The following is a 72,089-nucleotide window of genomic DNA, read 5'->3' on the forward strand; positions in this document are numbered from 1 at the left end:
AAAATCAGAGTTAAGACATGGCCAAATCTAGGGGCAACCGATGCCAGGTTGAATGTTGGCCAATCTGTACAGGTTTGATCCCAAGTCAGTCCAGGTTAGCATCATACTAGGTATGATAGAGCCCTTGACCCTGCAGGAATGAATATCCTGGTACATTTTTTAAGAATGAGCCTCTAGTTGTTCCTCTCCGTCCCTAGGCTTTATTACACCTACTCTACAGGCACTCCAACCGCTGCAAGCCCCCAGTATTCAGACCAAGACAGAGAATGGCATTTCTCTTATTTGACCTTCAAGAATTCATGCCCTTCAGGCATGTCTAGACTAATACTGAAGCTCACTCCTTCACCTTCCTATTAGTCTCCATACTCAAGTCCGCAAGTTCCAGGCTCCCTGCCACTGTTCTGTCTCGTCTTTTTGGCTCACCTTTATTTTCACTTTTCAAAGCCAGTGCTATCCTGGGGTGAAGTGTGGCATCTCACCTATTGCATTAAGCTGAGCCCAGGGAATAGTCTCACCAGTGGTCACATGGACTTACTGATCAGAGTGACATCAGGAGCCTCTCCAGCTTGTGCCAGATCCCTGTCAAAGCTGCCAGTCTCTCCCTATTGCAAAGGCTCTGACCATTGACAAACTCCCTAAACTTATTTGGGTTAAAGGAGTCACCCCTTAGTCTTCATTTATTTGTCATACAGAGCTGATTAGCATCCCCAGAGATCGATGAATGAATGACACTTTCTCTGTAGATGTTACTGGCATCACCTACCTATTTCTGTTCCTGTTGTATTTGTTTGAAAGGCTAAACTGCTGTAACCAAGAGGCCTTGAATTATAGTGCCTTAAAAATAAAGTTTATTTCTCTGTTATGTTACAATTCAGAAAGGTAGCAAGGTGTGTTGCTGAGTACAGTCATTCAGAGGCTCTTCTATTTCATTTCTTCACAACCTTATAGAGAATTCTCCTATATTCAGTAAATATTTGAACACTTTCTAAAAAGTTCTAAGTCACATTCCACGGGAGATACATGTCTCAGCCCTCTCAGAACGCATGATCTACTGGAGAGACAAAGCAGGTACGCGGATGGGTAGAGTTCAGAGAATAAGAACAAGCACAATAGAGAGAACTTCAGGAATCAAATGAGGGAGGAATCGCCTGCAATTCAGGGACAACAGGAAAGTTCTCACAGAAGCTGTATATGAGATAGGATTTGAAAGATAAGCAAAATTTCAATAGGTAAAAAAGAGGAAAAAAATGTTACTAGTGGAGAAAACAGTATAAACAGTAGCTTCAAGATAAGAAAATACAGGAAATCTAGGAAATAAATGAGGATACAGTAGAGGGTGTTAGCGGAATTAGGCTCTGAGGGAGGTCAGAGCTCATTGTGGAGGACTGGGCCAGCCTTCACTGGTGGGCCATGGGGCATCATTTGAGTTCCAGTTGAGGAGTGATTGGGAAGAGCTCTGAAGCTGATTGAGATGGACTGAAATGGAGATGCTAGAAATAGAGAAAAAGGAAAAGGTATTAGAGTCAGGGGTGGGCATGGACAGGCATTCCAGCTCACTCAGCTTTTCCACCAATTCCTAAAACCCTTTCTGTCCTGGATTCTGGGAGTGGGCTTGGAGAATTGACTGGTTTCTTTAAGTGTGAGGCTCAGGGTCCAAGGCCCTCTACAGGCCCTACGCACTGCTCTGCAAATTACCTATCGTCTCCCCTGCCTCAGAGAGATACTTCTGGCACTCTCATTACTTCCTGGAGGGGACAGTGAGTGTCACAAAATGGCGTAGCCTGAGAAACATGGTATCAGCATCCCCAAAGGCTTCCCTAACCCACCTCATTTATCCTCTCCCATGGCCATAGGTCAACCTCCCCTGAAGCATTCCACACCAGAGCAGTGCCCCTCAAGTGGGGCCTCCAGACCCTGCATGTCTGTAGCTCCAATGTTACCTAACAAAATGTCAGGATCAATTTCATCATTTTTCCAGTGGTGGTGATTTACTCCGATCCAGCAGATCTAGGACTGGGTTTTCTTCCATGCAAAGTGAGGAAAACAAGCTGTCCAAAATCTCCAATGTCTCTTCTAGTGGGCACAGTCTCTAATCCACATTTTATTTTCCAAACGAGTTTTCATATGCCCATACACCATGGTATTTGCAAAACAGATGTTTTCAGATTCAAGGGAAAGCTTGTGGCCATGAAACTGGCCACACATAGAAGATCCAGATCATAAGTGCCCAGGTCACCCCATTCCAAATCCCCAGGGTGTTCCTCTGAGTGGCAGTTCAGCCAGCTTGGAGTAGCTACAGTGGCACCTTCCCCCCTCCTTGCTGTAGCTACGTCAACCACTGGCTGTATTCTCCAGTCATCTTCACCCTTACATGCGAACTATGGTGAACCAAGCCCCTTCTCTCTGCTCAGTCTTCATTGGAAGTCACTATACATACACCCCTCAGAGGAGCATGAAACTGACAGAGCAGACCTGGAAACTTGAGTTTGTTCCACAGGAGCAGACACAGCCACCCACTCAGGGTATCTGAGTCAAACAGCTCTTTGCACCTATGCAAGTGCAGGGGGGAAAGAAACTTGTGTCTGCATGTGACACTGGGCATGTGCCCCATTCATGTTCACTCTTTTCTCCATTTGGGGGCAGCTCCTGTGTCACCAGTACATTTCTCCTCTGCCTCCCCCTGGGATCCTGTCCCATGGTAAGGGTTTCCTGGGCCCCTAAGCACTGTGCGAATGAAGCATGACATCAGCCTTTCCACCCTCCCTCCAGATAGGCATGGGAAATAGGGAAGCCTTAGAGCAAAGGTCAGGGGAAGAGGAGACAGAGGTGACCTGGTTTCCACCTTGCTGTGTCTACTCCCAGGTCCCTCACACCTGCCCTCCACACCACCTCCACAAATGTCTGCCTCATGGCAAATCTGCCAACAAAGCCCCTGCCAGGCCATCAGGAGGTACTCAACCCACAGAGCAGGTGCCCATCCCTGGAGTGAATAAGGCGGCTGACACAGAAACACTGTGGTTGAGAGTATTGGAGAGGTGCTCCTCATACTAGATAAAGGAGACAAATACTAACAGTGTCTGTGCTCTGTGGATTTGTATTAGTCCTACCTCAACCTGCCCTCGTGTTCCCTCCTTCTTAACAGGCTGCCCCAGACTATCATCAAACCCAACTGGGACCCAGCAACCTGATTACATCCATGCCAGGTTTCTGCCCGCACCAGCAACTGAAGAAAACACAGCCAAATTTATTACCAGCCCACACCTTCCAGCAACAAGCAGCCACTCAACTCTGCAACAGACTGGTTTCCTTGGTATAAGAAAACAATCTTTTGGGGGATTTTTTAAAATGTATTTTATTCTATCTATGTAAGCAATTCTGGGGTTTCTAAGTAAAGGCAGCACGTGTAGTAGAGGGTATTCTAAAGAGCAAGCAGGTATTTATTACTAATCAATTTCTCAGTTTTAATGCATTCCAGATCTTCCAGTAGTGTGTAATATCTGAAATGCTTTTGCAGGGTACTGGATATTCCTACATTAAAATTCTTCCAGCAAATCATTAAGACCTTGAGTTTTAGACATAGGAGCAGACTACAGAGAAGTGGTTACAAACTCTTCAGTGTTGCATTTGGTTTGCGGGAAGAGAAAGGTTATACTCATGGTAACATTTCTTTACCATGAAAAATAAAAGAACCTTTTTGCTATGCTTCATCTTTTATGTATTGCTGCTTGTACCCCAAAATTATCATCTCTGATGACTCCGTGGGAGGGTTCATCAGGGCCACACTCACAGTGGACCTCCCACATGCACAGCCCCATAAACACAGTTAAGTGCTGTGGGAATATAGAGAAGAGAAGAGAGAGAGAATCTGGCTGGGAGTGAGGGAGGGTTTGCAAACCACTGACAGGAATGGAAAGCAGCCTGAAATCAGCACCATCACAGAGATTCTAGCAAGGAGCACCATGAAATGGGCCATTAAACCAATCTTGGTGAATAGACAAGCAAACCACAAACAACGTGGAGGAGGTAGCATTTATGTTGAATCTTGAAAGATTTGTAGAAGTATAATTAGCATACAGTGAGAGAAGGGTGCTTCAGTTTGACAGAATACTATAAACAAGGGCAGAGACATGTGAAAGCCCATGACTTACTCTAAAAACACTGAGTTGTAGCTATTGCAGGGGCCCTCGATCTTCAGTGTTTATTAAGAATCACGTTGGGGAGGGGCTTGCTTAAAATGTGGATTATCTGGCATGACCACCAGATATTCTTATCAGTAAGTCTGGAATAGGCTGAATTTTATAAGCATCTCAGGTGATTCTGAGGCAGTGGTCCAAGACCCCGGTATGAGTAGCTCTGTGTTAGGGCACAGGCTGCATGGAGGGAAGCAGTGACAGACAAGGTAGAAAGGCAGGATGGGGCCAGGTGACAGAGAGCCTCGAATGTCACGCTGAGGAGGCTGGTCTTTATTCCATCAGCATGGGGATTCATATCTGTGTTTTTAAATGATTCCAGTCTGCTTGAAAGGTTTAAAATGTTCCAGCCTCTTTTGAAAATACAGTGTTTAGAGGAATCTACATGCTTGGGGAATTTAATATAGAAATAGTAAGTAGTTCACTTGCTAATTTTATATTTTATTTGAATACAGAGCTTTGGGTTGGGGGAGGAAGCAAGAATGAGTTGGGATAACTGCTAGGGCACCCCTGCTTGGACAAGGATGCAAAGCACTGTGGCTACAGGGTCAGTGTGGCCATGTTCTTTCCCTTTCTGCTCATTTGCTTAAAGGAGGAAAAGAGACAGGTATTGGAAACTGGGAAATTGAGACACATTCTGTGTTTTGGGTTCCCTTTTAGAAACATAGCAACCACAAGAGGTATATTCTATTAGTAAGAGAAGCACAGGCACAGAGTTCTCAAATTTGTGCATTGGAAGACCCTAGACACATTTAAATTACAAATGTCCTTCTAGAGGAATAGTTCTCAAACTTTCTGGTTTCAGGAAACTTTTACTCTTTTATAAATTATTGAGCACCTCAAGAGCTTTTTTTTAATATATGATTTACATCCACATATATTTATTGTATTAAAAATTAAAACAAATAATTTTGAAACTATTCATTTAAAGTAACAGTGAACCTTTGAGAAAAGAAAAGCTATATTATCCAAACGAAAAAAATGTAATGAGAAAAGTGGAACTGTTTTGCATTTTTGCAAATTTTCCTAATGTCCAGCTTTACAGAAAACAGCTGGATTCTCATATCTGCTTCTCCACTCAATCTGTTGTAATATCACATCAAGTAGCCGCTGGAAAATTCTTCTGTATATGCATGAGAGAATGAGAGGGTTAAAGATAAATAACTTACGTTTTTTTATGAAAATAGTTTGGATTTTGCAGAATCCATGAACCAGTCTCCAGGATCCGAATGGGTCTCTAGAACAAACTTTGATTCTAGATTCCGTTGGACTGAAATGGGATTAGGGAACCTGAGACACAGCCGGACTTGAAAGCTACCAGGTAACATCCATTTGAAGCCCTGAAATACAAAATGTTGCACAAATTCAGAATGACTAGAAAGGTGTCCAGGAACTCTAACTGTATTGGGGAGTGGGAGACAGATCCAAAATTAGGTTAAGCAGCAATTGTGGGTAGTTAAAGATGAATGAGGGAAATGTCATTATGTACCTAAAAATCGTTTTCTTTAATTTTTGTTAAAACCCTTTTTCAAAAAAATGAGAAAGCTTGGAAGAATGAGATCTAGTATTCTATAGCAATGTAGGAAGACTACAGTCAACAACAAAGTACTGTGTATCTTTGAATACTGAGTCGCAAGGATGTTGAATCCCAACACAAAAAGGTGACAAATGTTTAAGGTGATGGATATACTAAGCACCCTGATGTGACCATTGCACATAGTATGAATGTACCCAAATATCACATTGTATTCCATAAATATATACAATTATCACAGATCGACTAAGAAAAAATAGAAGGAAAAAAAGTAATTGAACCTGAGGCAGGGAAAGGGAGGGGGCGGTGGGACCAGAGGAAGATTGGTAGACTGGTGCAAAGTTACAAAGTTACACTTAGATAGGAAGAATAAGTTCTGGTGCCCTGGGGGGACAATAGCTAATAATATTGTTTTGTATATTTCAAGATAGCCAGAAAAGAGGATCTTGAATATTAAAACCACCAAGAAATGTTAAATGTTTATGTTATAGATATGCTAACTATTCTGACTAGATCATTATATAGTATATGCAGGTAATGGAACAACAAACTGTACCCCATAAACATGTACAATGAAAAACAATAAATAAATAAATAAATATATGTGTGTATATATATATTTTGCAGCATTCTAAAATCATTTAAAGGATAATGAAAAACTAAACATGTTAATGCATACATATGTGTGTATACAGTTTGCATGCATTATAAATGTGTGTGTTCATATGTATACATATCTGTGTAAACAAAAGTTATTTTAATAGAAAAAAAATGAGAAAACTTGTTTTAAAATATAGCTATCCAGGCCCAACTTCAAAAGATTCTGAATTCCACTGGGGTAGGGGCTAAGCAAAGGTATTTTTAACCAGCTTCACAGATGATTCTGACATACTGCCAGGATTAGAAAGCTCTGCTGTAGAGCATATATTTATGTTTTATGAGTAATAAAAAGGCAATCCAGTTGTGTTAAAGTGACATTGATGTTGGTGTCTGTTCCTAAATGAAAACATCTTCTTAGGATTCCATCTATACCTAAAAGATGCCCAGCTTTTAAAAATCATGGACTCATCATCTAAGAATTACAGGCATGGTGCCTACTGAGAAACATGAGCTTTTTCCTACATACATACTATTTTTTAAATCTAACTCTAGATTAAAGGGATGGAAAATGCCACTGCTATTCATAAAACAAATAATGGATTCCTTGTTTCCATAACAAACTCTTAAAAGAGTTTGTTCCTCATGGAAACTCATTGTTACTGAGTAAAAATCTTGGGGAGGAAAAAAGTACCTTCATATATAGTATACATTGGAGATGCAAATTGTATAGAAACAGACACCAAAGGATTTGCATTTAATCAAATCTAAAGCAAGTCATTTCAGAAGCATCACTACCATGTGCAGAAAGCTTTCCCACCAGGATCGGGCCGAGCTTTCCAGGAGACCAGTATCCCTAACCAAGGAGTGGAGGCCATTCACCAGAAAGTCCACATTGCTAAGAAGGAAATTCACCAGAACCATCCAGAATGGAAAGTGGTAAGTCAAGGTCAATTGTTACAATTTTTTTTAAAAAAACAACTTTAATAATTCTAATTTTTATTTTTGACATGGCAAATTCATAACATAAAGCAAAGGTAAAGAAGAAATATATAGATATATTTAGAACATATAAAAATATAAAAACACAGACCAGACACCAACTATTTAGAACTCTTGATAACATTTTCATAATTTTAGTCACATTTAATTACTAATTGTTTGATGCAAGTTTGCTTCATAGAGTTTAGATAGTATTTATTCCAAAAGAGCAACTCAACTGAATGTTATTTTCATAAAATGAGGACTCAAATATCAAAGCATTCTTTGCCAGTACAGTGAAATTTTAGGTTAAATGTAACAACTTCCAGTAAGCCCTCAATTATCAAGTGCAGAAGAAGAATACACATTTAGAGAGAACTTGAAATATCTTTTACTCGTGTGTCTTGCTGTATGTAGGTTCTAAAGGCTAAGCATGAAGGACATTCTATTTACATATGATGAGAGGTGTTATCTCACGAATTCGAACTATACATAGATCTCTCCTGGTTTGTTCATACTGAAGATACAAATGTTAGTGTCAGTATAGAGTAAAAACCTCTGTTCAGGAACAAAGTTGAGACTCAGAAACTTAGCATTTTAGATGTTAATAAATGATGACAGAAGATACATTTCAAAAATGCCTTGTAAAGGACCTTAAAAGAAAAAATTAATATGTCTTAAAATGCCACAGCTCTTAAAAGTCTGATATCAAAAGACAAGAAGATAGAGCCGTGAGAGCAGCTGTCTTTCCCATGGAACTGGTTATTGATAGTAGTAATGGGTTTTTTTAAATAAATTTTATCGTGTATGTTGGAGGCTTACAACATGTTATGAGACACATATAGATAGTAAAGTGGCTATTATAGTGAAGGAGATTAGCATATCTATCATCTTACATCGTTATTTTTTGTGTGACAAGAGCAGCTAAAATGTGCTTATTTAACAAAAATCCCTAATATAATACAATTCTATTAACATAGACCTCATATTGTACATTACGTCTCTAGATTTGTTCATCTTATATATCAGCTGCTTTGCATCCTTTGACCAACACCTCCCCATTTCTTCCCTTCTTCCCCTCCCATGGCAATCACTGTTTTATTTTCTATCATCATATAAGAGGGTACTTCAAACAGTTCATGGAAAAATAGAAATAAAAGATAATACAAATCATTCCATGAACTGTTTGAAGTACCTTTGTATTTGACCTTTTTTTCCTTTTTAAATTCCACATGTAAGTGAGATCGTGCAATTTTTTTTTCTGTGTCTGGCATATTTCTTTTAGCATAATGTCCTTCAGGTTCATCCAAGTCGTGGCAAATGTCAAGATTTCCTTCTTCTTTAAGGCTGGATAATATTCCATTGTGTGTATACACACACACACTAATGCACACACACACACACACACACACACACACTCCGCATTTTTTTATCCATTCATCCACAGACAGACGTTTAAGCTGTTTCCATATCTTGGCTATTGTGAATAATGCTGCAATGAACATGGGAATGCAGACATCTTAACGAGATGGTGATTTCATCTCCACCTGCTATGAGGCTTAAAAGGTGGGAGGAAAGGGGAGATTGGGAAGGGGTTATGGATATCTACAGTGTGAACAAACCAAACTTCAACAAAATCCTAATATGTTAACTAATTTGACCTTGAAATTCTCTTTGAAAGTTTTAGTTTTTATTTCAAGGTTAAGATTTCATAAGTAGTATGTATTATTTTCTGTTTAATAATTAATATTTTGAACATTTCAAGATTAATTGATGAACTTGGAGGACTATATGTTGCCTTTCCTTGTGTTCTCCTGGAAGTTTCCCACAATGAAATTACTATGATATCATCTCCCCAGGTCGGAGGTGGAACCACAAATGCTGAGCCTCTAGTGGGTGTGGGGCTAGTACTATTTGTTCCTGGGCGGGTATCTGTGTTTTTTTCTGTGAGGGAGTTCTGGTCCTCTGCAAGGCAGGCTGAGCAGGGATAAAGGGGTAAGGAGAGGAATACCCACAGCACAAGGGCTGGCACGTGAGCCAGATGGTGGCCCAGAACCCTATATTGCCACTGAATGGTCCAGAACCTCATTCTTGGCACTTTCCTAACAGGCAGAGAATGAAACAAACATGGATCATGGATGCCATCCATCAATAACCCATCATTGGGATTTTTATTCTGCTCTGTCTTGAGTGACAATGTGCCCACTTTCCAGTGTCATGAGGGACTATAGCTCAGGGAGACATTACCATATGGTCTTAATTGTGCCATTGTCCAGTTAGGTAATTCAAAATATAAGTTCTTCTTTAATCAAGTTATGGGAGGCAGGGCTGGCTGGTTAGCTCAGTTGGTTGTTAACACCAAGGTCCACGGTTCAATCCCTGTACCTGCCAGCTGAAAAAAAAAAAAAAAACTTAACCTAAAGTTATAAGATGGTTTGGGTATTTTCTCTTTTTGTTTCAAATTATCTCTTCATTTCCTTATCTTATGTCACAAGCACTTGCCTAGAAACTCTGAAGAATTTAAAAGCAAGAAAAGGTATTTCAGAGAATGTCATCAAGAACAGTAAAATAAGAAGGTGCTTCAATTACAAGTGTATTTGATATTTATTAGCTAAAAACAGTTTAGGGATTACCTACATTTTAAATATTAAATCAATGTCAGAAATATGAGTTTGATTTGATGGAGAAAAAGTTTAATTTTCAAAACAATATTAAAAGCAACATCTAGCAATTAAGTCTATTGTGGCCCAAATTCTTCATTAAAGTGAACAAGAATAAGGAGACGACATGACTGAGACAATTTGCTGCATATACCTAATCACAACCCTACAGGGCAAAAAGAAGATTTTTTCCAAATTCTAAAGGATGAATTGATTTCTATTGATAAATTTGCTTGTGCTTTCTTTCTAGAAACACATCTTTGTTTTCTCAACAACTGAACTGAATGCAAGTTTGCACCTAGAGTATTTGAATAAAAACTCTTAAGCTCTCCTGGTTTATGCAGGTGTGGATTCTTTAAATAGACACAATGCACCAAAAAAAAAAAAAAATTTGGAGTAGAAGTACTGGTAGCATTTTTAAACTCTAAATATCATTCCTCTCCAAAAACAGGAGGGTGGGGTAGGTTAAGAAACTTTCAGAATGCTCAAAAACATGAAGAATATTCTAGGTGCTATTTTAAAGAATTTATACTAGGTTCCATTACTTCATCGAAATTTATTTTAATTCACTTTTGTGCTGTTGTGGAATGTGGGCATTCACTTTTCCACACCGCTGCTTTGGAGCATCCGCTGCTCCTGGTTTCTACCATCCAAGCTGTCCTGAAGCCCCAGAGGGAGGGTTTCTTCCCCACCTCTTATGAAACTGCTCTGTCCCACATTTTAAAGATCTTCACCTGTGCAAACCCTATGTTCTTTCTCATGTCTATTTTTCTCAACTTCTCTAAAGCATTTTATTTTCTCCACAAGTATTTATTGAGCACCTACTAAGTGCCAGATATTTGACATTACTGATTATTCCTCTTTCTCTACACTCTCTCTTTCCTTTATTTCCCACATGCTACCCCTCTGGCACATTGCTACATTTCTGACCTCTCCTCTCCTAACCCCTCCCACCCATGGTCCTTACACTCCCCTGGGCATCAGAACTGTAGGCATTTCCCGAATGCCTACTCAGGACCTGAATTTCTACTCTTCTCTTGCTACAAAGTCTTCTTTGGAGAACTTTATTTTCACCTCTTTAATTACTATAGTTTTAAAGATGTTTCTTAGATGTACAGTTCTAACCCCGGTCCAAGTTCTCATCCTGTCTACAGGATATTTTTATTTTTATTTGATTATATCACCACAACCTCAGAGTCAACACATTCAAAGCTGAATTCTTTCCCCGTCAAAACCAAATCTCTTCCCTGCCTTCCTGATTTCTCTTCTTCATCATGGTGCGTGTGAATGTGTGTGTTTTCCTTTGAAAGGTCTCTTAAATCTGTCCTTTCCTTTTTGTTTCCACTGTTTTTGGATATCCTCTGTTTTACCACTTTCTACCCTCTCTGCTTTCTCATTGTCAGTCCATCCTAGGATCTACTCTCAGATTAACCATCTAAAAATTATTCCATATCTCCCAAGAAATATGGTAAAAGTCATAATACTCTTCTGTTCAAAAAATGTAGTGGTTTCCATCACCTACAATATAAGGCATAAATTTTTACAGTCAGGCTTTTAAGACCTTTGACACTTTCACTATTCTCAACCAAAAAAAAAAAATGCTCTCAACAACTATTTACTGAAAGCCTACTATGTGGCAGGCACTGGCACTTGGGATGCATCAGTGAGTAAAAACAGGTAAATGCCCCAACTTCATGGAACTTACATTCTAGCAAGAAGCAGACAGACGGTAAACAAACCCACTCTATAAGGAAATCATATATGGCATCATGAAGTGACAAGTGAGACACAGAAAGAAACAGTAGAGCATGGTAAGAAGGATCAGGAATGTTTTAGGGGGAAAATGCAACTTTAAGCATGTTCTTATTGAAAGGATGACATTTGAGCCAAGACTTGAAGGAGACACAGGCATTTAGCCATGTGGATGGGGGAGGAAGAATATTCCAGATAATGAGACTGAGCACCAAGGTCCTGAGGCAGAGGTGCACGTAGTGCATTTCAGGATCTGGCTGGATTACAGTGAGCAGGGCAAGCATTTTAGGAGATAAGAACCAAGGTCTCAGGGAACAGGGTCATATAGGGCCACTGTAAGCACTTTGGCTTTTACTCTGTGTGAAAAGGGGAACCATTGTAGGGTTCAGAGCAGAGCTGTGACACAATTGGACTTTCTTTTTTTAAAGGATCACTCTGGCTGCCGTGTTGAAAATAGATTGGAGGTGAGGGTGAAGGGTGGAAGCACGGAGGCCAGTTAAAAGGCTACTGTGGTAATCTACATGAGAGATGGCACTAGACTGGACCTGGATATTAGCAGTGGAGGTGAAGAAAGTTGGCAAATGCTGGATCTGTTTTGTAGGTAACACCTTCAGGAATTCCTAAATAATGTATTGTGAAACATGAGAGAGAGGGGACTCAAAGATGGCTCTCTGTCTTTGGGACTGAGATATCAGAAGGATGCAATGGCCATCAACTGAGATAGGGAAGCTTAGATAAAGCAAATATAAAAGGGGAGAATAGAGTTCAGATTGGAGGTGTGGGGTTTGAGATGTCTACTGGGCATCCAGGTGTATCTGAATATCCAAGTGTAGTCTGGGATGAGGAGACCCATTTGAAATTCATCTACATACAGATGGCATTTAAATCTAGTAGCTCCAATTACACCAGCTCCTTACCACTTCCACACTTGCATTGCTCTTTCCCACCTCTCTCTGCTCTTGCTCAAGGCCTTTCTCCCCACACCTAAGCTACCCACATCCTTCTAAGCCCAGTCTGAGTCCCATCCCTTCCCACAAAACTTTCGTCAACAACCCAAAGTGTACTCTTCCCCCTCCCCTGCTCTTTCACATGTGAAAGTTCTTGTTTCTCTCACTAAAGCAGGATCTCTTTGAGGACATCTGCTCCATGTTCTAAACTTATTTTGCATCCCCTGTGGCATATAACCCCATATACTTTGCACTAAGTTGGTGCCAACTAGTAAATAAGACTAACTGTTTTATGACAAAACTTCAGAAGTTTTGATCTGGTTATTTGCCATCTCACGAGTTTTATTCCTCTGTTAATCACTATGTGGTTATTTGTTAAACTTATTTAGAATAGGTGTATTTCCCCTAGGCTTTTTGGCATACACATAAAGCGTAAATTGCTAATTCAGATCGAAATCATCAAATAAAAGCCCTTTAGGAAAAAAGTAAAGCCAAGACTGTCTGCAAACACACAAAAGATCCAGCCTGGACCTCTTCAACTTCCACCCCCTCCACCTTTCTAGACCTGTCTAAGTCCACATCCACCTTGAGTCACTCAGACGTTCCGCTTCTTGTTCTGTCAGAACTGCTGAGATTAGAGTCCTCCACCCCCCACATCAAAACTTATAAAAGCTTTGCTCATATGTACATCTATGATCCTCAAACTTCAGAGAACATCCACATCACCAGGAGAGCTAGGCCCCAGCCCTCGGATTTCTGATTCCATGCAATTGAAACAGGACTGAGAATTTGGAGTAGGGCTAAGAACTTGCATTCCTTACAAGTTCCTAGCCAATGCTGATGGTGCTGGCCCAGATCACACTTTGAGGATCACTAGTGTATATTCTCACTTTGACCTGTCCACCTGGCTTTGACCCCTGCCTTGTTCTGACCTTCAGTATTTGAGTTACTCTCCTCCTGGAGGGTGCTCCATGAGCACTAGAGCTCTCTTAGTCACTGGACATACCCCCACACCCCATCCACACCCCACCCTTCTTTATTCCAGTCTCAGAGGTTGAGGGCCAATTTATGCCCTTGATGCCAATTTCTTTCTTCCTCTTCAAGACCTCTTCCCATCATTTTTTCCCTCTTTCCTAAACCTTTAGTCCTTCCCTCTGCCCTGTTTAAATATCCTCAACTTTCTCCAACCCATAAATACATAAATAGATATAAAAACATAAGCAAACCTCTCCTTGACACTGTAGTTCTCTCCAATTGTCATCCAATCTTTTGATTCCCTTTCTCATTCAAACTTCAAGGAGAGATAGTCTCCTTCCCTGTCTCCACCTACTGCTTTGAGGTTGTTAGCTGGCTTCTAGCCACCCCACACCCAGAATCACTCTTGCTAAGGTCAACACCAATACTGAATTGAAAGCAATGGATGCTTTTCTGTCCTTATCTTCCTGGACCATTCTGCTGCATGCACTGGTACTTTTTCTTTCTTCCTTGAAATCTCTTCCCCTGAGTTCTACGATGCCTTATTCCCAGTCTTTTCCCGATTCTTCTCCAACCAGTCTTCCCTTGTCTTCTTCATAAATTCTCTCCTTCTCTGACAGCCTTTCAAATGTGAATGTTCCTCAGGCTTCCAACTTTAATCATTTAGTCCAGAGCTGCCCAACCAGTGTTGGGAATCAGTGTTATAGGCATTCCCAAGAGATTGATCCTCTCAGCCCTGGGGGTAGCCTAGCCTGTTTATCCCAGTGTGCCAGACATATATTGTTGTTTTCTGTGTATGCTATCATGTGACTTTATCTTTCAAACACTCCCCCCAAGAAATTTCATACTCTTTCCTGGTTTATTACCATCCATGTCGCAATGGCTGTGACATTTCTATACCCAGAGCAATCCCATGGTGGAAACTTGAGAATCACCCCCAAATCTTCCCTCTCCTTTACCTCCCAGATTTAAGTCATTTCCACGTCTGTCTGATCCCTGCCCTCCCATCTCCCATCACTCAGAATCTGCTGCCTCTTGCCTGAATGATTTCAGCATCGTCCAGACTGATCTCCCTGTGGCTTTGTGAATCTCAAATCCACCCTCCACACAGCTGCCAGAAAAGTCGATCTCAAATGCAAATCTAACCACACCACTCCCTTGCTTAAAAGCCTCCAATGGCTCATTGCAGACAGGATGAAGTCCAGCTCCTTCACATCCCAGAAACATCATGACCGATGACTGATCCCTTCTCATCTCCCCAGCCTCAATTCCTGCCACCTGGTGCTCATGGCACACCTCTTTCTGTTCCTGCCTCCAGGCCTTGGCCCATGCCATCCTCTACACCTGGAATGTTCTAGTCCATTCTGCCATCACCACACACCCCCAACTCTTCCTTTAAGCCTCAGCTTCAGGCATCACCTTGCCTTCCCTGACTCCCTCCTCATCCCCACAAAGAAGTGACAATGCATCTTGTGTTTCTGTGAATGTCCTACACATACTTCCAGTTGATCAATTAGCACATTTACATTATAATGATTTTTAAAGTATTTTTCTCCCCACTAGTTCTTTTGTATCCCTAGTTCTGACACATAGAAAATACTCAATAAATAATTGAATAAACATAGTCTTAGGCTTTTCCAAAAGATGAAGCATCACACAATTCTAGAAGCAACACTTAGATTCCTTTAGACCAAACATAAGATCATTAAGTTTTAAATTCGAGATGATTTGAAAGAAGTATGTCAAGCCTCTTTAATTAAAAGATGTATAAACCAAACCCTGTCAAAATTAGACCCAAAGGACCATTCAAATAACTATGTGTTGCTGAAATCAGGTTGCATGTGGGTTTATTTGAATTAAATAATACCTTGTCTCAGAATCTAGATATTTTTGCTTTTCTCCTTATTTTGTACAGGTGTTTTGTATGAAACTTGGTAGTTTTTAGAGCACTTTCATATGCATATCTTTTTTTTTCTTATAAAACTCTGAAGTCACCTAAGAAAAGATTATTACACCCATTTTACACATGAAGAATGGAGCTGAGATACTGTAGTTTTCCCAAGTCAGGGACTAATGTGATTGTGCAGGTACTGACCCTGGGACCAGCAATCGCTTTATCCAATGCACCACCCTGCCTCTGGTTGTAGCTTTAATGTCTTCCTTTATTCCTTCCTCTTGTTCTTTTTGTAATGCAGTTTGACTCATAAATGAATGTATCCTAGGCTATCTACAAATTCAACCAGATTAGAGAGTATTTTTTATGTGTCTCATACATATACTCCTATTTGAGTATGTTCATGTGTTCTGCCGTACACACTGATGCTGGATTCTGTACCAGCAGAATTTGCTGGTAAGCCAGCAACACCTCAGTTAAAATGTATTAAAACTATCCAACCTACTACAGAACAACAATTTCAGAGCTAGAAAATCTCTTAAAATTCCTCAACTGCTAATATCTCAAAATTAGTTCAACCACTAATTCAGTGCATAAATGCTTTCTTGAATAGTCCAAACAAAATGTTCTCCTGTCATGGCTTGACCACCTTCGGTGACAAGGAGCTCACTATCCCTAGAAGCAATGTGGCCAATTTTAGAACATTGGGGAAATGTTTTCCTCTATAATCTGTTACCTCTGTAATTTTCTCATGGTAAAAATAACAAATTTTTCTTATTATGAGTTTTACAAACTGACCTGAGTCTGGATCTCAGCTCTATGGTTTATTAGCAGCTCTCCTTCACATCTCCAGTGGCAAATAACTTAGCCCCAGACCTCAGTTTCCTCATCTACAAAATGAATCGAGTGAATAATGCAGGTAAATTGCCAAGCACTATAATATCTTCAGTAAGCACTCAAAGAATATTTGTTAAATAAATGAATATCTCTTCCCTTATCCTTGACCTAGTTTCAGAGCAGCAACTCATCATGTTGAATCATGATCATATTTTCAAAACCAAAACACACTTATTTCATGCAGTAAAAAGATAAAAAATGACTTACTTCTTAGGAACATAATCTTCTTAACAGTCCAGTTGACCTGCCCACTCACATTAGGTACAAATATGATGGGTAGGAATAATGTTGCTCTGTACTCTGAATTATGCAAATCTAACTCTTACCTCTTATAGTAAGAAACATTATTTCAAGTTGCATTCAATCCCTTATCTTGTGAGTAAAGCATAAATTGTAAATCTTGCTGGAGTAAATCTTGAGAAATTAGAGTACAAGAAGGAGGGTACTTCGAAGACCTGCTGTGTAGGAGATGGAATAGTGATTTATTTTTTTATTTCAAGCACAGCTTGGATGAATCTCTATCAAGCACTAGGAGACAGGACGCTACTGAAGCCACTCTATTAAAACCACTTCATATTCAAGAATTCTGTCATTCTAATGAGAAAATAGCACAATTATCAGCCCTTGAATATGTCCCTGGAGAGGTTAACCTAATTACTCCTTCCACATCTGATTGTGACTATTCCATTTGCTTAAGTCCCAGGAGACTACAGCAAACGAGTGTATCAAGGTGTGAGAGTGAAGCACACAGTCAAAGATCTGCTGGCAGAAAAGCGATCCAGGCAGACAAGTAACTCAAGATTTAATGTAAGTCCCAATTTAATACAGCCTGACGTCTCTGGGGGTTCAAGTCCTCTGTTAATGTTAGTTATTTCCCCTCTCCCTTTATCCACCCACCAGTCTCCCACCTCCTGGGTCTGATATTTTCAAGAGCAAAGCTTTCCTCTAGCTGGCACACACGTTATATAATTGCTTGATTTTTCATGTTTCCCCATGATGGGCAACGTTTCCCTGCAAAGCACACCTGCTTGATATCGCCTGTCTCTCACTTAGTGAGAGATATATATTCCTTTTGCTGCCTTCATTCTCATCTATTTTACACTGGTTTTCATGTCCTTTTTGGAAGAGTATTTATACCTCTCTCTATTCATCGACTTAGATATATGACCTTAGAAACAGAATCTGTGTTCCCTCATTACTGTATGTCATATAAATCACAGTCAATAAATGCTGTCTCTCCTCCTCACTGAGAAGCCTGGTGCAGTGGGAGGAACATGGGCAAAGAGGAAGCCACGACCCTGCCAGGAACCAGCTGGGTGACCCCAGGGAAGTCATTTTACTTCTCTGGGACTGACATAAAATGAGTCAGTCAAAATGACTTCCAGAGTCCCTTGCAACTGTAAAAATCTCTATTATTAACATAATGGCACATCTGTTAGCTACCAGCAAGTGTTCCACGAGTTCTGTGATCCTATTGGCTGGCTACTTGATCTAGTGGTAATGAAAGATGATGTATTCTGACTTTTTCATTTCCCCTAGTCATGGATTAACAAAGCTTCGGTTGGTGGGAATAATGCTGACCTTCACCCACATGTTATTCTAAACCCAAGAAGATAACTTAGAAACAATCCCAGTAGAAGATGTCTTGAATCTAAACCTCTATCTGCCATCCATGTCTTCATAAATAGCTTCACTCTGTGCCTAAAATGTTTAAGTGTTTGCACCCAGATCTCCAAAAATGATTCCAGAATAGCAATAGTATTTGGTTATCAAGATCAGTGTACATGTATAACCACCTATTCTGTTAGGTAAAATATAGTTACATGAATGTCAGCCATCTGTTGGCATCTGCTAGGTGCAGGACACTAGAGCAATGACCAGGAATAAATGAGGCAACCACGTACAGTAGCTAGTGCAGGGGCTGATATACAATGGGTACTGGCTCCTCCAGTGTGTCTGCTGAGAATATCAGCACCACGTTCAACACTACTCCAAAATCAAACTCCCAGGATATGTTTCAAGTGAACCAACTCCAGATTCAATTTCCTCCCATCCAAGAACACCTTTTATTGCACATTCCCTGCTATCCTTTCTTTTGAACCACCTCCTCTCTTCTAGTTCAACAAATGGAGCTTATTTTATAGAGAAATCTGAGTAATTGGCTGTTTGTCTGCTCCCAATTCAGTGTTTCTCATAGTGCCTGCTCAGAATAGTCGGGATGTACATTAAAAATATCAGTACAAACCCAGTCTCTTGGAAGAGTCTACCCAAAATGAACTGCAGCTTCAAGTGGAAATACTGTGCATTGCTTGGCCATAACTACAACTATAACTACAGATGAGAGGGCAACTAAGTTATGAAACTGGATGAAAATTCCAGGCAAACTTGTCAATTGGGAAGACAAGAGTCACACATAGGGTAATAGCCGTAGTCAAGGAGCAGACATTGCATTTGCCCAGTGTGAACGCAGATAGAACCCACACTTTGGCATCATCACCAATACCTAGATACGAGCAATAAGGCACTATACAAGAGTTACATAAAAAGAACTTATATAAAAAGACAAGAAGGCATATATCCAAATGGTGGATATATTTTTATCTTTAAAAATTTACCTAATATGACTTCTTGCTCTTGTACAAAGTCACAGATTTTGTGATTTCTCTTTATTTTTTGATTTTTTTTTTATTTTTTAAAAGAGAAAACAATATAAACGTAATTACTAATAAGCCATATCATGTGACTTCATTTTAAAATGCAGATTTCTGGGCTCTTTCTCATGTCAGCTAACATAGTTATTAGGTTAGGGCCAGGGAATGGTCATTTTGTCATCTTTTACAAGCTCCTTGGGTGATTCCTTTGCACATCACTGTTTGAGAACTTTGCCATAGAGCAAAGAGCAAGTGTTCAGGCCTCATGCCCCACAGCCAAGGTTCTTATCTCTACCCAGGTAAGAACTTACTGAGCTATTGCTATTGGCTGAATGACACTATGTCATAGAGAAAGTGGGTACAAGAAACGTCTAATACATAATCTGTGCTATTAAAACTCAAATAATAATCTAGGGGAAAGGAAAAATACTTACACATTTAAAAAATACAAGACCATATAACTAAGTGCTAGACCAAATGCTAAAGAAAAACGACCAAGCAGCGTAGCCTTGTGATATGAAGACTGTAATAATATTTGTGTAAGGACAGTATAAAGTGCAATTCCTTGTATGTTGTCTCATTTAATAGACACACTAATCCTATGCGATTGATATTTTCGTGGTTTCCCATTTTACAGATGAATAAATTGAGAACAAGAGAAAGGAAGTGATTGTTTCCAAGCTGCACAGTTAGCAACTAACAGGTCTTATAACTCCTAATTCCATATCCATTATATAAATAGAAAGGTTAATGTAGACTAAAGTAGAATAATCTCTGATACATGCAAACAAAGGAAATCCCAAAAAAAGAAAGACAATATACCATGTAGAGAGAACTTCTAGGACTAGACGTGTGAAAACCAGCTCTAACCATGGTAGTTATTCTCAGGCATCCAGTGTGTAGGTGATGTGAACTCATCCTTAACTTCATGTTTCCATCATATTAAGCAACATCTCAACACTAGTATTTTACTCTGACCCTCACTTCAATGATCTTGTAAATTTGGGTAATTAAATGCATAAAGTTCCCAAATATGGTTATTTGGACTTCAGGCATTTCCATGAATTGATTTTACTGTCCACCTGCTCATGTTTCAAGACTCTTAAGCACCATTCTAGAATAAGTCTCAGGAAGGATATTATATTCATTAACCATCCACTATTGAGGACCAATTTCTGTCTCTGTTGCAAATGCAATTCAATGAACAGGAGCATCATGTCGCTGACAGATGCTTGTGGGGTTCTAATTGCGTGGGTAATGCCGAGACTACCTCCTCTCTCACACCAATGCACTAGGAGACAACGAGCCTCGGATCTCACGTAAGTTCAGAGAGAGAGGCCATCCAGTAGACATGCTCAAAATTTGCAGCTGACAGCATGAGTAATGACCAGCCAAAGGCCCTACCCTGCAGTTTTATCTAAAGCATATTGTGCTAGGCCAAAAAAAAAATGACAGATCCCACGTCAAATCCCTGAGACCCGAGAACAATGCCTTATAGGAGTATGGCAAAATACATGATTAAGTTAAGGATCTTGAGAGGAAGCCCTTACCCTGGATTATCTGGGTAGGCACGCAATATGATCACATGTATCCTGGTAAGGGAGTTTTGAGAGGAAAATTCACACAAAGAGAAGAAGACACACAAAAGAGGAGGAAGTCGTGTGACCACTTAAGCAGAGGTTGGAGTGTTGAGGCCACAAGTCAATGAATACTGGCAGCCAGCAGCCACCAAAAGCTGGAAGAGGCAAGAATGGATTCTCCCTTAGAGTCCCAGAGAAAGCACAGCCCTGCCAACACCTCGATTTTGTACTTCTGACCTCCAGAACTATGCAAGAATAAATTCTGATGGTTTTAAACCACCCTGTTTATGATCATTTGTTACAGCAGTCCTAGAAAACTAATACACATATATTCTGAAAGCTATGTCTCCCTGGATAAGCATACTTCGGGAAGTATCTATTTGATGCCCAATTGCTGCTCTTTTCTTTGTGACAACACTGATGAGTATACACAAGATTGTGTTGATTCATCTTTACCACAATTTCCCTCAAGAACATCTGTTTTTGATACCATGGAATGTTTTCCACATCTTTGCAGTAGGAATACAAAAATCAAACAAACAAAAAGAAAATCCCTTGTATCAAAAGAGACTTTCGCCAAAGACTGGAAATTAAAACCACTTCTAAACATTTTAGCCATAATTCTGTGGCTTCACAACTATTATCGTGTATATTTATTTTTAAGTAGTGGCTTTCTTTTTTCTTTCTCAAATTTTTCTGTGTTATTCTTTACTACAAGATCTTCTACCAGAATGTACAAATAGGAGCCATTCACCAACATCCACCACCAAAAGAATATATAATTAGTCTTTTGATTGCTGCATTTTTAAAAATTTAACTATTTCAATTGATTTTCATAAAAGCTAATCATTGAATTTTTTAAATGACATCACAAAATTCAATAAATTCTCTGTTATCAATAGAAAAAAAAAAGAAGCAATAAGCCTAAGAGCCACAATTTTTTGCTTTTGTTTTGAGATTCAGTGAGTGATTTGCAGGCTATTGAGCTTTGTAATCAAGTTTTCTTAAGCTATTATAAAGATTCATGTAAAATTATTGACTATACAACAGCTGGCATGAGGGGAATGATTTTTAAACTTGCTGAATAGGAAGTAAAATGAGTTTGGAATTAAAATTGTGTGGGAGAATAGGGGAATGCCGTGCAGTATGGGGGAGTTTAAGACTGGGCCCAGGAATCAGGGTCTGATGTTCAACCTATTTTATCGATTTGTGAACACAGTACTAGCTCTCCAGTTCTTCTCATTTGTCAAAATGTTATAGTCAGGAACAATAGGGAAGCAGATAAGAAAGTTCCTTTAAGTTAATATTCTGCATAAACATAAGGAAAAATAAGTGAAGATTTATGGATTTATTTCTGTTTTTGGAAGGTCTGAACTGAAGAAAATGTTAAAGAGAAATATCCCAAGTGGGAAATATATTTGGATTATATCAGCCTTGATTTATACATATTTTACAGATACAGGCCAAAATTTAACTATTTCCACATGGCATGATTCTTTCATACCAAACTCAATTGTTTGCTTTTCAAATCATAATTACTTACAGTCATTTTCCTTTGCTACATTTCCCTAAATCCTCACACTTAAATTAACTCTAAAACCTCTACATCAAGGACATATACAAGTAGAATAAGGCCATATTGTCAGCTGGGTTTCTTGGTATTAATAATCTTTCCTAATAATTTTTGGAAGGAAAACATTGTAAGGAACAAAAAGAATGACAATAGTACATATTTGATAGAAAAAATTCCAGGAACAGAAGGTAAACGGGTGCCGTAAAGTGTGTTTATGGAAGGTGTTTGTTGAGAGGTGGGCAAACCCTAACCACAGAGCAGATGTGTATTGTCTAGCTCAGTCCCTAATACCTGCCTGTCTTTCCATCAAGACTGCTGGCTAGAGGTTTGTTTAGTTGCATATCCAGCAGCTGCTTTGCTAGATCAATCACATGCACACTTCAGCTACCACCCAGTGTAAACACGGTGATGTCCAGATATGTGATTTGCATTTGGGATATGTTCTAAGTATTAGAAAAAAATACACAATTGAAAACTGTACATTATATCATCGGAAAGTTTCTTTGATTTCCCTGAAACTTTGGAAAACATCCATGATGTTTCTCCTATACCAAAAGAGAAAATGCTACTTCCTTAGTCTGTGTAAAGATCTCCTCTTGGCTGTAAGTGGTCTTGGACAATTTCCTTCTCCTCTCTGAGCCTCAGTGTCCTTTCCTATAAAAGTAGAGTTACTGGCCAAAAACCAAAAAAATGTATAAAAAAGTAGAGAGTTGGGTTGTATCTCTAAGATTCCTCTCATTTCAGTATTCATTTTTTAAATAAATTTTATGTATGTATTTGAGGTTTACAAGAAGATATTATGGGATACATATAGATAGTACAGTGGTTACTATAGTGAAGCAGATTAGCATATCTATCATCTCACATAGTTATTGTTTTGTGTGACAAGAGCAGCTCAAATCTAGTTATTTAACAAAAATCTCTAACAATATAATTTTAATAAGTATAGCCCTCATGTTGTACATTCAATTTCTAGACTTTATTCTACGTATCTGTTACTTAGTATCATTTGAACTACATTTCAGGATTCATTTTTAAAACTCAGACTTTAAAAAGTTTATCCTATTCTTTTATATTCTTTATATTTTTGTTATTCACATTTCAGTTGTTCCCATATCACTGTCTAGGATTTCAAGCAGATCTGAATCTCTGAGAACCAGCTCTTACCCAGTTTGAAGCATCTTTGGGCTGATGCTTCAGATCACTGTCACCTGGGAACCTACAGCACTTAGGTTCACTGAAGTTCATCTTCTAAGATACGGGAGACGTAGCATGATGAAGGGTTTGGGCTCTGGATTCAGATGATCTGAATTCAAATCCCAGCTCTGCCATTTGCCAACTGTGTGATGACACTAAATTTACTTAAAATTTGATGTTAAAGAAAGATATCTACCTTGCAAGGTTACTGTAAATGTTATATTTGATATTTGCCAAAGGCTTGGCACATGGTAGGTGTTCAATCAATGACACTGCTATTAAATACTCACTACAGGCAAGGAACCATGCCGGTTAGAATTCAAAGTGATACAAAAAATTCATTGCCCTGAAGAAATGTACAGTTCAGTTGTGGTAGAAATAACAGCCTTAGGAGTTAGATATTCCTGTCCTCAATGCTACAAATTCTAATAAAATATAAATAAGTCAAACCATTAGAAAGGTCACGAGTAACTTTTGTAGGTTTGAAAAATGTACTCACTATGAGTGAATGAGACAATAAAACAGTAGAAGCAGCAGTTAGGAACTTAGTTTTATGCTGATTTAGCAATGCCACCCTCCTCCATTCTGCAGGTCCAGATGGCTAACGTTAAGACTTCAATTTGGTGCATTTCATTAAGATAGTTCCAGCGGCTCCCATTCTACAATCCCTCGTATCCAAAGACTTAACCAGTCTTGGATAACAAACCAAGAATCATACTTATCCATCACCAACTACAATTTTATGAAAAATTTAGCTTCAAATGGCAGAAAGAAGGAAATAAAATCCTAATATTTTGGTCAGGATTTGTTACCAATTTTTTGGCCTAACAAATAATGTTACTTTCTTAAACCTACCTTTCCTCAGTTTAGAAGGATCTTATGAGTGGTGCAGTGGGGAGGGGATCAGTGTCCGTTGTATTCTCAATGTGTCCCCTTTTCCCCGTTGGGTGTGGCTGTTTCTTTTCCTGACTCAGTAGATTTTCCTAGACCTTAGAATATATTCCATCCACTGGCACCTCTACCCTCAACGTCCAAGGCCAATCCGAACTCTTATTTTATTCTAAAAAAGATAAAATCCCTTTCCTCTCGTTCAACTAGAGTTTTGAAATTTGAGTTTGCAAGAAAAATGGGGAAGAGAAAAATCACGTAAAGCACGGGAACAATTGTGTGGGCTGCAAATGTTCTGACACTACTAGTATCTGATCGAAGATAGGCATGGGTGGGACAGTGGAGGTGATTTTTAGGCCTGAGTCCCCTTCCATTGACTCAATTCTCTCTGGGATAGATAAGAATCAATAAAATAATAGCTATCCTTTACTGCTAGGCTCTGAAAATTGGGACTTTACACAATTTTCATGTATCTACTTTAAAATATATTTTATTTATCAACAAGAGCACAACAGCCTTAAGAGGAGGCACTCGTACTATTTTCCAGCTGAGGAAAATAAGAAATCAGGCAGAAAGCAATGGAGCTTAGATTCGGACTCAGGGTTGTAGAACTCCCAAGTCTTTATTTCACCCAACATATTGCCTTCTGAAATTTACATTTGCAGATCAAGGAAGGACAAGCTTTGGAAAAACCACTGTGCTTCAGGTCCTCCTGCTCAGCCCTCATATCACCCTTCAGATTTCAAACATGATGCTGAGCCCAGTGACTTTTGCCCCCTCTCGGCCATATGTTTGTTTCCCAACCTGCCTTGGCAGTGTGCATGTAGACCATTCAGGTGACGCCACTCCCAGCCCAAACCAGAGCCAGGACCTTCCTTTCCTATGACACCCAGACATCTTAGAAGAAACTAGACCCCAGAAGTACTTTATTTCCTTTGAGAACCTATCTCTAGTTCTGTCCCAGAATGTGCTTCTAGAATATAGCCTCTCTCTGTCATTCCCAATACTCTTGGATCCCCTGGTCTGAAACCCCCTGGTTTCATGGGGTCTCCACAGCACCAGGCCCTCTCTGTAGAAGAGGAAAACCCTTCCTGAACCAGGGTCAAAGCATGCCACACTGACCTTGCAGAAGCCTATTTTCTGCTCCCCTAGAGTGCTCTAGGGCCTACTTCCAACAACCCATTTCTCTCTAACCTTTTCTTCTGGCCTGACACATCCCCCGTGTCTTTTGATGAAGTGCGATTTCTTTTCCAAATATAGCCAAACTGGACTGACAGGCTGGTATCCCATGGCTCGCTCCTGGGACTGGATGTAGAAGGCCACTTCTTCCACTCAAGAAGGCAGAGACAGTATCAGCTCCCTCGTGGGGACTCGAAGAGAGTCCTGAGCCCAGTTAAACTCTGATAAACAGAGTCCTGAGCCCTGATAAACTCTGATAAACAGAGTTTATCAGTTCAGTTTACCTGCTGTCTCTGGTGATCCCTCCTGCCCTTCAATGCACTCCTAACTCCTGTGGTGTCCAGAATTCTCTCATAGTGTACACACTAAAGTACCTTGTGCATATTCTTAATAATAGCCACTAAGGACAGGGGAAGGTAATTTTCTCATGCACTTAACTTCTTGCGAAAGTATGGAAATGTAGGGAGAGGCAGACCACCAATGCTCTCACTTCCTGAGTACTAAGCCCATTTTCAGTATTCTGTGCTAAAGACAGATGGAACCATTTACTAACATAGACATCTAATTTTAACCGAGGTATGCACCCCAAAACCTGTTAAAACTTGTGCAATGTACATACTGTGCTACTGCTCTTTGGCATTCTAATGGAGGTGCTAAACAACAATGAAAAGGCCAAAAGGAGAAGCAGAAGAATGTAAACAAATCCACAAACTGATGCTCCATGCCGTAAAATTAGGAGTTGGCCATACAGAAATTCAAGGAAGAAAGCACAGCCACCATCGTTTGTCACATCCAAGAACATAGTGCATGTACAGTGTAATGAACCTGTGGTTGGGAGAAGGGTAAGCTCTGCAGACATATGAGTGCAAAAAAGTTGCTGCAGGAAATACTCATGCTCTCCTCTGATTTCTTAAAATTTGCCATAAAAATTATTTTTCATCTCTTCAACTCTCATAAACCAAATCCATCCTACAATGTGTTCTGGCTTCAGTAAGATTGTCGTGCTTACCTGGACACAGCAAATGGTTATCAGGTGGCCTAACGTGTGTCTTCCTGCTTTGCTCTTATTTTATTTTTCTTATATTTTCTTGTATTTTTATTTTTTCCTATACTATCTCTATTTTTCTTATATTTTTAGGAGTACCTGTTGTTCTCTTTGTGTTGATTAGTAAAGCTCTTGGGAAAACTGTAATTTTTCTTTACTAAATACATCTCATTGGCCCTTGTTACTTTTTTCTGAATGGGCAGCAGAAGACTCCATTTCTTATTTGTAATTTCTGTAAGGTTATTCATAAATAGAATCAGTGTCTACCCTGGGAGTGTCTCGCCTGCACCTTTAGCTCATTCTCATAGTACAGTTCTTTGCATATTGCTTGATGGTGTTGCCAACGAACCCCCTTCATGAGCCCAGAAAGAATTTAAAAGAAAAAAAAATTCTGAGCAGGCAATGCTTTGTAAACTCAAAAGGCCAATGTTTGAATACAGTGGTACACACTATAACCTTGGTATTCATTTGAATGAGTGTTTTATTTTCTAAGGCTTTATAAATGGCCCATTGTCTGGCTTTAATTAGCCCACTATCCTGCCCTATTCAGAGAACTGAACCACACTTCCAGGCCTTCCATTTCCCCACCAACCACCTGCATCTTCACAAACACAGAAATTGTAAAAATAATAATAAAGGTGAAATTTTTGCAAGCAACTTATTTTGTCAGCCGTTCTATTGCTTCTGTAGTTTTGGGGTTTTTTTAATGTCATGAAATTTAAAATAATTCCTGGTGGTGAATTCTTTCACACAGCTTGCAAAAATAATCAGGCTTTGCAGTGAAACAACCATGGCAAGTACATCTGGCAGGGCTGAAGTTCTGTAGATTCTGTTCTGGCCAAAGTGTATCCAAGTGACCCCTGTTGTTCTAACTTAGCTACATAAATACAAATAGCATTACAAAGGCACACCAAGATCCAGAAGTAAAAAATGTATTTCATATTGTAACTTAGGCAACAGAAATCACTTTCTCACAGAGACAGCTGGACATAATTCTCTGCCAAGCAAGAGAGTTTTAACAGCAAAATTTTTAAAAACTGTCAGAAAATTGGAATGCTGTAACCATGTGGGCTTTCCAAAAGACATAAAATAGTTCATTTCCCAAAAGTTTAAGACACTTGGAATCACCGTTTTTTAAAAATTTGGGATTTATAATAAAGATAAGAACTAAGTCTGTCATTAACGTTTATTAACAAGTTGCTTTAATTATAGAATTAGTACATTATAAAATCGTAAACAGAACAAAAGAGTATAAAGTGAAAAACATATGAATGTTTGGATTGCTTTTTCTATTTCTGTGAAAAATGTCATTGGTATTTTGATGGAGACTGCATTGAATCTGTAGCTTGCTTTGGGTAGAATGAGCATTTTTCACGATGTTGATTCTTCCTGTCCAAGAGCCTGGTATGTCTTTCCACCTTTTTGTATCCTGTTTAATTTCTTTCAGTAGTGTTTAGTTCTCACTCATAACTGGCTGCTAAGAAGGAAGGGACGGAGGGGAGATAGGGAAGGAGGGAAATAGGGAGGAATGAAGGAAAGAAAGAAAGAAAAGACCACAACAATACGTTGAACTTTCAAAAGGAGAGAACAAACCTAGGGATACTAGAGATGGGGGGAGGGAGGGGGTTTGGGAAGTGATAGGTCAGGCAAAGGGCATAAAGAAATATCATGATTTGTAAAAATGAATATACTAATAATAAATTTTTAAAAAATTTTTAAGTGATGGAGAAGAAAACAAAACAAAAAGTGAAAAACAGAAGTGTACTGAATTCACCCCTGCCCTGGTCCCCTTGTTCTACTTCCCAGGGGCCACCACGATGACTTTTCTGTGCATTCTCCCAGAAATTTTCTATGACATTTTGTTAGAGAGAAATAAAGTTGCTGAACCAACAAGTTAATGAATACCAAAATCTATGCTAGATACCTGTATGCACTATTACAAAACATGCATAAATTAATGTTTTCAGAGTAAATCCCCTTCCCTGAGAGAGAATTTAAATATGGCCCTTAGTCTTCATTTTACCTCTATACATTTGAAGGCCTTAAGCAAATCACTTAATCCTTTTATGTCAATAACAGCCCCCACTGTTGTCCCAGGCGGCAGTAATGGAGACAGGGCACACAAAACCGGATAAGCTCCTTCTTTGCCAGAGAAATCCCCTATAACCTAGGCTTTATAGACCAAGGTAAATGTTTTTCAGGATATATGTTTCAATAATCCTTCCCCAATTAAAAACTCAATTAAAAAAATGATTGGCCTTAGGATTGGACCTGTACAATGTGCTATTAAATTAAATCATTTGAAAATGAGGCTTTTTCTCTGTAAACAGGGCAGTATGAGGGAGACATGCCAGCCCCTCTGTATACACAGCTACCAGCAGGAAGGTTGGTAAAAATGAAGAAAAGAGGGAGAGAGCCCTGGGAATTGTGCAGTGCCCGGGACAGGTGGCCAGCAGCCCTTGACACCTATGGGCGAGTATTTCAGCCCTTGCAGATACATGCTCTAAAAAGAATGCCAAAGAGAGATGGGTAGAAATGTCACCTGCTTGTCTCCTGAAATCCCAGCCCTACCAAGGGCTCATCGGCGGCTCATCACTGGGTTTCTATTCAACTACAATAACTAACGCACTCACCCCACCAATCATCATTTTGGCACCACATCCAATTTCCTAGAACACTACTTTCACCATATCTACACTGCTAAGAAGCTTATGAAGTATGATTGCCCGATAGTGGACAAAGTCCAAGCTCCTGAGCATAGCTCAAAAAAAGCACTCTGTAACCTGGATCCTGCATCTTTCTCCAGCTTCTCTTCAGTTTTCCTGTCTTTCTACTTCCTGTTCACATTTCCCTGTCTGTGACATGTCATTCCACACATTCAAGCCTTTGCTTTGCTCCCTGATGACAATGCCCATTATCCTATCTGCTTATTGATTTCCTTCCATCTTTCAAAAGCAGACTCAGATCTCACCTAGGTTATGATTTGCTCAATCCCATACTCCCAAGACAGTAAATCTCGCCCACCCTCCCCTCTACCTGCACTACATCTTGTTTAAAGTAGATCTAGGTTAGAATCCAGGCTTTGTTACCTACTAGCTTTCTGACCTTGGACAAGTCCTTTAGAGTATTTGTTCATTTTCAAATTTGTAAATTATCGATAATAACTTATAAAAATCTATCTCACTGACTAAAGGTGAGGATTTAATGAAATAATGTATGTAAATCATTTAACACTGCAAAGTACATAAAACACACAAATATTATTTAGTTGTCACTAAAAATATTCACAGACAAACATATGCAGTGTGCCTGGCACACAGTCCGACAAGAAGTAAGTAACAGGAAACGCTGGTCATCTCAACCTCAACCTTATTTTTTATTATTGCAATAATTACATAAATATTTATACAACAGTTTTCCCTATGAAACTGTGTGCTGCCTAAGAACAGAATCCATGCTTGTAAAGTACCACAATCCCAAAGCATAGTAGTCACACAATACATTTTTATATAATCAGTGAAGTGAAACTTCTGCTCCCAATAAGCCAACTTGCTTATTATTCCTTGAAGAAGAACTGTGCTTTCCCATTCCTGTGTTTGGTTCACAAAATTCATTGCACCTGGAGCTTCCTTTCTCCTCTCTTCTCCCTCTCAGGCTTCAGGACCCAATTCAAACCCTTAGCACACTGATCTCCCCCGTTTCTGACTTCCAAAGTTCATGCAGCATGGACCACGCACCTGGAAACTAGGTGCATACTGCTCTGTATCATGAGCTACTTTTTCCTGGGTATGTCTGTATCGGCTACTTATTGCTGCAAAGGAAACCACTCATGTAGTAGTTTAAACAACAATGTTTTATAATGTTTAGTAGTTTAAAACAACAATAATTTATTATTTCTTGCAGTCCTGTGTGTTGGCTAGAAGTTCTTCTGCTGGTTTCCCCAGGGCTCCCTCATGCAGTTGCATTTAGCTGGAGTCTCAGCCAGGCTGGAAGGTCCAGAATGACCTTTCTCACATGTCTGGTAGTTGGTGCTGCTGGCTGTCTGAAAGGGTGCCTGGATTCACTTCCATGCACTCACTCCTCCTCCAGGAGGCTAGACTGGCTTCCTCATGAGGAGGTTCAAGGGCAGCATTTCAAGCAAGCGAAGGTGAAAGCTGCAAATCCTCTAAACTCACACAGCATCTCTTTCACCACATTCTATTGGTCTAAGTAAGTCACAAAGTCACCCTCTCAAGGGGTGGAGAGAGATACTCCACTTCTTAATGGGAGGAGCTACAAAGAAATTGTGGCCGTATTTAATCTACCACAGATGGCTTGTCTCCCAAAGTAGGTCTTAATCTAAGCCTTTGATTGCATTTTATCTTAGCACCTGCAAAACCTAGCACTATGCCTTGCCCATCAGAGGTGCCCAATAAATCTCTGTAGTTTGATAGAAGGACTAGTGCAGAGAACTTGCTTGTTATGTCCTTAAGTTCTGTAACTTACTAGATGGGTGATCTTGGGCAGGTGACTCAACTTCTCTGATGCTTGGTTTCCTCTTTTGTAAAACTGAGATGATAGTATCTATTTTACTCTAAGAGAACATTATATAAAGCACCTGGCACATAAGTAGATGCTTGTAACTGTAGTTAACTATAGTTCCTATTCATTATGGAGTAATTTTATTACTTCCGATTAAATATGTAACTCAGATAAGTGGTCCATAAATCAAAACCTGTTTCAAACTTTGCAAAAGTAGTAACTTTTATTAGAACATGTCTGGGATCTTTTTGACACCGTATAAGAATTTTACACAAGTCAGAATGCCCCCCGGTTGTACTATATACTTTTCGTATTAACTAAGGCATCTAATTCTCTATGCCCATTTTTTTCTGAAGGAAGATATTCTAACCTAACATGGGTACCCATTTAAAGGTTAACTATTAACAGCCAGCATTAGCTTTACATCCATTCCAAAGTTGGAGAGAAATCATATGACCTATGGTAGATCTAAATTCAGATATTAAATGTGGTGTTAAAATGTTCAATATATTATCATCAGCTCCACCGGCCTCCCAACCATAGACATGATAACAATGAAAAATGAAATGTATGAAGTTCTATAAATTCCTTGAACAGAGATACCACCTATTCACAAGTGGCTATGATTATTATTATTTCAGCATTAGTAGCAATATCTTTAAGATTAAAGAGACATTTTCTAAGCGCTAGAATTTGAATTAAAAAATAAAATTATACAGCAGTGTAAAAAAAATTATGCTAATAAGAGATCTCTTCCTTAGAACATTTCAATATATTTCTTCAACTAGGTTGGCACCTAAAAATACTATTATAGGGTCATAAAAATGACTATAAATGAACTCAAGGGAAACTCCTAATCTTATCACTTCACTACCTTGGTGATCTATTAGTTCAAATTAACTCATTTTCATGGAGGGGCTTTTAGAGCAGCTGTGAAGCTGCTGTGTTAGCTACAGGAAGTTGCAGACTGGCAAATTTCATTCAAATATAAACCCCTAAATTTGGCTACCTGGCATTGCAGGATCCTGTTGTTTGCAGTATGCAAAATAAAAATTATGTACCGTCTTGCTTGGTCAAAAGTTATGGGCTCTTCAATATTAATTTTAATACTATTTCTGGAAGATTCTTAGGATGAGAGGCAACTGTGTGAATATAATATATTGAACAAGGAAGAAAGGAAGATGAGTTTTCCCTTCGCGTGGGGAATGACAAGTCGTGTGCATGCTGAAAGCTCATGGTTTAGGCTGTTCTCTCCCAACCTATGAAATGTGGGAATGAGATGGGGCAGTGAGTGCCCGCTCTGAAATCTGTCCAGTGAAGTCCTTCCCAGTCCCATGTAGGCTCTTTAGAATTCTTCTGTGTTCTGTGAGATGAACGAGACAAATGCATTATCATTGATTTTTATAGTTATTCATATAAATATTTCCCTCGTCACCATAGAGGAGGCAACACTGATGATAGCTACCAAATAATTAATTTGATGGAAATGCTTCATATCATGATTGTGGTGATGGGTCACAAAGACTTGTCAAGATTTGGCAACATTTATCAAATTGTAGGCTTAAAATTTGTAAGTGTTATTGTATGTAAATTATACCTCAATAAAGCTGACCCCCAAAAATAGAATATCACTTGAAGGATTAAGGCTATATATATAGTGTATAGATAGACAGATAAATATGCATCAGACAGGAAAGTATCCAATCCCACCTGATCCTCTTTGTGAGCTTTCGTATAACTATACAATCTCTCCAGATGTCTCTAAATCTTCTTTATATTAAAATTTTTTAAATATGATGCTTTCCTACTTTTATTTTGGAGTTATTAAAATGCTTGTAAGACGGTCTAGTATGGTAGTTAAAAAACAGCTTCTGAAATCAGAAAAGTCCCCGTCTGATCCTACCCACCATCTACCACCACCACAACCAACGCCATCCTTGAGGGGAACTGGGATTATTCTATCTGTGCTTTAGTTTCCTCATCACTAACATGAAAATATGTTTCTTATCTTCTGAGGTTGTTGTGAGAATTAAATAAAATAATACACATAACACATTTGAACATAATAATGCCTACCAATATATTTAGTGCTACAAGTAATTGCTTATGAATTACTTCTGTTACAGTTTAGATGTCTGTTAGAAAACGTTGGAAATCACTGACAAATAAAACCTTTTGTGATGTGTAAAAACCAGGAAGATATCTACATCTAGGTTCAATAATTAGAGATTCAATTCTGTTTCAGGCAGACTTGGTCATCTGGAGATGAGATCTCTCCTACAACCAGACTGGATCCTGCATAAATAAATTTTAATGAGTTGTTGAGCTAGCAGGAAGTAAAGGAAATCTCCAAAGCTGGGGGGAGAGGGCAGGGCTTAGCACAGGAGGTCTAGGAAAGGTTTGAGCTGAAATTAAGGCATTGAAGAATGAGAAGGTGATCATTCCAAAAAGACAGGTACCCCGAAGACAGGTGTTCGAATTGACTTTATGTGTGAAGACTGGTTCTTGAGCTGTTGCCAAGGTTGGGAAGCTGGACCTGGGATTACAGGATTAATATGGGGAATGTGGAAGGGAGCTGGCTCCCAAGAAATATAAACATAAATATTCTGGAGCAAAGCAACCTCAATTTAGGACCCTCGCTTTTCACAGATTAAGGTCAATCAGATATGAGTTTCAAACCAAAATCACCAAAGAACAAGGAAACAAACCAGTGTGAAGGAGTGAGCATAAGCAATAGACAATAAATTTAAATTCCCAGGACTTTCTGATACTAGAATTGCCTAATACAAAATATATATAACTTAATAAATAATGAGCACTCAAGATACTATCAAAAATTACCAACTAGATTTTAAAAACCAAATGGAATTTATAGAAAGGAAAAAACGTAAAATCATGAATATAAAAAAACTCAATGTGTGAGTTAAACAGCAAATTAACTACAATTGAAGAATTAGTGTATTGGATATAGACCTGAAGAAATCTATACCAAAATATAAACAGAGAATCAATGACACAGAGAAAATAAGAAGTTAAGGCATAGAGAGGATAAAAGTAAAAGGTATAACATATATCTAAACAGAGTCTCAGGAGAAAATGGGGATATACAGAGAAGGCAATATGTGAAGAAATGGTGGCCTGAAATGGAAGGGTTGGCCCCAGAGGCTTCTGCAATGCCTTCAGGGCCTTTTTACCCTTCTCTTGATAACCCCTTTCCCTTGTACTAATCTTCTTGGCACCATTGCCTTTTTCTCCTGACAATGCTCTCTGCTTCTCTACCGCATGACCGGGCTGCAAATTTTCAAATCTTCATGCTCTGCTTCCCTTTTAAATTCTAGCTTTATGTCATGCCTTTGCCGCCATAACTCAGCATAGGCTGTTCCAAGTAGCCATGCAACTTCCTGAATGCTTTGCTGCTTAGAAATTTCTTCTGCCAAATACTCTGGTTCACAGCTCTTAAGTTCCAACTTCCACAAAGTCCTAGGTATGGATACAATGCAGCCAAATTCCCTGCCAGTTCACAGCAAGGGTGATCTTTGTCCCAGTTTCCAACAAACTCCTCCTTATTTCTGAGACCTCCTTAGAACATGTTCTTTACAGTCTATATTTCTATCAGCATTCTGCTTGCCACCATATAACCAGTCTCTAAGACATTCCAAACTTTCCTTCATTTTTTTTGTATTTTTCTGAGTCCTCCAAACTCCTCCAACCTTTCCTCAACACCAAGTTCCAAAGTCGCTTCCACATTTTCAAGTATCGGTTATAAGTAACACCCCACTTCTCTGGTACCAATTTTCTGTACTAGTCCATTTTGTGTTGCTTATAACAAAATACACAGAACTGGGTAATTATAAGAAAATGAAATTTATTGCTTACGGTTTATGGGGCTGGGATGTCCAAAGTCCATCTGGTGGTGGCAACATTGACCCAGGGGTCTTATATTGCAAGATGGTGGAAGCAGAGAGAGCAGAGAGAGAGTGACAGACTCTCCTTTTAAAGCCCTGGGAACCACGCCCCTAACCACCATTTTTAATCCATTCACTACTGCATGGTCCTACAATCCAATCACCTCTTCAAGGCTCCACCTTTCAATTACCAAATAGGATTTCCCTCCCTCTTAACAGTCACAGTGGGGTCTAAGTTTCTAATACATAAAACTTGGGGGACACAATTCAAGCTTCAGGAAGTTTTGGGGGAACATCATTCAATCCACTACATATACCAAGAGGATAAATAAAAAGAAATCTACCTCTAGATAAAATGAGGTGGACCTGAAGAACCTTAAAGACAAAGGAAGTATATTAAAAGCAGTCAGAAAGAAAAGAAAGATTGTCACAATGAATAACTAAGATTAATAGCAAATTTCTCAACAGCAATCATAGAAGCTAAAAGACACTGGGATAATACCTTTAAAGTGCTGAGAAAAGAATAACTATAAAGTTAAAATTATGAACCCAGTACTGTTATCTTTCAAGTACAAAGTCAAAAGAAATGGTATTTTCAGATAAATAAAAACACCAACACCACCTACACTTAAGGAATTTTCTAAACAGTTACTTTAGAAGGAAATGGTCCAGAAAGAAAGACTGGAACAAGAATAAGCAGAGAAACTGGCGAACATATAAGCAAATCTAATACATATTTAATTAATAAAATGATGACGATAATGATGATATGTAATTTGTGGAAGTTTAATAAAAATAAAAAGCAAAAGTACAAGAAAATAACATATACGTGTAAATTAGGAGAGGAATGGTAAGAGTTAATGTTCTAAGGTTCTTGTCTGTCAATGGAAGGTTTAAGGTATTGTTAATAGGCTTTGTCAAATATGCATCGTAAAACTTTACAAGTAACCATAAGGAATGGAAATAGAGTGTATAATTTCCTCAGCAGGTAGAGGGTAAAATCATATAGGAGACAAGAACACAGGCGGCTTCTTTTCATCAAGCAATAAATAAATCGACTAGACTTGTAATTGTGAAGTCTTTGTAGGGTCTTCAGTATTAAAATTGGGTTGGGGAGGCAACAGTGCTGGCAGGTGCATGGTTAACACTAAACCTGGCAGGAGAAGAGGGAGGAATGTCAGAAGATGCTAGGATTCGTTGGTGGTGGAAGAGAAAGACAGGAAAACTTTTGTAGCAGAGATGATGAAACGTGAAGAGCTTGTGTCAGCCACAACAGCATAGACTGGCTTCACCCAGTCCTTGAGCAGAGGCAGGAGGCAGAGCAGTGCCAAGCGATGAGTAAATGGCTGCTAACACTGAGGGGGAGAATAGGGCACTGCTTCTGATGTTCATCAGAACAAACTGGGTGTGTGCACGTGTCTCACAGAAGCCTTCATCTTGGCCCCAGCCTCAGCTGGAGCCATTTAAGGAGAGCAGGTAGGGAAAGGAGGTGGGAGAAAAACAAAGGGACATCTCCCAGGCAGCACCTAGGACAGCTACCACCATGCTACACCCTCCTGATACCTGCAAGGAGGCTGAGGCAGAAGCCAGAATGCATAGGTATTGGCACAGGCCTTCAAGGAAAGACCCACCCAGCCAGAGCTGGAATAGGAGAATGGCACGGGATAACGTGGCCCCAGCAACATGAGAAATATGCCCAAACACAGGTGTGTCACTTATGTAATCACTGCCTCCTTCCTTCCCATGCAAGCATTAGGGGATCCTGAGCTGTACTGACTCCTCACCACTGCACACCTGAGAGTTCCCTTCTGCTGATTAAGAGAGTTTACTTATTAACCAGGAAAACATGTAAATCAGAGCATGTGTAGAGGGACGTACCATAGATGTGAAGGGACCTAACAATGCATAATAATAACAATAGCTAATGTGTACATACTGCTTACTGTATGCCAGGCACTAGTGAAAGTGCTCTGTGCATGTGATCTCATTTAATCTTCATGTGCCCGAGATCCCACAGCTAGTAACAGGCAGAGCTGGGATTTGAACATAGACACTTTGGTTCCAGTATCTTCACTTTTAAATACCATGCTGCTTCTGAGTGGCTGGAGGATATTTCACCTGGAGGAGATAGAATTCAACATTGATGCAACGTACTGAATATTTGTGTCCCATCAAAATTTGTATGTTGAGGTTCTAATCCCCATTATGATGGTATTTGGAAGTGGGGACTTTGGGAGGTGATTAGGTCATGAGTGGAGCTCTTGTGAATGGGATTAGTGCCCATAGAAGAAGAGACATGAGAGAGATGATCTCTCTCGCCACCATGTGAAGACCAAGAGAAGCCAGCCTTCTGCAAACCAGAAAGACAGCCCTCTGCAACAACCCAACCATGATCTCAGACTTGCAACCTCCTAAACTGTGACAAGAAAATGTTTGTTGTTTAAGCCACCCAGTCTATGGTACTTGTTACAGTAGCCTGAGCTAAGACAGTCAAGAAATGATGGGTTGTCTTCAAATATTTGAAGGGCTGTGTATAGAAAAAGGGCTAAACTTATTTTATATGGACCAAAGAGATTAGAACTAGAAAAGTGATTCTTTTCAGCCTACTGTGTAAAAGTCAGAGGTCATCAAAGAAGAAATGGGCTTCCTCTGAGGGCAGTGAGCTCTCTGTCACTGGAGATTAGATGCACCCGGTGTTAATAATATGGAGAAAATTTAAGCATTGACTGAGTGGTGGCACAAGACTCTATAAAATCTCTTCCAACTCTTGAGAGTCTATTAGACCTTGAGGGTCAGAGCTAAGAGCTCAGATCCAAAGAGCTGGATGTTGAAGATTCCTAACTTCCATAAACTACATTCTCCACTTACTTTGCTCCAGTGCATCTGGGAGCCACAATTTGCATATGTGTATTTTAAGACGCTGCACACCTGGCAACCCTTCCTTTAGAGGTCAGCTTAGGCATCACCTCCTCCAGGATGTGTTCTCCACCCATTCCTAACACTATTTTAGGTGCCCATATCACCCCTTCTTTCCTGGACCATACCAGTTCTCATACTCAAATGTCTGTTTCCTCATCAGTCTCTCCCTGTATTCGTTTCCTAGGGCTGCAGTAATGAATTACCACAAACGCGGTAGCTTAAGGAAACAGAAACTTATTGTCTCACAGGTCTGGAGGGTAGAAGTCTGAAATAAAGGTGTTTGCAGGGTCACATTCTCTCTGAATCCTACGGGCTTCAGGTCATTGCTGGCAATCCTTGGCATTCCTGGGCTTAAGGTTGTTTCATTCAAATTTCTGCCTCTTCCTTCAAGTGACCTTTTCCCCTGTGTATCAGGGTCTTTGTGTGTCCCTCTCCCCTTCCTATAAGAGAATCAGTCATATGAGATTTAGGGCCCACCCTAATTCAGTATAACCTCATCTTAATGTCAGTAATTACACCTTCAAAGAGTCTATTTCCAAATAAGGTTACATTCGCAGGTACCAGGGATGAAGACTTCATTGTATCTTTTGGATGGGACATAATTCAACCCACCACATCCCCCAATCTTCCACACTCACTAGAAAGAACTGTGGATTCTGTGCGGTCTGCGTCTTCATTCCATGTGTTTTTATTGTGTCTATTATGAACGATGCTCTGCTCTGGGCTCTGAGGGCAAGTCACAGTCAAAGTCCCTGCACTTGGTGGAGCTTCTGTTCTATGTGGAGGCAGGCCAGAAAAAGTGGCCTTTCAGTGTTGAAGCCACGTGCTAAGTGTGTGTGTCTGTGTATGTGTATACACATATATACATATATATGCACAAATATGATCACTTATATATTTGACGAAGGAGTATTAACACGAACAATAAAAAACAAAGGATGAAGAATTCCATTTCATCTAGCCAGTGCTTTTTGGCACGTTTACCAGAATCTTAAAGTTTGGTTTCTTTCTATCCCTTGTAAAACTGTTCTATGGTAACTGAATTATTCTTGCTCTCTGCTGATGCCCCCCTACTGCAGCCCAACGCCCCAAGTAATATTTCCAAGTATCAGAAAATAAAACTTGTAAAATATATTGCTAATTTTTTATGAAATTCAAGCTTGCAACTAAAAAAGAAAACATTCACATTGTGTTTGGCTTCCAGGGCAGCATCAGTTCCTCTCAGCCTCCATTTGTCCAGATGCCAGGTGAGTGCTTTCATTCAATGAGCGACTGATTCCCTTTGGAGTTTCAATCAAGCATTTGGGCTTCCATTCTTTTATAACTAACTTACAGCACTTTCAAAACTTGGCTTCTTTAAAATAGTTATTTTCAAAGTACAAAAGCAGTGAAGACAAACCTCATTCAATCGTTCCTGAATTTAGAATTCATTCTGTCTTGAGGGCAGCAGCCTTTTAATCCCTCGTCTACGAAAGCTTTGGGGCCAAGACAATAGCACTTGGGCCCTTGATACAGTTTTTAAATGTCTAAAGTTCTGACATCATGATCTAACACGAGGATACTTTAAAAAGTTCATGGAAAGATTTGTATTATCTTCTAATTCTATTTTTCCATGAACTTTTTGAAGTACCCTCGTCGCTGATACACCCGCTTCACAGCCGCAAGAGAAGAGACCTGAGGGCGGATGGAGGAACTACCGGTTACTGGGAGTTCTGTAGATGTCGGGCACATAGTTCAGCATTTTGTGTTCATTTCAATGCATATGTCTTATTAAATACTCCTGTAGGGATAGAAATGAGCATTCTTAATAATAGTGTTGGGCACTGTCATACACACACACGCGCGCGCGCGCACACACACACACACGCGCGCGCGTGCAAAAACAATCACTTCCAGATCTCAAACTCAGATGGGCACAGGCCTTCCCAATAGTTTGAGTGCCTTCGGAGCTGGATAACCGAAAGGAACAAGAGCAGTAGAGGATCCCAAATACATGAATGTCTCTGTGTTGTGTTTCCCAATCATATCTACTGTTATTGGAATTTGGTCCCATGTGCTCTCTTCCACAGAAAATTTCTGCAGCTTTTTTTTTCCGTTCAGAATTATTCTTTCTCTTTTTAAAGAGAAAAAATAGATGCTTAAGAGAGCAGAGAGGTTTTTTTCATGGCTGTTTTTATTTGGGAATTGGAAATATAGACATGAGAGCCTGGAATCCTAGTTTACATATCCTTCATTCCGTTCTCAGCCTTAACCACTCCTGTGGACATAAATTCATGGTGAGAGACAGAACCTCGTTTATTGATCATAATTTTTGTTTGCACAGATTTTTTTTCCAGGAAAGTGTGCTTATAACGAAAACCCTAATTGCAGCCTTCAAATACATGAACAGATTAGAAATTTTGAGTCAGAGAATTTAAGATGGAAGTGCAGTGAGTAGAATCATGCTATAGGATTTGACAGGGAATTTTGATTTCTTCTTCGGAATGAATAAATTTACACGTAGTTGTTGAACACAGTATTATGCTACTGTGTTTACAGAAAATATATAAGGCACGAGCTCTGCCACTACGGAGCTTGCAGGTCGACTGGAAAGACAACTGTTAACTCAGGTGAGAGAGTAATGAGCATCGTAGAAAGAGCCACGTCTTGTGGTATAGGCCAAAGTTGTGCATATGCAGTCTGTGTGACTGAGTCATGATCACAAAGGGGAAGGGTCTTGAGGAGACCGTCCTCTCTCCCTGCAGAACAGTGGGCAGGGTGGGCAGGTACAAAGCTCAGAAGTGGTCCACTGTGGCTGGAGGAAGGAAGGGAAGATACACTGGCATCTTCTCCCCAGCTCAGCCCTTTTGTGCCCTCAGGGTGTTGGTCTTAGCTAATTAGACCACACCTACCACCAGGTGGAACAATCAAACCATCAGTTATACAGACCTTGAGTCTATGCCCCTAAACGTGTTCGAAATGATCACGTTATTTTCTGCTACAACTGAGCTACGGGTTCAGAAAGTGTTGAGCAAACACACCTCATCTCTTCTTGAACCATTTTACTAGCCTAACCTTAAAGGGGACTCTTGTCAGTTTCAGCTTCACCCCCCACCCCCACCCCACCCCATTTCCACCAAGGGAAACTGTGTGTGCCAGGCACGATCTTCCGAAACTTGCGGTGCCCTGGTGAGCTGAGTGAGGGATTCGGTATGGCCACAAGAGGGCAGCAAATAACACGAGACTCATCTGACCCGGCATTTCTTGTGGTCCTCTGGCTTCCGTGCAGCCACATCATCCCAAGGCAAGCCATTTCTTGATGCCTGCTAGGTGCAAGACACGGTGTTGAGGTCAGTATTCAACGAATTAGAAGACAGAGTACAACCTGCCTCTGGTTTGAAGGGGAGTAATATGAACGGTCTTCAAAAAGTTCATGGAAAGATTCATATGATCTTTTAACTCCATTTTCCATGAACTTTTTGAAGTACCCTCCTACGTAACAACTTATCTGGAGATACTATATCTCAGATAACAAGCCCAGAAGCAGCTTCTTAGCGATAGTCCTGTGTATTTGGAGAACTAGCTCAGAAGCTGTGAACCGAGGGGTGTATTTATCTGTTTAAGCCCAGCCCCTTCTGAGCACATGTCTGGCACCTGGAAGGGATATAAACCATGCATGTCGCACGAGTGAATGACTGAACAGTTATTGTACCGTCTAAAATGAACTCAGCCCTAAAGGCAGAGTGAACTTTGAACATATTAGATATTTGGGCTGGAACAATTGAAAGAGGTGATGCAGGAAAAGATCAAGCTTTGAAGACTTTGATCTATTGCCATGCTAGCGCTGGGGTCAGGCACGTGTTAGTAACGTCCTTTTACACGTAGACTCAGCTGCAGCAGAGACGATCTGACCTTCCTGGGAAGCATTTTTGGCCCATTTGTTTTTCATTCGGCAACAGGTTCGCCAGTCACGTCGGGTTACTACGGTGTCAGAAGATCTTTCTTATCTGACTCAGACTTCCACAACACCAAACAGTTTTCAAACGACATCTACACCTCAAGCGTGGCGAAGCCCTTTCCCTGCGAGTCCCCCACGGGGCAGGGCCACACGTCCCTCCTGGAGTCCTACTTCCCGGAGCCCTACGGAGACCACCGTCCCCCGGCCCTGACCCCCAGCACAGGCTCTCTGTTCAATGCCTCGCCGCTGCCGCCGCTCCTGCCACCCCCCTTCCCCAGCGACCCCGCGCACTTGGTATTTGTGAGTATGCATTATTTCTCAGGCAGGGAGCAATGACAGGTCGGGGGTCGCGTGGAGCTGGCCTAGCCTCCGCGCCTGGCAGCCAGGGTGAAGCCAGGCTACTCTGCTGCTTCCAGGAGATGCCAGGGCAGGCCGGCTCTGCCAGGCCACCCTCCAGGGGAGCCTGGCTCGAAGATCAGTGTGAACAGCCAGAGGGGGTCTATCCAGGGCTTGGACTGGAGGATGACAAGGCAGGATTTGTATTCATTTTGTTAATATTATATTCTCCTGATTTTGCAAGATGTTGCCCCCACCCCATCGGCGCAATTTGTCATCACTATTCCAGCCCATAAGAAAAGAGCACTGAAGTTACCACTTAGACATGGCCAGGAGGTAGTGTCCCAGGACAGCCACGTGAGGCTTCTCTTCCCCTCCGGGTTTCCTGCCTCCCCTCCCCCACAGTATTTCTACCCTGTAGAACCTTGTTCTCTCTCAGTCTGTACAAAGAGGTGAGTTCACCAAGATCTGAAGGATGCTAATACTCTTCTATAGAAAACTGTAAAGCCTTTCACCCGAAAGGAGTGAATCTCTAAAGGTGGAATTTTAGACAAAAGGGGTGGTGATGAGAATTAACATTCTTGAGTACCTGCGCTATGCCAGGAACTTTTATGTGCTTTTGTTCATTTAATACTCAAAACAACTTGGGATATAGTTATCAAAGCTCCATTTTACAAAGGGACAAAGTAAGGGTCTCAGAGTCAGGAAGGTGATAAGTGGCATGGCCATGAATGAACACAAATCTTTGCAGCTCCAGGCTAGCTTTTCCCACTTCTTTGCTCACTAAGGGTTTGGGTTTCCTAGCCCACTCCAGAGCTCACCATGCGGTTCGAGACCTACTCCTTCTAGGATGTAAAGGGTATTATTCTAGGACCCAGAGTAATGTGAGGTTCAAAAAGTATATAACACATCATGCATTATTGTAAACAGTGAAATGCTGTATAGATGTTCATTTTACTGTTCTCACATTTCACTCATTTAATGTTGTTTTCTGTGGAAAGGAATCTCAATATATACAGGAAATCTAACTCTAGAGTAGGAAGGAACTAAAACATTCACTGCTGGTGTCAAACATCAGAGGGAAAAGCTGCCTGATAGATAACTGGGCTTCAGGCAGCAGAGGGAGGACACCCAGGCTGCTTTGGAAGCCACAGTCGTCCAGTCGCCCCACATGTATCATCAGAGTGTCACCTAATGGATAACCCCAGTGGCCTTTCCATTCTCCTCAGAGGGACTCATGGGAGCAGACGGTGCCTGATGGTCTCAGCCAGCCAGACCCAGTGCCTACCGACATCCTGCAGACCTTGCCACCCAGCACAAGTTGCCTCTCCCAGCTCGAGTCTGGTAGTGCCACCCAGCATAGGGGCTCCAGCTGGGGATCATCCCTTGCTGGGGCCCAGTCCTACTCGCTGCATGCGCTGGAGGATCTGCACCACACGCCGGGGTACCCCACTCCACCTCCTTACCCCTTCTCCCCTTTCATGACAGTATCAAACGACCTACCGCCCAAGGTGGTGCCGATCTCCCCAGATGAGGGGGCAGACACCTCTTCCCTTCATGACCCTTCATCTTGGATGAAAGAAGACGGGAACGTGGCCTGGGGGGCATATGAATGCCGCAGAGCTTACTGAGGGGATGGACCAAAGGACTTCGATGTTTTTCTTTAAGTTGGGTTCTGTACTCCACAGATTATTTTAGGTGACAGCTCATTCAGAACTGGATTTTCAGGACAGACCATAATGCCACCCTTTGGTAACGAATGGTGGCATTTCTTTATAATCCTCCCCACTATAACCCCACTGAAATAAAACACAATGCTGATTAAATATATCACGGACTGTATTCTAGTGAGACAACCTTGCAGTGACATCTTTTGGAACTTTAGTAACCCATTACATTCTGAATCTTCTGTTATCTTTGAAGTATCATTTTTGGCACTCATATCTTTTTCCTTAAATTACATTAAAAAGTTTGTGCAGATCATAAAACATATTGATATTCCTGTCCAATTTTTCTTAGTTAGGAATTATGTGTATTCTTTAGCAAAAGAGAATGGATAGGATATAATATAGGTTGGGGCACATAAAATTCACTTTATACCGTGTGACTTTAAACAGTGAAGTGTTATATACATTTCTCTCATTACAACGATTTGTAAAGTGAAAAATGTGGCACCACATATAAATGTTTTATTATGCACAAAATAGAGTGAGGTCAGGAGACTATGGCTTTGTAAATGCATAGGTTTGACTCTGCCCTAAAGCCTAAGATGTCTGAAAATTAGTCCAATCCAAAAAAGGCCTGAAATGTTTTTGATCAGACAGCCTTAATTGGACTAGACTTTGTCTCTCTGATGGCATAAACCTACAGGTATCAGAGTGGATGAGTATAATGGGCATCCTACGATCAAATAAGAATTCATACATTTTAAAGAAAATACAGAAAGTAGGACTAAGCTGTTGACATGAAACAACAGACCACGGGACACCGAGAAGCAAAGGGGCTTTGGAGAAAGATGTATTGTCAACTGGGAGCCAATAGCATTACACACAGCATCTCCTGACATTTTGAAGGAAAGCCTCATTGGTGGCCTATTGGTCAGAAATGTATAGCTCTTACTACGTGTAAATGGAGAAACTGACATCTGAATCATTAATCTACCTCCTGTAAGTTTGATTGATGTGGGTTCCTTTGCCAATCAGGTTCCCAGAGTAATTCTCACCAAGCAGTGTGCTGTCTGCAGGCCAGCCCATCAAAAATGACTTGCACACACTTAAACTTTGCAAATGCATGAGTCCAGGCCCACAGGTTATACCTACCACTTTCCTTTCTTGACTCTCTTCTCACATCTTTTGGACCCCTCTGGTCCCTCCTGACCCAATGCCTTTTACCTTCAGCTTCTGGAGGCCAAGGCTCTCATTTTCTACCTGGTTGCCCAAAACCACTCAGTGGAGTATCATGGACTGTTACAGTGTCCCATATCCTACCTCAGCTGGGTAGGAGTCCAGAAATTCAAATAAGGGGATTAATTCACACGTAGAAGTGAATAATTGATATTCCTCCTCCCCCAGGCCTTCAAGGGTATTTTCTGGTGAAGCAAACACACCCGTAATTTATGGAGTGCCAGCAGAAATGCGTGGGAGCAAGCCTTCCTTTACCTTGCACCCCTCAGCTCCCTCCCGGGGAGCAGATCGACAGTGAGCATGTGTTGCCCTCAGCTGCTGGGTGGCACTCTCCCAGGTGTCCTGCCCTATCTCATTCCTTCCACCAGCTCCTTTTTGGCAGCCTCAGCTTTTCTTTGCTTAATATTTGCTCTTCAAGGGAAGGTGGCAATGTCCACTGCAGGAGAGAGGAGCTGCTCTTCCTTAAATCCCAAGTGACTTGGGACCTCCGTCCTGTGATTCCCAATATCCTTAGCCGAGCCCTCTGTCACCCAGCAGTTACTCATACCCAGACAGCAGGCCCCTGCACCAGAAAGAAGAGATTTGGCCCACTCTGTAGATTTAGGGGTCTTCACAAGGGTCTCAGTGTGGTTTTTCTAGACCGGTTGTGTAAAATTTGTAATAATCACAGTCATCTATTTCTTACTGTTTGCAACTGACAATAACACAAAGATAGCTGTGTCAATCATAAAAAATATGTGTCCACATACATTTAACTTTTCTTTGGTTAGAACGCTAAATATTAGGCATGTTCATCTCTTATTTTTCTGTTATGTACTCATGTATTACGTTCGTCCATCTCCTAACAACCTGAAGATGCATTGGCTCTCAGGTAAGTACAGCTCAGCTACCAGACCTTGGAACAGAGGTAAATACATCGTCTTAGTGTCTAAATTCTTAAAGTATCCAATCTCTTTCATAGTGTTTGACAAAATTAATTTATGAAAAAGGAGATATACACAGACCCCTACTACATCTACTATCCATTTCAGTTGTCTAGTCTGATAAAAGAGGTTGGGGGGAAGTAGGAGTGGTGCTAATAATTTCAAACAGTAAGTGATTTTTAAGAATTCTACTTAGCTTAACAATGTGTTTCTATATCACAAATATTTTAATTTGATCCTGTTTTATTGTTCTGGGAATACTATGTTAAAAAATGAAACCAAGCTCCAAAATTATGACAGGGAAATTATATTTCCTTATCCCTTTTCCCATTCAAGTCCTCCCTATTTTCTAATGCATGCTGGGGACTAACCCCACCTTTGCATAATAATGCACAATATGGAAAAATACTCATTCTTCTCTCCCTCACCTTCCTTAAACCTTATATTCACTGACCCACAGCTTCCAGAGAAAATTAAGGAGCTTGAGTTCAAAACTCCATCTCTTTCAGGTTCTGCCAGGACACAGGATGTATTTAAAGTAAGCAGAGATGGTGACGCCAGGTTGCAGCTAGCAGGCGAAAGCGAAATTTGCCCATGCAAAAGCTGCAATTTAGACAATTGTCCAATGAATCACTAGAAACAAAGTATGTATTTGAAAGTGTTTGTGTTTCCCTTACAATGTTATACAAAACCCAAAGAATGAGAGAAGAAAACCACATCTTTACATCGTTTATTTAATAAATTCTTTTAAATGATCATTCTGACTTGCTACAGCTCAGTTAATAATACAATATCATGGTACTGCTGTGGTAGGGGAAAAAGACTGAAGTACTTTAAAAGAAATTCCACAAAGGGAAAAGAATTACTAACCCCAATAGTAAAATATATACTCATATGTACAAATATACATAGATACACACACACATGTTTTAAAGTATTACTAGTATCTTTGTGATCCTTTTTTCAATATGTAAACCTAAATTAGAAGTCATAAGAAATAAAACATTAGCTATACTTAAAGCACCAAAATAACAATTGATGTCCACAGTTTAAGTCACATTACAGAACTGTAATTTTACCAACCACACACCAAAATTATACTCCTTACTATGGGTTCTGCCTAAAATGTGCTCTGTTCAAAACAATATTGCACTGTTCATCTTACACACCATATTCAATAACCATTAATTCTACACAGGTTTAGTGCAAAAAGCATAAGCTCTAGATAGAGTGATTTTCTAGCTAAAGAGACTCAAGAGGAGGACTCACAAACGGCTCACCTCTGTGTCCCCAACACCTGGCTCTGATCCCAGCACATTGTAGGTGCTCAGTAAATCTTTGTTAAATTAAACTAAAACTATATCACAAAGACGAATAACTATTTAGCCCATTTACTCTGTGGGTGACAGCTCTCTGAAACCAGTATATGAGAAAACTCTGACCATGTTTAGTATTTAACATTAGCTACACTCTGAAAATTCTGACAGTAGGTGCATATTGGGCTTCAGTGGCAATATATTTAAGATGAATGATTTAGTATTTTTAAACGGCTTTAAAAAGGAAAACTACTGAACCTTTGAAAAATGATATATTCATTTAGTATCTAAATGTACTATAATATATTGCTAAGAAGTTGTATAAATAAAGGTTTTCCAGTGTTTGGTATTATCTCTGGTGTGATCAAAACAAGTATGATAAATAGGTCTGAAACTAGAATCCCCAAAGGATAAACTAAATAAATCATAATAAAACCTTCCATAGTTATTTGTAAATGAAGACACCATGATATATTCGATTGTTGATACAGAAGTATCCTCTAATCACAACCTCTGATAAATAAGACATGTAGGTTTGCAATATGCAATGTCACTGTCAGTATGTTACAAGAAAAAAGAACAGAGGGCTGCCCGTGGCTCACTTGGGAGAGTGTGGTGCTGATAACACTAAAGCCACAGGTTCGGATCCCTACATAGGGATGGCTGGTTAGCTCACTTGGGAGAGTGTGGCGCTGACAACGCCAAGTCAAGGGTTAAGATCCCCTTACTGGTCATCTTTTAAAAAAAGAAAGAAAGAAAAAAGAACAGTAAAAAATGTTACCAGTTTCAAAAGGAAGAAATGTGGACAAAACAAGTATTGGGAATTAGCTCTTTCGCATTAGGAAAAATGATAGATGTTCCTGCTAACCTTCCCCCCGTCAAATATCTACAGTGAAATAATCCAAAATTTTAATGCTTAATAATTTAGCCATAAATGAAACTGTTTTAGTTCTTAACTTGTTGGTATATTCATAGGCTTTCATCATGGTATTCTTTACATATTTTTGCATGCCTTAAATATCGCATAATAAAAATATTGGAAGCAAAAGATGAACTTTTAAAACGGTGTATGATGGCATTTTCCCTGTTTAAATGATAAATTATCAAATGCTTGTTCCCAGTGGAATACTCTTAAGGAAAAGTTAAAATTCTGAATGTGTCTTAGCGGAGAAGACTGAGGACACAAATCAACAAATAACGTTCATTTAATAGCCTTCCTACTCGTTTTCATATGAACCAAATGTTCACTCTAGGGCCCGAGAAGTACTTATTTCCTCCATGTATTCAAGTTTTTGGAATTTGATATTTCCCACAAGGTTTGGTAACAGTGTCCCAAAGTCAGAGTGACAAAAGAACTTTGCATTAATAAAGAGAATTTAGAGCTGTAGTCAAATTTGGAGGGAATAAACTACCCCTTTTCCTTACATTGAAAGTCTTTTACTATGCATGTGGATAAGTTTAATAAAATCTCCTACTCTGGGGGGAAAATAAAATACTCTGCAGTGTCATTTGCATAGAAAAGACTGCCAAAATTTTTTAATTAAAATATTCAGTTTGAAACTTTAAAAAAAAATCTATTCTATTCCCATCATTCTGGGTGCCAAGTGACATTAATAAGTTCAAAGACAAACTAAAGGGTTTCTGAGCTCAGGGGCAAGGATACCCAGAGATCTGGAAAACTGTGATACATGAAGAACTAGAAAAACTGTGGATAGTGAGCCTCGAAAAGAGAAGGCTTGGCATGATAAGTTCTTCAGACTTAGCACTGGACCCTATTAGAGTAGATAATCAGTATATGATGGCTGAGTGAACTAATGAATGAATGAAGCAAACAAATCCATAATAGAAAAGAAGTACTGTGAAGTGGGAGAATAGATATTCTGTTGCATAACTCACAGAGCAGTTGATGAGAGAAACCAGGACTTAGGATCTTTGTATTCCTGGTGCTTGATACCATGCCCAGTACATAGATGATGCTCAATTAATACTTAATTGGATTTTGGCTCAATCACTGATCACTATATTTAAAGCAGTCCAGTAGTGGAACAGACTGCCTTATAAACAGTGAACTCCTATTTCCACTACAAAGATTCTACTACAGGCCAGGATCTCAGCCAAGAAAAGGAGCCAGAGGCTGGAAAACCACCAGCAGAGATGTCAGAAAAAGACCCTAAGTCTCTCTCAGCACTTCAAAGATTCCTTCCAACCTCCAAACATCAAGACCATATATTATATTTTCAAGCAACTGAGCTTGTTAAAGCCTGTTGAAATGCGACAACATCTTTTTTCCGTCTTTTATTAAAGCCCCAAAGAGATTATCAGGATTTCAGGGCAGGTACCCTAGAGGTGACAATGCCCCCAACAAGAGGGAAGAGTTCTCAATCTTAGAAGCTCAAACAATAATCAGCAAAACAAAAAGCTCGGCCTCACTTCTATCCAGCCTCTTCTTCAGGGTTCTAGTGTTTCCAGTCTTCACAGAATGCTCTCAAGTTAGTCTGCTGCATCGTCTTAGTCTCCTTGCACGTACTGATAGTAAAACAGACACCATACCACAATTCTTCCATATGCACAACACTGAAACATGCATTTTCTAATCCTACAGGCAGTATCTTTCCAATGCTACTCACAACTCATTTGTGGGTCATTAACTTAGTGACTCCTAACCCACACATATTTTTCATAAATAGAATGAAATGGAAAATATGAAATATAATAGAAAAATATCAGAATGCCTCACATATACAGGTGTACCCTGTCTCACAAAAAGTTTGTTTTATAGACGTAGATATTATTACAGATATATGTGAAAACGTAAAATCAGTTTCTTATTGTGGGTTGAACTCTAAAAAGTTCAAAAGCTTCTGTTATAAAAGATCGGGAAGACAACAACAATAGTTAAGAGCAAAGGCTTGGGAGTTAGACTTATCAAAGTTTGAATCCCAATTCTGCCATGTACATGCTCAGTCATCTTAGCAAGCAGCTTATTATTCCTCTGGACCTGTTTCCTCATCTGTGAAGTGGGGACACTATACAGTACAGTGCCCGACATCCAATAAACAATGAATGACAACTGGAAAGAGTCTCCCAAGAGGAAGAGCCAATTCTATGGGTGTCCAGGGTGTGAGGGTATACCAGGTTGCTCCAGGCCTCATCACACATGCAGAACTGTAAAGAGCATTCACAAGATCCACTTAGAAAGGATTCCCCCTTACCTCTACAAGCACAGTGTTTGGCTCTTAAATACCTGTGCTAGGGTCTTGTAATTACAGAAACAACAGGAAACAAGATTCCTTAATGTTGGGCTAAAAACTGGGGCTGGGGATGGGGAAAGTTCTTTCTCAGAACAGGGCTCAGGCCTGAGGAAATCTAGTTTTCTGAAGTTGCTGGCCAACAACAGCACTGGACATCCATCCCAGCAACAGGGACCAACACAGAAGCCCCAGGACTGCTGCTGTGGTTCAGACAGAGGCTTCTGGAGGAAAAGACAAAGAGTTATTTGCTGTCCCTAGAGACCCCATGAACTCCAAGGAGCTCCCCTCTCACCTAGCCTTGTCTGCCTTCTCCACAACATCAATGATGTTGCTAAGAAAACCCAGTGGCCTCCTGCCATCCTGGCCCATGTGAAAGGAGAGGTTAGGGAGTTTAAGCCTGAAAGAACAAGACGGCACTCCATGACAGGGGAAAACAGAGACATGCAGGGAGCCAGGGAGAAAAACAGCAATGCAGACGAAAACTGGAAGAAAGCAGCAACAGGAAAAGAGACAAGGAAAAAGAAACACAGAAAAAAATAAACAAAAAGTCCAAAAGGACAAAGAGGAAACAAACCAAAAAATAAGAGTAAAACCAAAAGGAGGAGGGCAGAAAACAAAAGAAGTAATGGAAAAAACTACGAGGACAAGAGCCCATCCCTAATTCCAAGGTGCTTTGTTCTCTGTTCCTTCAGAAGGAACAGCGTCCAGGCGTAGATGGGGACGGGGCACAGGAGCTCTCTCAAGTCCCACTGTCCTCCCCTCCTGAGGTCTGGTCCTCAGGCCTGACTTCCATCAGGGAAGCTCAGGACACAGGTTCAGGGCAGAGAAAGAGGCTCCAGAAGCTGACATATTCCAGCCTGGCTGGGGACAAACATCCATCCTGCCATCCACTGACAGGCACCACCTCAGATATCCCCAGCCCTAATCCTCTCCCCAGAGACATGGCTCCAGCTGCCAAGCAATTCTTACCCATCACAGTCCTGTCATTCTGAGAGACACCCTTTCCTTGAGCTCCATATGTTCCACTCTGCACCAGACACATTCGAGAGCATTCATATATTGTTATAGGAGGCCTCTGGGGCTAAACTACACTTTATCAACCCAGAAAATTCAGGGCACAAAGAGCAGAGGCCTATAACCATCGCATGGTCTGGCATCCTGGGTATATCTTAGTTATTTGCAAAGGGAACCCCACCCTGCCCCTCTGTCCTCTAGTGCTGCCCTCTTCCCTGGGGGACTAAGGGAGGATGTGGCATGCCACTCACTCCCTCTTGGACCACTCCTGTCTCCTCCATCCTCCAAAGGCACAGTAAGTGCTTGGATGACCCAGCACAGTCCCAAGTCATTTGTGAGGGGCTCCAACGTGGACCCAGGGGGCAGCCTGACCACTTTCAAACCCCTCCCACCACTCACCCCAAAGTGAGAAGGCTTGAGCACAAATCCATGTCCTCTCAGCTCAGATGATCAGGGGCCTAGCTTGTCACTGTTTCCTAATATGTGCCCCTGCAGCAAAAAGGCAGGGGTGGCTCTAGCAGGAGGAAGAGAGGAGGGGACTCCACAGGGCAATGATCAAACTCCAGCCTCAGAAAATCCCCAGGGGGCAAGGCCCACCAGCATCTCCAGCCCCAGGAGGAGGAGCAAAGGGTCTTAACTGGCAGGCATTCTGTGCTAAAACCCCCTGTTTGGGGCCCAGGAAGAAAGCAGGATGAAAAGGGGAGGGAAGCCAGCACGTGGCCAGGCGGGGCCAGAAAAGGACGAGGAGCAGAGTGAAGGCCTCTGCTGGGCCCCAGCCTCCAACCTGGACACAGAGTGATTCCTTGCTCTGCCACACCCAGTGGCTGCCATGTTCACTCCCCAAAACCTGAAATTTTCCCTTAAAATGGAGATCGAGAATGTGGGATTCAGTCCGCCCAGCCAGCCTGGCTCAGGTGGTCGTGGGGGGTGGCCTAAGTCACTCCTGGCCCCTGAGCTGCCTTTGAAGCTGAAATACAGAGCATCTTTGAGGACACCTGCTCTGTCTGTGAGAAGGTGGACAAAATGCTCAAAATACAATAAAAGCAAGGGCCAGGACCCAAAGGGGTCTCACTCCCTGTTTCTCTGGACTCTCTGTGGGGTGCCTGTGTGCAGGGTTTCTGCAGAAGATAGTCCATTTTGTTAAGCCTTTGAATATTCAAATTGAAAGTATCGCGCAATCATTGATTGTCAAATCATGGGTTTCTAGAGGTTTTAAATACTTGGCATGAGGGGGAAAAAACTCAAACCTATACCCGAAGGTATTAAACATTAATTCTGTTTGTCTCCTGCTCCAGGGACCTGGGTGCAGCCGGATGCTTTGTGAAACTTTAAAAATGTTGCATCTCTGCTTCTCTGTTTGCACAGGAGCCCTCCTAGGCGCTGAGTCCCTGAAACGGCAGCATCCAGCCAGCGACCCAGCTCCCTGCTGACCACGATGTCGGGTAACTGGGCTGCGTCTCCTGGGGTCGGGTCACGCGGGCCAGGGGCATTTCGATCCGGGTGTATTTCCACAGCTTTTCCTGCATAGAACAGAGAGGCACAAAGTCAGGGCATGCTAGCGAGGGCCGGGGATCGGAGAGGGCGCGGGCCACGCCGTGGCCGCTCCCACTTGGCGCCGGCTCCTGAGGGCAGAGGCCCAGAGGCCGAGGTGGCCGCCCGGGACGTCCGTGTACCCCGAGCCCCTGCTCGCCCTCCCGCTTTTCCACCGTGGGATCCTGGGACATCGCGGCGCGGCCCCTGCGCGCCCCGAATTAGCGGCGGGGGGAGCTAGAGGCTCACCGTGAGCCCGGGCCGCGAGCAGGGCGCACCGGCCGCACCGAGCTGAGCTGTGGCGGTCCCTGTGCGGACCCCGAGGCGCTCCCGCGGCCCGCGGAGCCCCGAACCGAGCGAGGAAGTGGGGGGTGCGGGAGAGAGACCGGAGCGCAGACAGGGCGCGGCGCCCGGGCTCTGCGAGCTGGGCACGGGATCCCCGGGGTCCGGGCGAGGAATTGCACACCCCCTTCTCCGGGGAAGACCCTAACTCCCGGGCCCTGGCCTGGGGGGGGGCTCCCTGCCGTCCAGCTGCGGTCCCCGTAGTGACCAGGCGGGGCGCTGGCGGCCTGGCACCGTCGCCAGCAGCCCAGGCTGTGCGCGCGCCGCCCCAGCCACGGCTCCCGGCCCCTCCCCGCGCTATTCCCGGGCGCTCGCTCCACGGTCGAGGTCAGGGCCGGAGTCGCGCTGGGCGCCTGTGGCCAGCCCCACTTCGAAAGATCGCCCGACCCAGCCTGGCCCAGCTCGGCCTAGCAGCCCGACCTACTCACTGCGGCTCTCGGGGCCGCGGGGCCGCGGCTGACCCCGCTCCCGGCACGCAGGGGCCCTCCCCGCGGACCCTCCGGCGCGCGCCTCCCGGGGGCGGCCTCCCCGCGCAGCGCGCCTTCCCCGCAGCCTCCGGACGGCTTTCGCGGGAGCTCGCGCTGCGCGGACTCGCCCCGAGCCTCCGTGCGCCGCCGAGAAACGCCTGCACCAGAAAGGGAGGGGGTGGGGAGACGGGGGAAGAAGGGGAGAGCGGGAGCGGGCCCGAGGGAGGAGGAAGAGATGGAGAGCGGGAAAGGCGGAGAAAGGTCGAGGAGAGACAGCCCAAGGACGAGACGGACGGGAGGGAGGGAAGGAGCTCCTCGGGCCTGGCTCCTGGACTGGGGTCAGTTTGGCAGGTTCCTCGTGGGCCCAGGACAGGGCCGGCCAAACCCCGCCGCTTGCTCCAGGGCTGGCTTTCAGACCAAGGGCACGGAGAGGTCGGATCCTCCCCAGAAGCCACGCCTGGCCTGGTAGAGAAGGAAGGGACTCGGAACACGCCAGTGGGAACATCACGGTGCGGTGGCCTAGGTCAGCCGCTGTAGATCGGAGAGAGCTCCCCCGCTCCAGCGCCCGGCTCCTCCTCGGGTCCTAAGTACCCTCCCTCAGGACAGCAGGCTGGGCCCAGAACCCCGGCTTCCCTCACCTTAACCAAAGGGGTGAGCTCCCCTGGACTGGTCTCCATATTCCTGAGCAGAAGAGCCTGTGTGCTAGGTCTAGGGAAGGGGCTCCAGCCAGGGGTGGATGGCCCCACAGATTCCCTAGATTCTGTTCCCACTGGGGCCCTGAAACCTGCTCAGCCTCTCTTCATCCTTTCAAGTTTGAGAAATTTGGGCTTTGTACCGTCATTTAACATTCTCCAAACCTAGAAACTTGGCTTTGAGTGCCATCGCCTAGAAAAGGGACCTCACCCCACATCCTGACACCCAAACCTTGGACTTGACCACTGAATCGGTTGCCTTTCCCCAGAAAAACCGAAGGTATATCAAGGTGTCCGGGTGAAGATCACAGTGAAGGAGCTACTGCAGCAAAGGAGGGCACACCAGGCAGCCGCAGGGGACAACGTAAGCATGAACTCTTCACCCCCTCCCCAACCTGTGGAAGGCTTCATTCAACCCCATGTCTGGGAAGGTGTAGAGGCCAACTTAGGCCCCACTCACCATCCCCAGACCTCAGCTGTTTTTGTAACTTCTGTGCCCAGCTTCATCCAGTTCACCACAGGAAGCCACGGAGAACAGCTAGGGCATGGGGCTCAGGATTTGGGGGAGCCCATCCCCCATGATCAAAGTTGAGAATAAAGGTTTGTTGGTCCTCTGCAAGGAGAGGAGCAGCCAGCAGGTAAGTAGGTTACTGTGTCAGGAACAGTGTATGTACAGCCATCACATATTCATAGAATATCTGTCCCAGAAGTTCACTGCATTTTAGGAAGTCCTTCCAGGATAGCATCTCCGTGGAAAATCCTCCTCTCCCTCCTCATTCTTCTGGAACTCAGCCTCTGAGGTCGTTTATCTGAAAATCACCAGTCACTGAAAGTCCCCAGCAGGAAAGAGCCATCTCTCTGCAGAGGAACAGCTTAGAGTATAGATCCACTTTCTTAAGATGTAATAAAGCCTTACATGGTTCCAGATTATTACAGAATTGATCTGGGCATAAAAGTGCCCTGACACATTATATATATATCCTTCCTAAAGCAGATAAGTACTGCCAAAAATTCTCAGCACAGCAGACGCAGAACCAAATGAACTAGGTGGGGTTATCCCCCAGGAGAGAGCACCTCATCGCTCGAAAGCCCTTGATCATACAATTGCTTGTGGGTTGGTTTGGGTGTGGATGTAGGATGGACAGCTGGGGCTCCTATTGCCTGTGTTAGGATTGGTCCTTCTCCAGCCTGCTGGCATCTGCCCCACAGCAGTTTTTGTGACTGGTGCTGTTTGTGTACAATGTACGACTTCATGAAATGGGAGGAGGCAAATGATATAGGGATGGCGAGCACAGATTCCAGAACAAATGGACTGGGTTCTGATCTCAGCTCCTCCATGGTGTGTATCCTTGAGCCAATATCTCAATCTCTCTTGCCTCAGTTTCCTCATCTTTAAATTGGGGAGAATAGGATTGTGTGAGGGTTAAGTGAGCTATTGAAGATAAAGCACTTAGAAGACTACTTTCTACATAGTAAGTGCTCAATGAATGTTAGCTATCATTATTATTATTTGGGAAAAACAAATAAAATAAAATTCCAACCAAGGATTGAAAACCAGCTATTTAGTAATGTTCATTCACACCCTTTGCTCAGAGTTTAGATTACAGGTATGGGCTTGCTGTGATTTGGCACATACAGCTGGAGAATTTAGTACTTCCATGTGCAGAATTGCAGTTAACACAATAAAACTTCCTTACTTTTGCAGAGGGACTTACACTGGCTCTTCTTTTAAATCACTTTTGCACATTCATTATTTCATTTAGTTCTTATAACAATCAGGGGAGGTAAGTAGATCAGAGATATGTATGTATTCCTCTATTACTGCTAAAGTTCAAAATCTTGTACTCGCTAATGGTAGAGCTAAAAGTAGAGCCAAATTCTTCTTTTTCTTAGCATGAAAACCCTTCCATCTATTGGCTCTCTAAATTTAACTTTCCATAGATCCAGCCATGCTAAGTAGGAGTCTGGAAGCCTCATCCCCTTTAGTGCAGAAATAGTTATAAATTAACAAAACCAGAAACTGGAAAATGCTTCTGGAGCAAAAAAAAGAAAGAAAAAAAAGAACCATCAAGATGTTCATAACAAACTATAATCTTTCGTTAAGGAGCTTTGGTACTTTGTAGAATTCTGCTTCAACTGCACTTGGAGAAGTCCCATTTGGGCATGACAATTCCCTTGCTGTTGGGTCTTTACAGATTGGTTTGACCACTGTTCCCTTGTTAGCTAGCTACAGGAGCTAAAGCAATGGTAAAGCATTTCACATGTATATCTGACCAGTTTTGTTCCTGGAGCACTTGGACTCATCTTGAGTTTTTCTGAATTTCTCCTCGAGAAATAAAGCAGCACTTCTGAACCAGTGCCTTGCAGGAACATGCAGAGTGGAGCCTGCTCTTCTTCCTGGAAGATAATATCGACCCATGCCCTCCCAAGCACTTAGGAGTAACACACACATAATTTAATTGAGAGCCAGATGTAAAATTCCTCACTGGGAGCCATCAGAAGGATCTGAGATTCTGGGAAAGTTGTGAGGGTACACTTAGTAGGCAAAGATGGCAGATACCAGGGTATAATTTATGTCTGCTCCTTCATGTAGATCTTTATGGTTTAATAGAGATGGTCTCCAATTTGTTCAATAGTTGAAGGGTGCCTCTAGAAAACTTTAAGCCACGGAGAGAATTAATTGACCCAAATATTACAAAGCAGGAAGAAATTTATCTTAATGTGTTATGTAGTCAGAGTAGCATCCACAATTTGAAATTTTAAGAAGGCGATCATGAATGGAAGTTATAAATTGAGACAAATATCTAGGTCTCATTCAGTGCCCGAAGAAACCATGTGCATGCCAGACTGTTAAATTCGATTTAAAAAAACTTATTTCAGCCAGATCAATTTGCAAACAGTCCCCTACACCACCCCCACCCACACCCACACACACACACATTTCTTTTGCCTTTAGGGTAAAGGAAACTTGAATTAGTACTTATCAAAAGATAATTTACATTTATTTTTTTTTTAACCATTAATTTTTTAAAACAAGCTTTATGTGTTTTTATTAATTGTAGATTGTGGATTTTTGTGCTGTTTGAAATCTAAGAGAAAGGTGCTTTTCTTTGTATTCTTGGAGCAAAGTAGAAAGTGAACCCATGACTAGAAAGATAATATCAAGTAGGATATTGTAAACATACCTCAGGGAGATAACTTGGGGAGGGAGGCAAACAGGCCAGTCCAGGGGAGGAACAACTGGGTTAATGAGAGCTCTACAATGAAGCAAATTTTTTTAAAACCCACTCCTTCCATGTCCTTCAGCTCAAGCTGCAACCAAAAATTTGCATAAAGAGCTGGTAAAGGATTCCAGCTTCCTGGTTCATGACATTACAGCATGGATCATTTTCAAAATTAACACCACCTCCTGTTTCAGCAGTGGCTGACTGCAGTTTTCCCAGTGGCTCCGTGTACAGGAGTGAGTTATTCCCTGTAACTCAAGAGAGGTGGAATGAGCCTGGATTCCCAGCACAGAATCACAGAGCAATGCTGGTCTCTTTAAACTTTAAAGCCACCATCTGAAATCTAAAAAAAAAAAAAAAAAAAAAAAACCTAAATTACTCAGTTAGTGTAATTATCAATTCAACTGGAAATGCAGGCTGCTTTGCTTTAAATAGTTAAAAGGAGAAGTCTCATAAACTTTAAGTATTTAAATGCAGTGACTAAAAAAAAGATTTTTATAAAAAATAGTAAAAAAGCATACAAAGAGTTGAAATATTTCCTGATCATGAACTAGAATATAAATAGGCTCCAACTCACTGACTACAGCTAATAAGAAAATATTTTCTATTTTAATATGTTATAGATAGTAAGCACATGTGAATTTTTTAGCTACTCAGGATTAACAAAGTTAGGAATTTTGTTCTTTTGGGGAAACAAATTTCTAAGACTAAGCAGCCAGATAATATATTAAAATTTTGAGAAAAATGACTAAATCATAGTTGGCTGAGATTGAATAAATGTTATTCTTTATTAATTTTAAATTAAATAGTTTAATAGAAAGGCTCTTTGCTGAGTTTTCTTGAACTGTTACATTTCTGTGACATAGAAATTATTTATATTAATTTTTATCAGAATTAATAACTTTTAAAATTTAAGTAGGAGAATCTGATATTAGGAAAAAATCCCCAAATGAGCAAACATAAAAATTGAATCTAAGTAAAATATAACATTGGTTGTATTTAATGAAGGCAACCTTTTTTTAGAAGAAAGAATCTTGTCTTACCTTAGAGCAGAAGGAAACATTGTTCCCGTCGAAATGTCTTAGGCTTTCTCGTTACAGAACTCTGATTTCACTTTGCTTCATGGTCACATTCTTGCTTTGGCAGCTGTCTGGAGGCAGCAGTATCCACCTTTCAGACCCAGCCACACCATCCTCTGCAGGTCAGTACAGCCAGCATTACACTTCCCTCAAAAACTCTTCCAAAAGTCCATCTCGAAAGTATTTCAGTGCCTGATTCAGGGGTTAAGATAGGCACCACCATTTAACTGGAATCCAACCAATCAGATGGTGAAAAAGGCAAAGTGACTGCAGCAAAAAAGCAAGTGCACATTTTTGTCCATTTCTGAACTGTCTATTCTCTGCTGCCTATTTTGTCCCATGAATTACTTCATATTTATTCCAATTCCTCATCTCCAAATAACTAAGCTTAACTCAACAATCAGAATTATTTTTCAGAACCATATCTTTTTTCAGTGTACTATTAGATGGAATACAGAACATCCTGAGGCACTAGAATAAAGCCTTTGGTCTTGCTCATTTAGTTTCCAGCTGACAGGGGCTTCCCTCCCCTTCTTGTCTCTCTTCCCAGAAAGCAGTTCAAACGAGTGTTAAGTTTTCTCAGCACAATACGAATAACTCCGCTACATAAACACTCTGCCTATGCCACTCGACAGCTAAGGGTTTCAGGAGGTCGTGTATAAGGAAACCTGTTCTTATCTCCCAATGAATGTATCACTTTAACTTAACATTAAATGAACTTGAGACTTCCAAAAAAAAAATAAAAATCCAGTGTCCTGCAGCCCCTTCGTTGGGCACACTCTAAGTCTCTCTTCTTTGAGTATTTAATGATAATTATCAAAAATTGGACCTACTAATACTAAAATGGAAAAAGAGTAATAGTTTCCAAATTATCCTTGTTTGGCTTTTAACCACTTATTTTAATTACATTATCATGTCAACATCTTCACTAAGAAAACATTTTTGCTTTCTGCAATGTAAAACAAGTGGTACTAATTTGTACTCTACATTCCTGGTTTTGATTTTAATTCATTTGCATTCCATTTATATCACCTTTCATAACCTTCTCCTTAAAATTTAAGTTACTAAGTGTGCAAAGTTTACGAAAGCCATAACCCTAAATCAAGAGAATTATTTCCCGTAGCATCAGAAGTTCCCTCAAAGCCTCAAACAACTCTATCAGTTATTTTTGAGAGGTTTACTTGAACTGCAGTAGGGTCTGGATGTTGATGCTTTTATAGTCCAAGAAAGTGGAGGCTTGAGCCATTATTTGGCAATGACACTTGGACACAGGTTGGGTCTCATTCTTTTCTTTTAGACCTAGCCACATGTATAGCCAATTTTTATACTATTAACCAGATTCATTTCACTGTGATTCAGATTAGCTAAGACAACTAAAAAGTCTAAATTGCCTGCCTGTTTACTTTTCTGAAACTTCTTAAGCCCATTTCCTCCTAAACAGTAAATATTCAGAATATAGAACAGAACTCCTTTCAAATCCATAAGTGCAATTTTTATGCAAAAATCTTTTTACTTTCTCCTCTAGGTCTATATTTTGAGCCTGAGCCAATTTCTTCCACACCCAATTATGTTCAACCCCGAGAATTTTCCAGTTGTGTTTCTTGTGAAGAAAACCCAAGCTGCCTCGACCAGATCTTTGACTCCTACCTTCAAACAGAGACACACCCGGAGCCCTTGCTTAACTCCATGCAAAGTGCTCCACACTATTTCCCAGACAGCTTCCAGACGGCCCCCTTCTGCTCTAACCAAAGCCTGGTAATTGATCTCAGTTCTTTATATAACCTGATTGTTGCTTACTATGGGGTATTGATGCTTTGTAAGAGAGTTTGCATCGTCTCTTGAGAAATCATACAAACACTGTCAAGAAGGAAATCATCTGAAGAAACAGCAGAGAACCATTTAAAACTCAACGTGTGGGAGTAGCAGAGCACAAACCTTTGAATACACACCTAATTATGATTTCCCAAGTAGGTCTCTTCCAAGTAAGTTAACATGTGGCAATTAAAAAGAGGTTTGCTAGCAATATTCGCTTAATATTTTTTTAAGCTGTGAAGTTAAGATACCTACTAATTGGATCACTGGTTTAAACAATGGCCCTTGGATTTTTAATGGATTTTCAAACTCCTAAAAAATGGATTAAAGCTGTGTCTACACAGTACCAAACTTCATTCTGATGGGGGGTGAAGGAAGGGGTGTTTTGTTACTGTATTGGACACTGTATTGGTTCCACTGGTTGATTTGATCTGCAGGAACACATATGAGTCTGAGATGTTTAGTAAAATGTGAAGCACTACCCCTTGAAAGAATTTGGATTGTCTGTCCTTGATGGATCTCAAATGTTCAAAAATGCTTTAATCCTTTAAAATGAAGTAAGGTTTCCATTATTAGATACTAGTTGCTTTAGATGTCTTTTAGGGGCTTATAGGTTTTTTAAGCCTTAAAACGTAGGGTTTTTTAAAGAAATGTAAATACTTTTTTCTTTTGGTCTGTCAAAAGTCTGTGTAGGCATCAGACTAAATTTTAGAGAGGATAGGAAATTAACTCTGCAGTATATGCATATCGTCATGGGGAAAATATTGGATCCCAATCACCCAGTCTGCTTCCAGCCTCCAACTTAGGCTTTCTCAGTAGCAATTGCAGACTTGCTTAAGAGAAAGCAGACAGTACCTTTCTCCTCAGGGAGCAAGACTTTAGTGGTGGGAAGGGTAGTTTATTGTCTTGGATTAGCTGGGTCCTTGTGGATCCAGGTTCTACCTTTTCATGTTCACCTGGTCCTTCATGGTCAAGGGTGTGGAAAAACATCCAAGGCACCACCTGCAACTTATTTTGTGGCACACAGCAGGATTTGATGTGCAGGTGACTTGAAGCACAATGGGATTTTGTGGTTTCAGAACAAAACATTCTCTAAAGTATGGTTATAACAAAGGAAGCCAGTGAAGCAAGGCAAATTATTGTTGGGAAAGAAACAGGTAAATATAAATGTGGTCATGAAATCCATGCAGTCCGCAAGTAAAATTACTTCTGCAGACTTGGATTGGGTGTTCTGTTTTGTTTTGTTACTCCTAATTTTCTTACTCTGCATTGATAAATCCACACTGTTCCATTCTTCTGATCCTATGTTATCAATCTCTTTGTTCCTTGGTTTTCATTTCTCTAGACCCCGGGATCACCTTCTGATTCTTCCACGCTCTCTGGCTCCTTAGACTACAGTTACTCACCGGCTCAGCTGCCTTCATATGCTCTGGAGAATGACAATTGTCCCCCTTCTCTGGACAGCAGAAACTGTGGCTACCCCCCAGAAGATTACTCCTACCATCTCTTGCCCTCGCACGCCCAGTACAACTGTTTCTCCTCGGCCACTGCCTCCGTCTGCTTCTGTGCATCCTGCGAGGCAGAGCACTTGGATACCCTCAGAACGTCAGAGTACTTTTCCTGTCCAAGTGTGGACTGTGTGGACTTTGCCCCCTCAGCAGCAGCCACCAGTGATTTCTATAGGAGGGAAACAAACTGTGACATCTGCTATAGTTAATAGAAATACGTTAATTAGGAACATGGCATGGGTATATATATTTTTCTACCACATCTAGATGACACTTTGAAAGATGCAGCCCATTACCAAAATGTCACAAGTACAAGTTACATGTCACCATTTTCAATTTTCTGATGCTAACTTCATTAATATGAAGCCCTCAAACCCCATCAGAGTGCCACTCCTACTTCGTATACTCACAGTTAACATTTTTGTAGGGAATTTTCAATTATTTTACTTTTTTGTGTAATGAGCAAATTCTCTCTCTTTTTTTTTTCTACACTAATAAATAATTTTGTATTACTAAGTGTTGGTTTATTTTTAAAATTGATTTAAATGTTATCGATTAATTCTGGAAATCACTAATTGTTCTTTAGTGGTTTAATCTTACTTATTCATGAATTTTTAATTATTTTAATGTGGTGAGATGCCTTGGCTCCCACAGGATGGAGGGTAGACAGAGTTGTGATGGTGGGAAAGGGAAAATCCACCTCACCTCTAAATGAGGGTGTACATCTTGGAGCAACATCAGAAAAAGACACTTACAAATCATTAGTTTCTCATATATTAGTCAATGGAAATGTTAATATAACCAAAAAGCACATCCTAGCCACAGCAACATTAACCTGTAGATAATTCTTTTTCATTTCCAAAGAACTGTTTGGTAAACTTTCTGGGCAAATACTTGGTCCTCTTTCTCTAGAGAGCTGCAGCCCAAATTTTAGAATTTGTTACCTTATTTTTCTGGATTACTGCCTTGTGTCAAATATGCATCACTTGTGTTTACAAATTCATTTGTAGGATTGACCATGTTGTTTACAAATGAATCTCAGAATTTACTTCCTCTGATTAACTTATTTGAAGAAGCCCAATTGTCTTTCAAGGTAAACAGTAGTTACTTAAGATACCTATACTAGACTAGACCATTAAATCCTGTTTGCTGAGGGCGGTAAAGCGTAGAACACAATCCCTGAAGTGAAGTCTGGGGGGCATTTTCCATGTCCCAAGTTTCAGCACAGTGGCAGCAATAGAAGTACTATTAGCACTGGCCACAGCAACCGTTTCCTGAGGCCTTCCTGTGTGCCAGAACTGTCTAAGGGTTTTCTCACACATCATCCCATGTAATCTTCACAACAACGTTGATAGCAAAATGAGGAGGCTGGGGTTCCGAGAATTTAGGTCGCCTGCCCAATGTCACCCAGCCAGTAAGCACCCAAGTGTGGTCTGAAGGATACTAAAGCCCTGCTCCTTACTCTCCAGTGGTGAAAAGTTTGAGCCACCACTTGTGAAAGACTGTCCAGGAACCTGTGGAACCATTAAACCCACTTTCTCGTACACACAAGGTGTGTCCCCAACACAACAAAGTCACACCTCCTCAGAAGGGCCAGGCTGTCCACAGGATACAAAAAAGCCAAGCACAAGAGCAGGCAGAGTCCTACATTTTGGGGACCTAGAGGAAAAAGCTGACTAACCACCGCCTCAGTGGACTTCTTTCTATCGGAAGACGGATACCCTTTCAAAATGACTCCACCTGACTGTCCTCTCCCTGGGGACTCAACTAAAGCTGGGCAAGCAGGACAAGTTGCAGCCGGCCTCACCAGATCGTTGTGCCAGGGAAATAGAACAACGGCTGCCTTTCTGAGATGCCAATAAAACTACATTTTTAATGGCTTGAAACTAAATTGAAATTGGCCTGTTGTCAACAAATATCTATTCACACAAACCTAAGCCCCTTCATCCTCTCCCCCCACAGCCCCAGCAGCAGTTCACAAGGGATAAAGAGCAGAGAATCCAAAGATGTCCAGTGGCTGGCACCAATATCCCCTGCATGATGCCATTCTCTTTTCATTCATTCCTCACTTTGATCCTCTGCTTTCTGCATCAATTACTTTACAGCTCTAACAGAGGCCATTTTCCTACCTACTTGTTTCTTATTCTTTCTTCTTGTGCCCCTTAGTTTTTACCTAAATCTATTATGGAAGAAGATTCATAGAGGAACATGGACAATGGTACTGTGCATCACAATGTATAACTCCTTCAAATGGTCTATAAGAGCTTTCCAGAAACTTGGGTCAACAGGTCACCTGGCACATGACTATGTGGGTGGACACTGCCCACCTAGTCTCCTAGCCACTGTAGCACACACAGAACAGCTCAGGAGCCCTGGAGCAGCAGGTAAAACATTTGTCTGAGACAACCTAGAATGCCTCTCACACAAATACCTGGGCAACTGGATAAAATAAAGATGCTTATGCCTTGGTTCTCACCAAGCATGATTCAGTAAGTCTGGGGTGGGGCCCAGGTATATGCAGGTTTTGAATGTACCTAAGCTGATTCTGATATAATATTCCTCTGTCTACACTCGAAAACCACTGACATATTCAACATCTCAATTGTTCACCTGAAAGATAGAGCAGTACAATAAGAACAGCTTACATAGACTAAGCTCTTTCTATGGGCCAGTGCTGTGGTCATTATTTCATTTAATCCTCAAATAACCACACAAGATATACATTATTATCATCCTCATTTTTGTAGATGCTGAAACTGAAGCTTGGAGAAATAAACTAACTTGCCCAAGGTAACACCACCTATAAATCAGTGTAGGAGTTCTTCAGCTCGGGTTACCTGATGTTACGTTCTTAACTTCCCATAATCCCAGTACGTGTTCCATGCTTTACACATGGAAAAATAATCTTTTTGGAATTTGATCTTTTGCCTTAAATGTCACATGTCTATCTGTAGCCAGTTCCTCATACCACAGAGGTATTTAATAAAATTATAAACAGAAGTTTAAATGAATGAATAACTTTGTTACTCAGAACCATTAGAGAGATTAATATAACAAAATGTTAATTAAGTGCTTACCGGATCCAAGACTGATTACTTACCTTCAAAATGCAAAGTCGAACGTTAAAAGAGGATGTGATATTTTAAATTTAAAACCGTGAGAATTTCAGTTAGAATGGACATGGATTGATTTTCAGATTCTTGCAAAACTTAAATTAGGGGTCAAGTCTGAAAGCCTGAGAGAGATAAGATGAGACAAAACTGAAAGTAGTAAAGATTTGGAAACTACGACCTCAGCCAGTGGCCCAGCACGCAACCAGAGCGAGACATCTTGGCAGCTGGCCTAAGCCTGCAGGTGAACATTCGGGAGCAAGGTATAGGTAGATAAGGATAAGTGAAATGATGGAGTCGGGGCAGGGAGGCTATGCATTGGTAGAAAATGTTTTTAAAAATTATTATTCAGTCTAGAAAGATGAAGGCTCAAAAGAGTTAGAATCGGAGCCAATAAACATGACCTTATCATCATTTCCAAATCCTCAAAGCCTACATAACTTCCAGAACAACTCACTGGTGAGACTGCCCAGGAAAGTAATTAACCCCCATGGTATGGACATGCTGTGCCAAAAAACATGATTTGGTCAATGGAGTGTCTAGCCTTGGGGGCTAGATTTCAGTGTGGCCAGAGGATGACCATTCAGGTCCCGGTGGCTCTGTTCTCTAAAGGCAGAGGAATCGGCCTCATTTCTCATGCCCCAATAGGCCTCTGGGCAAGATGTAAGGCCTAGAAGATGAGCAAATCTGAGAGGACACAGCTGTGCATCAAACTAAAGCACCAAATTCACTGAGGACAGGAATCTGGGTCCATCCATTAGGTCGGACTTTAGAAAACAGCTTCTTTTGCTTAATGTGAACAGAATACCTTTGGTCTTTGGGAAATATGGAAGAGTGGGGGGGGGCGGGGAATCTGGAGTGCTATAGCTCACCTGAGACTGTCTCAGTGAAGTCACCACCTCCCTCCCCCATTGTAATTCTTGGTTGATTGGCTCGGATTTTGAGAAGAGTTCTGCTGTGGATTACTGAAGTCCTCAGACCACTTTGCTGAGGGGAAGGGGTGAATCCCAGGGAGGGAGCAATTTGTGGGTAGGTATCACTTTCCCTAAGGTGGGGTGGGGTAAAGAATTTCATTGTGGTTTACAAAGACAGAGGAATTCTCTGAAGAGGGAATTCATCAGAGGGAAGGGAGCTAGTTGAGGATCTGGGGGGCATCTTCCCTGTGAGAGGTTTAATTTTGAGATTTTTTTCTTTTGGACTGTGAGCACAGTCTTATTTAGCACTGTGAATTTTTCCCCTCCCATATGTCTATTCTTTTGGTTAACTCCAACTGTTCAGTAAAGTCTGGAACACCATAGAACATGGGGTGGAAGTACAGAGAACAAAGAGACTTTAAAGGGAAGCATGGCCAGACCCATATGGAACTGGTAGTGTCTTATTGCAGGGACTTGTGGTCGAGGGCTAACAAGAAGCAATCTGCAGCCAGGGAGCAGTAGTGTTGTGAGGCACCCTCCCACAAGAAATGCACTTACACGCCACTCGTGCAGAAAAGGGCAGTTTATTCACTCCAGCTGGCCAGTGCCTGTCTCCCAAGGAGCAACCAAGGAAGAACAGCATTGGGCCTTGGTCTTGTGGGATTTTTAAAGGCAAAAACTACATCCCTTTGGCACACGGGTTTGTCCAGGTGCACCAAGCAAGCTAGGGAGCTAGGTCACAGAGGCCGAGAATGAGCCATTAGAGCAATCAAGCATACAACTTTTCATTGTGTATGTTCCCATGTAATAGTTTACTGCATATGGCTCCTGTTTCTATGCAATGGCTTTTGTTTCTATGAGAAGGTCAACGGTTTCTCAAGGGGAAGTTGTAGTCTGCAGGTCAGACAGGGTAAAATGGAGTTACTTAGGTTAAGCAAGCAATTCTACAGAAGCAGATAGCGTACGTTATGAGTGTGTAGGGAGCTCTATTTCAGTAGCCCATGGCGAAGGTCAATGTCATGGGGAAGAGCATCAGTTCAGAAGCAGCAGCTCCAGGATACAGCTAGAGGAGGACAATGCTTGAGAGAAAAAGAGGCTGGAGCTGCAGTCACTCAAATAAGGGGTAACTTTAGGACAAATGCTAGAAAGTTTTTACACAGCAGGTAATAAACTTAAAAAAAAATCTAACCCCTACATGTTGAACATGTAAATAGTTTCAGGAAGGGTTTTGATAAATTCGACTGATAATATTTTAGAGCCGGGAAGGGACCTAGAGATCACCTAGTTCGGTGGTTCTCAACTGTGGCTGCACATTACAGTCACCTGAGGAGGTTTTAAAAAGCATTGACATCTGAGCCCCAGACCAATGAATCACAATCCCTGGGGTGGGATTTAGGCATGAGAATGTTTTTTTAACTCCTTATTTTGGAATTACAGGAAGTTGCAAAAATAATACAGAGTCTTATGCACTCTTCACCCAACTTTCCCCAGTGGTGACTGTCACGTTAAATAAGTATAAAACAATATCAAAATCAGGAAGTTGACACGGTACAATGCTGTTAACTAGACTACAGATTTTATTCAGTTTTTGCCATTTTTTACATGCACTCATGTATGTGTTTTAAGTGTGTGAGTTTCTATGCAATAAGAATTAGTATTTGTTAAAACTCTCCAGAAGATCCTAATTCGCAGTCAGGGTTGTGAACTAGTGGCCATAGGTCTTCTTAGTCCAGTGTTCTTTGCTGTTTGTAAAGTGACCTCTGCTCCTGCGTGGGTCCACGTCAATAATGTGCTACTGGAAAAGAGCTGATTTCTGGGAGCGGGGACAGGAGGTGCAAGGGGTATGTGCCTAGTTTTTGAGGTCACCTTAAGAGACAAACACAAAAGACAACTTTCGGTAGCCCTTCCAAACTCATGAGGCTATGGAAAGATATTTGTAAAAGATTCATAGAAAGCATGGGCCCTGGCCTTAGTAAACATCCCCTCCCTCCTCTACATTCTGTCCTGGAATGATCACAGGTCTAGCATCATGTAGTAATTCTTATATTCATTCTCTGACTTTCTTTCTATGTGGCTCCTTTTGCTTGCTCCAGGTTGCAAAGAAATTTCCAGTGGCTGGGAACACATGGTCAGGCTTGTTAGTATGACTTCTTGCCCTGCTCTCCCGGGAACATTCCTCCTGTTTCCACTCACGGCATTCAGCCAGGCAGGTGGGAGAGCTCACTTACTCTCTGTGGTACTCAGTGTCTTCATTTTATGTGCTTTCTTGGCCTGAGAAAGCCACAGAAATGTTTCTTCCTTCTGCAGTAGCCAGCTCCAAACACTGTGAGCCTTGGACGGCTCCCTCTGTGAACGCAGCACATCCGGGGAGGTGCAGGGAAGGTGTCTCCTGTGCAGGTCAAATGGCTCCAACTGAGCCCTGCTCAGCCTGAGCACCACACCTGTCTTAGCCAATCCTTTTGCACACCACTCTTTGCCTGAAACAGAAAAATACAGCAAGGACATCTGTCTAAATTTTAACTGAGTCTGGGCCCAAGGAAGCCACAGTAGCTGGAGGGTCTTCTAAATAGGTGTGGCAGATTAGGACTGTGGAGCTCCTCACCCTGCTGGCTCTTCTCCTCCAACTCTGACCCTGGGACCTGCTTTTGGCTCGCAAACCAGCTTCCCACCTTCAGTCCATCAGCTGCAGCCAGTTTGAGTTGGGTTTGAGGAGCAAGACTATTCATGAGCACCTTGTGCCCTCTGCCATAGGTTTATTAAGCAGAACTAGACACAGATAACTGGAGAATCTCTGGGAAGATCCTTTAAATTTTTCTTTGGAGAGTTGTAGGCATTTACTGGCAACTGAACTTAAAAAGGCTGAAGTTTTCTCTGTCACCAACATTTTACAAGGGGGGGTAAAGAAAGGATCAAAGGTGCGATGAGCTTGGCTGCCCTTCTCTAAGGCTTCATTTCCCCTTCTGCCAGAATGGCTGGAGGAGGCCCCCACCCCCTGGCTTGGTGAGCCGCCATTTATGCCACCCCCAGTCCTGGCACGTCGCCTGCGTGGTTAACTAGAGGAGGCCATCTGTGGAGAACACAACATAGCCTTCTGATCTGGTTAGCCATGCGAACCGTCAGTGCTCCGTCCCACTCCACTGCGGGAGAGGGGTAGGTTCATTACCGCAGTTGTCATTCCTGCAGCAGGTGGACAGAGTGGGAATCCAACTCCCCTGACACTGATTCTATTTCCCCAGAAAGCAGTACAGCCCAGGCTTTAGAGCGCTGCAGCCAGGCAGACCTGGGTTTGATTCCTGGTTCCACCACATATTTGCTCTGTGACATTGGACACGTGCCTTAACCTCTCTGGGCTACAATTTAGTGACTGAAGAACACAAATCAATGGAGTAAAATCTACTCATTCAGAAAACCTCTTCAAAACTCATTTGATCCTAGAACAAGTTGGGAAACCCTTTTTTTTTTTTTTTTTTTTTTTGCATTGATAGCAAGGAAGTCACATCAGGTGTCACACCAGGGAGTCAGGTCACATCCACGCATGACCCATAACATCCAAGACCTTTTCAAATTCTCCAAGATATGGAGACAAGAGGCCATTCTGTCTTGGGGAAAATGGGGATTGCAAGCACATCATCGATGGTACAGAAGTCTGAGAAGAGTCCTATTCATTCCTTTGGAAAAGACTTTCCTGCCCAACTAGTTTTTATGCTCTTCTCTGCACTTTGGGAGAAAATCATGGATTTTGCTGACTTAGCTGGTCACCTCTGCAGATGAGACCCCCAGTTATTCTGTGTCTGCTGTATACCAGACTCTCTGCAAGGCCACCTACCTGCACTATTTCATTTGGTACCCCTATAACCAATCAATGGTGTGGGTATTATTATCCCATTTTCTGGAGGAGAAAACTGAGATTCAAAGAGATTGAGCCCAATGTCCAAGCCAATAAGTTAGAAGACTGTAATTTAAACCTAAATCTATGTAACTCCATAGCATATTTCATAGCCTATGTCATTCTTCCCCTAGGAAAGTTTCCAGATGCTTCTGGAAGAGAATTCTTCTAGGGTGGGTAGTTCACGCAGCTGACCCACTCTTCATCCCCACTCAGTGTTATCCATCAGCAAAATGAGGGCACCGGTGGTTCTGACAACAGAATGCTGAATTGCAAAGCTCTGCAGTAAAATGTGGCACAGAACAGCAAAGGAACTGAGAGACCATGATCAGATACTATGATGGCCCCCACGAGGAAAGTGCCCCAGCATAGATTCTGTTTCAAATGATACCTTTGAACTATTTTTTTAAATGTCCTAAAGAAAAATAGAAAAGCCCCTTTAAGGAGCATTTTTGGAAGGAGCGTGGAGTTGATAGGCTGTTCCACATGCAATAGACCTTTATTGTGCACCTACTGTATACAAAATGCTGCACTAAGCATGCTGCAGGTGGAAAGGTGACTAAGATACAGTCCCTGTTGACAAAACCGTGCACTCCTATGTAGAATTCTCTTCATTGAAGTCAGAAGAGATGCAAAAATTAAAGTACCAAAAAATAAAAATAAAAAACAGAAATACAAGTAGTGCTATTGACTTTAAGAAGAAGCACTTACTAAGTGGTTGTTATTTTTGTCCTTCTCTGTAATAAGTGCACACAGGTGGCTGGATGCTTTTGTTGAGCTATGTTAAAGTCCTCACCCTGTGGAGTGACTTGGAAAGTCTCTAAGTGTTAGTTTGAGAACAGGTGTTGTTTAATGGATGACGTACTTGAAGTATGCCCAGGTATTTGGTTTCAGGTAAACTTTTTTAAAGAATTGTTTTTACTGGCTAACTGTGTTGACCTTGAGTGACTTATTTGATCTCTATGCCCTGCTTCCCTTTCTGTAAAATGAGGGCAAAAAGGGTGCTTACCCTATAGGCTTGTTGTGAACATTAAATGAAATAATATGTGGGGGAAAGAAGTATTTTTAAACAGTTTTCATGAGTCAGTCATTGTTATCAGTTTCATCATGAGTAGTTAAATATTTTTTAAATAATAAAAAGTTATGTTTTTGTTGACAAAAGGAGAAACTGAACTGTGAATCAGTTATCACTGCTTTCAGTTTTTTCCACTCCTGAGAAAAATTGCTCAGGCCACACAACCACATCCCAAGACTATGAGCACGTCTCACATTTTCATGTGCACACAAAGCACCTGAGGATCTTGTTCAAGTGGAGATTCTGATTCAGTAAGTCTGGGGTGGGGCCTGAGATCCTGCATTTCTGACAAGCGCCCGGTTGCTGCTGCTGGTTCTCAACAAAGACGCTTGTTCTCCTGGTCACGCAGCACAAACTATAGCGATGGTGTCCAGAAGTAAATAGTGTACTCTCATAAGGCTGGTCTGATGGACCCAAACACATACAATGAAGGCAAGCATCATAATCTTCTTCTGATGATTTAATAATCTGAGATCTCATCCTGGATTGGCTTACCTTGCTCCAGGGACTGATTCCCGAAAGATTTCTAAAACTTTGAAACTATGGCTTTCCTTTTAGAGATAGTGTAATATGGGGGCTAGGAAGAACATGAGGTCTATAGTCACTTCCAGGTTTGAATCCCTAGTTATGTAAGCTTGGGTAAACAAACTACTTAGCCTTTCCTGTGCCTCGGTTGTTTCATATGTAAAATGGGCCCAAAAATAACATTTGCCTGCTTCCTATGGTTGTTTGAAGACTCCATGAGAATGTACATGAAGCAGTTAGCCTGATGCCTGACACGTAACAAGGGCACGACCAGTATGAGCTATTTAACCTCCAGGTTTCAATTCAACCTTTCCATGGAGACTTCTTGTCCTGTACTCTTACGTATCTCTGCATTGTGAA

The 72,089-nt window shown here is 41.4% G+C and overlaps 1 protein-coding gene across 1 annotated transcript; it reads left to right on the plus strand.

The window, feature by feature from the left end:
- The first annotated feature begins 7,250 nt into the window (after positions 1–7,250).
- On the plus strand, positions 7,251–43,789 carry POU2AF2 (POU class 2 homeobox associating factor 2). Its single transcript, XM_063092475.1, has 5 exons — positions 7,251–7,260; positions 17,125–17,234; positions 39,090–39,132; positions 41,824–42,122; positions 43,388–43,789. The coding sequence occupies exons 1-5, from the start codon at positions 7,251–7,253 to the stop codon at positions 43,787–43,789; spliced, it is 864 nt and encodes a 287-aa protein (XP_062948545.1).
- The last annotated feature ends 28,300 nt before the right edge of the window (positions 43,790–72,089 follow it).

This window comes from Cynocephalus volans, chromosome 4, assembly GCF_027409185.1.
Source record: "Cynocephalus volans isolate mCynVol1 chromosome 4, mCynVol1.pri, whole genome shotgun sequence".
Classification (NCBI taxonomy): domain Eukaryota; kingdom Metazoa; phylum Chordata; class Mammalia; order Dermoptera; family Cynocephalidae; genus Cynocephalus; species Cynocephalus volans.

What these genes read in the sequence shown, in the direction of transcription:
- POU2AF2 (XM_063092475.1), top strand. An exon ending in TCCATTTGTCCAGATGCCAG is followed by an intron (nt 39,133 to 41,823) that starts GTGAGTGCTTTC and finishes ATTCGGCAACAG; the next exon opens with GTTCGCCAGTCACGTCGGGT. An exon ending in ACCCCGCGCACTTGGTATTT is followed by an intron (nt 42,123 to 43,387) that starts GTGAGTATGCAT and finishes CATTCTCCTCAG; the next exon opens with AGGGACTCATGGGAGCAGAC.